This window comes from Pseudorasbora parva, chromosome 15 (assembly GCF_024679245.1).
Source record: "Pseudorasbora parva isolate DD20220531a chromosome 15, ASM2467924v1, whole genome shotgun sequence".
Classification (NCBI taxonomy): domain Eukaryota; kingdom Metazoa; phylum Chordata; class Actinopteri; order Cypriniformes; family Gobionidae; genus Pseudorasbora; species Pseudorasbora parva.
In genome coordinates this window covers 1,090,488-1,162,576 of record NC_090186.1, presented here as the reverse complement: position 1 = coordinate 1,162,576, position 72,089 = coordinate 1,090,488, and the positions used below count along the sequence as shown (strand labels likewise).

Here is a 72,089-nt window from a genome sequence, read left to right as displayed (position 1 = left end):
GGTCGAAACACACCGAGTACCACCCAAAGTTCCTGCGGTCGAAACACACCGAGTACCACCCAAAGTTCCTGCGGTCGAAACACACCGAGTACCACCCAAAGTTCCTGTGGTCCAAACACACCGAGTACCAACCAAAGTTCCTGCGGTCGAAACACACCGAGTACCACCCAAAGTTCCTGTGGTCTAAACACACCGAGCACCACGCAAAGTTCCTGCGGTCTAAACACACCGAGTACCACCCAAAGTTCCTGCGGTCGAAACACACCGAGCACCACCCAAAGTTCCTGTGGTCGAAACACACCGAGCACCACCCAAAGTTCCTGCGGTCTAAACACACCGAGTACCACCCAAAGTTCCTGCGGTCGAAACACACCGAGTACCACCCAAAGTTCCTGCGGTCTAAACACACCGAGTACCACCCACAGTTCCTGCGGTCTAAACACACCGAGTACCACCCAAAGTTCCTGCGGTCTAAACACACCGAGTACCACCCACAGTTCCTGCGGTCTAAACACACCGAGTACCACCCACAGTTCCTGCGGTCGAAACACACCGAGCACCACCCAAAGTTCCTGCGGTCGAAACACACCGAGTACCACCCAAAGTTCCTGCGGTCGAAACACACCGAGTACCACCCACAGTTCCTGCGGTCGAAACACACCGAGTACCACCCACAGTTCCTGCGGTCTAAACACACCGAGTACCACCCACAGTTCCTGCGGTCGAAACACACCGAGTACCACCCACAGTTCCTGCGGTCTAAACACACCGAGTACCACCCACAGTTCCTGCGGTCGAAACACACCGAGCACCACCCAAAGTTCCTGCGGTCGAAACACACCGAGTACCACCCAAAGTTCCTGCGGTCGAAACACACCGAGCACCACCCAAAGTTCCTGCGGTCGAAACACACCGAGTACCACCCAAAGTTCCTGCGGTCGAAACACACCGAGTACCACCCAAAGTTCCTGCGGTCGAAACACACCGAGTACCACCCAAAGTTCCTGCGGTCGAAACACACCGAGTACCACCCAAAGTTCCTGCGGTCGAAACACACCGAGTACCACCCAAAGTTCCTGCGGTCTAAACACACCGAGTACCACCCAAAGTTCCTGCGGTCTAAACACACCGAGTACCACCCAAAGTTCCTGCGGTCTAAACACACCGAGCACCACCCAAAGTTCCTGCGGTCTAAACACACCGAGCACCACCCAAAGTTCCTGTGGTGGAAACACACAGAGTACCACCCAAAGTTCCTGCGGTCTAAACACACCGAGTACCACCCACAGTTCCTGCGGTCTAAACACACCGAGTACCACCCACAGTTCCTGCGGTCTAAACACACCGAGTACCACCCAAAGTTCCTGCGGTCGAAACACACCGAGTACCACCCAAAGTTCCTGCGGTCGAAACACACCGAGTACCACCCAAAGTTCCTGCGGTCGAAACACACCGAGTACCACCCAAAGTTCCTGCGGTCGAAACACACCGAGTACCACCCAAAGTTCCTGCGGTCGAAACACACCGAGTACCACCCAAAGTTCCTGCGGTCGAAACACACCGAGTACCACCCAAAGTTCCTGCGGTCGAAACACACCGAGTACCACCCAAAGTTCCTGCGGTCTAAACACACCGAGTACCACCCAAAGTTCCTGCGGTCTAAACACACCGAGTACCACCCAAAGTTCCTGCGGTCTAAACACACCGAGCACCACCCAAAGTTCCTGCGGTCTAAACACACCGAGCACCACCCAAAGTTCCTGTGGTGGAAACACACCGAGTACCACCCAAAGTTCCTGCGGTCTAAACACACCGAGTACCACCCACAGTTCCTGCGGTCTAAACACACCGAGTACCACCCACAGTTCCTGCGGTCTAAACACACCGAGTACCACCCAAAGTTCCTGCGGTCGAAACACACCGAGCACCACCCAAAGTTCCTGCGGTCTAAACACACCGAGCACCACCCAAAGTTCCTGCGGTCTAAACACACCGAGCACCACCCAAAGTTCCTGTGGTGGAAACACACCGAGTACCACCCAAAGTTCCTGCGGTCGAAACACACCGAGCACCACCCAAAGTTCCTGCGGTCTAAACACACCGAGTACCACCCACAGTTCCTGCGGTCGAAACACACCGAGCACCACCCAAAGTTCCTGCGGTCGAAACACACCGAGCACCACCCAAAGTTCCTGCGGTCTAAACGGGGCTTTATATAGTGATGGCCGATTTCAAAACAAATCTTCGAACCGTTATGAATCAGTGAATCGATTCATGATTCGGATCGCGTGTCAAACTGCTGAAATCACAAGACTTTGGCGATCCGAATCATGAATCTTTACGCCAGATTTTGTGCATTGACCTCAATTACCAGAAGTGATGGAGCACTGAACAGGTGTCAGACATAGATTGTGTGTGTGTGTGTGTGTGTGTGTGTGTGTGTGTGTGTGTGTGTGTGTGTGTGTGTGTGTGTGTGTGTGTAAGACTGTGCTGTTCAATCGTTAGATGCTCAAAAATGTAAATCAGACCCATAATTTAAACCTGAATTAGAAATATAATACTATGATTATGAATGTATATTTGCTGCTTCTCATTGCCATGGCTCAGTGATGTGAGAGATACACTGAGTGACAGATGCTGAACCTGAAGCTGATCCAGGCGTTTAACTGGAGGTGTTTTACTTCCTCTGGCTCCATAAGAGCTGCTCTCATTGGCTGGATCACTCAGACCCGTAACTCCTCGTCTGTGATTGGCCATTCAGACGTCAGTCAGAAGAACGAGCCTTAGTGGGCGGATCCTGTCAGGAGTGTAGATCAACACTGTAGATGTGCAGAGAGCAAATCTGGGTTTATAATAGAAAACAGCAAACATTCAGGGCTCCAGCCTCTTCAGCCACCCTAGTGCCACTGCTGAGTAAAGTGTTGTGTGTGATTTGTTCTCTGTGTGCAGGTCTGAGGTCAGTTATGGAGAACAGACAGAGCAGAGAGAGATCTTCATCTGCAGAACCCAGAGATGAAGCTGTGACCTCTGACCCCAGCTGTGTCTGAGGAGTGACGCATCCATGGATAAGCCTCCTGTATTCAGTGGAGCCGTGACCTCTGACCCCAGCTGTGTGTCTGTGAGAAGTGACCGATCCATGGATAAGCCTCCTGTATTCAGTGATGGAGCCGTGACCTCTGACCCCAGCTGTGTGTCTGTGAGAAGTAACCGATCCATGGATAAGCCTCCTGTATTCAGTGATGGAGCCATGACCTCTGACCCCAGCTGTGTGTCTGTGAGAAGTAACCGATCCATGGATAAGCCTCCTGTATTCAGTGGAGCCGTGACCTCTGACCCCAGCTGTGTGTCTGTGAGAAGTGACCGATCCATGGATAAGCCTCCTGTATTCAGTGATGGAGCCGTGACCTCTGACCCCAGCTGTGTGTCTGTGAGAAGTAACCGATCCATGGATAAGCCTCCTCTATTCAGTGATGGAGCCATGACCTCTGACCCCAGCTGTGTGTCTGTGAGAAGTAACCGATCCATGGATAAGCCTCCTGTATTCAGTGATGGAGCCGTGACCTCTGACCCCAGCTGTGTGTCTGTGAGAAGTAACCGATCCATGGATAAGCCTCCTGTATTCAGTGATGGAGCCATGACCTCTGACCCCAGCTATGTGTCTGTGAGAAGTAACCGATCCATGGATAAGCCTCCTGTATTCAGTGATGGAGCCATGACCTCTGACCCCAGCTGTGTGTCTGTGAGAAGTAACCGATCCATGGATAAGCCTCCTGTATTCAGTGATGGAGCCATGACCTCTGACCCCAGCTGTGTGTCTGTGAGAAGTAACCGATCCATGGATAAGCCTCCTGTATTCAGTGGAGCCGTGACCTCTGACCCCAGCTGTGTGTCTGTGAGAAGTAACCGATCCATGGATAAGCCTCCTGTATTCAGTGATGGAGCCGTGACCTCTGACCCCAGGTGAGACACATGGCAGTAATGAATAGCCTTTAGTCATGTGACTGACAGAGATCTGGTAGGGATTGGTCATGATTTTCGAATATTGGATTAGTTGGTTTAATTATAGAATATCGCCTCAACATGTCGAAAGCCTTTTTTCTGTGGTGGTGAAAGTAAACATATAAAGTAACATTGTGATATAATTGAAGTGTTTTATATCTATTGACTTTAGGCAAGACAAGTGAGGTGTTGATTTGAGCTAAATTGATCAAACCTGAGGTTAACTCGCTGTCGGCCGCGGGCCGCTTGCTCAGCACTTTAAAAAACTTTATAATAAAACTTTAATTTAACACAAAAAATGCTCCAAACATGTTTCTCAATTAATTTAATAAAGAAACTAAACGAGTTATAACTACTTTGACATTAAAAACAACACTGATCTATTTTAGTGGCTGTAACAGTAGTGTGTAATCGGATGGGAGGATTAAAAAGAAAAAGAAGAAGAAAGTGTGAATACACTGCCGTCTCTCTCTCGGTCGTATCTACAGTAAATCCTCAACACTATCATCATCCCGTACATTACTGAACTAATGACATTATAATCGGCTAAAACGCACGTGCTGTTGTCATCAGTAAGACGCTTTAACCAAACCATCAAACCATTGTGTTACTTTAGTTATCTCTCACACTTGTGCATTTGTGGGGAAAAACAGTAAGGCTGCCTCTTCTGCATTCTCATGAACACGTGTACCGCTGCTGACACCGCGCATGTAAGCACAAATACCTCTTTCACATCGAATGCTTTTGTTGCAATAATCAGAAGATCATTAATGAGGAAAACTTATCATATCATTTGATTATCGTTTGGTAACGACACCTGCGTACACCACATCTTCCTCCTGTTTAACACTCTGAAAGAAAACACACAAGATACCAAATGAGAAGTTGCCATAGAGATTGATCGTAAGCATTGGCAGGTTTAGTAAAAATACATAATTGATCAAGCTAGAGGTGAATGCAGAAAAGAAGAAAAGGATGGTTTTAAATAGTAACTTGTTTATGGATATGGATAAGTTAAGTTAATTAGTAGAGGAATGATTTGGTAGCTATGGGGCAAAGTGAGCCAGTGTTTTAACTTAACTCACCATTAGGGACTGTAGTTAAAGGGATAGTTCCCCCAAATTTGAAAACGTTAACGTTACTTTTCTTCCTGAAGAAGTGCACCCGAGTGTTGCTCTCTCTCTCGCACGCACGCACGCACGCACACACACACACACACACACTGTAGACTTGAGTGGCATTATTATGGGAACTTGGGGCTTTGTCAAATAACAGTCACGTTTCAGCATGTTACTATAATTATTAGGGGTGCACCGATCCAATATTAGGATCGGATATCGGCCGCGATACTGACGACAAAGCTGGATCGGGGATCGGAAAAATGAACAGATCCACAGGCCGCTCCAGGTATTTTTGTTTGTTTGTTTTTTAATCGCAGCAGAACCCTACGTCATTCGTCAGCTTCACGTGTGTCGCATGCTCGAAGCAACATGGAGCGAGCCAGAGAGTCGGATGTGTAGACATTTTATGCTTACCATGCCAACTAATTCGTCTGTCGGCAATACTACCAATATAATCCAGAAACACCATAAGGAGCACACTGCATTCCTGCAGCTCAGCAAAACTAAAGGAGTGGACAATACAGCCCAGCAACTAACTTTACACTAAGCAAAGAATCAATTTAGTGTAAGTGGTGACTGATAGTGGATATGGATAAAGGCTAGTGTAATGAACTGACGGTAGGCCTAACGACACGCTGTTGACGCTCGCGCATCTTGAGGAGAAATCAAAAATGCGCCGCTCACACATAGTAATTTCGGCAAACATTCAAAATGTTACGTTTTATCTTTATAACATATGATACAGTTAAACAACATCACACAACCAAATGTGCTGTTTTCCTGAATACCATCACGATTGAAAATGTCACTGATTTCCTATGACAGCTCCATAAACAATCATTAACATCAGTTACTTATATTTTAGATGCAATATTGAGTCTTTTTGTTCTATTTCAGCTGCGAAAATAGTTCCAAACAGCAGAACCATAACACATCTCACGTGTTTTGAATGATTCAGTGGTTGAATCAAAGACTCAATAACCTGTTCGTAAACGACTACCTCATTCTTAAAGGAATCAGTCGTTTGAATGAATCGTTTGAATTAATGACTCAATGACTCACTCATTAAGACTCACCTACTGGTGGTTTAGTTTCCTATATTTTTCAACATTTATTTTGTTGATTCAAAAATACAAATCTCATAACATTATTTAATGCAGTAGTAATTTTTCTGGGTAAATAATTTAATTTGATTGGTAACATCCCTATAGTGTCTTATTTAAATTTAATGTATATCAAATTTAAGAATATAATATGAAACCTGAAGCATGGCTTATATTTAATAAGATTAGGGGAAAATGCCCTTTATAAAGGTAAAATATCACAAATATGCAGATTTAAAATATGTCAAAGCTGATTGAACACTGGTGAGAATATTGCTTCAGAATAAGTTATATTTACAACACACACACACACACACACACACACACACACACACACACACACACACACACACACACACACACACACATCTAACTTTTTTCCAGACAAGCACATTTTTTACTCGGACAAGTGAATGACCATTTTACTTATCCGAAGGAGAGACATGAGCATGCTTAATGTCGAGTCCTAAATTATATTTTAGATTTGAATGCACAATTGTTTTTTAAATAAATAAGAATTCAACACTTTGCATACATCTGTTATTAGGGCCCAAGCCCTGAAAGGGCGCAGAGCCCTATTGTTCTTCTAAGGATTATTTTTAGGGCCCAAGCCCTGAAAGGGCGCAGAGCCCTATTGTTCTTCTAAGGATTATTTGTTATTAGGGCCCAAGCCCTGAAAGGGCGCAGAGCCCTATTGTTCTTCTAAGGATTATTATTATTATTATTATTATTATTATTTTAACCCGACTATTTGGGCATTTTCGAGGCGCTTCCCATGCTCGAAAACTCTTGAAACTTTGCACACGCATCAGAATGCGCGGCCATCAGGGCCGGGCTGAGGCCGGGACCCGGGCGTGGCAGGGGGGCTCGACAGCGCCCCCTAAAGTGGGGTCTGAAAACGTGGTCTATAAATCAAACACACTTTCACGTACATATATGAAACTCGGTACACATATAGAGCTCATCGGGCCGAACAACTTTCGTGCTCTAAGTTATGTGTCAGCCCAACAGGAAGTGAGCTATTATGGGTTGTTCGGAAAACGCACGCTCTGGAATTTGCGATACTCCTCCTAGACGATTCACCCGATCAGCACCAAACTCGGTCAGCATGAAGTCAAGACACTGAGAATGCTAAATTGCAAGCGACTTTCTGATATCTCAAACGGTTTGGCCGTGGCGAAGAGACAAATTTATGGCGAGAAAAGGGAAACAGGAAGTGTGTTATAACTTTTGCATACATTAATTCATTTTGATGAAACTTCAGCTGTGTGTTCGTTATAAGAGGCCGATCACATGGATATGACTTTTGTGAGTCAAAGTTATAGCGCCACCAACTGGCAGTGGGAAGTGTCACTTTTGTCCAAAGCGGGGGGTTAGTTTTATCTACATTCACCAAACTCGGTATATATATTGTACTTTTCGAGCCGGACAACTTTCTAATTTACAGTCATTAGCTCTGACCAACAGGAAGTCAGATAATTTGGTTGGAAGATAACACAAAGTGGAAAGCGAGCTCTGAGTTTTTGCCTTCTCCTCAAAAGCGATTCATTCAATCTCCTCCAAACTCGGACAACATGAAGTAAATATACAGAAGATGCGAAAATGCGAACGGTTATTGGATATCTCAAACGGTTTTCCCTTAGCATAAGCCTAAAAAACACAAAATAAGCACACAAGTGCCTGGTTCATAAATAAGGCTATACTCCCACCTGCTGGTTATTCTATATATCACACTGTTTTTTTTGTTTTTTGTTTTTTCAACACTTATGTTCTCCCTTAAATGACCAGTAGAGGGCAATATTGTATAAGTTTTCAAGCAAAAAACCTTGCCTCTGTGTGTGTGTGTGTGAATGGTTTTCTAGCCTGGTGGGGACTAAAACCTGAATGCACACAGACTCATGGGGACGTCCCAATGGGTACAAAAGCTTATAAATCAGACAGAATGAGTTACTTTGAAAATGTGAAAATGCAGAAAGTTTCCTGTGAGGGGCAGTGTAGGAGGACAGAATATATGGTTTGTACAGCATAAAAACCATTACGTCTATGCTTGAGTCCCCAAAAAGAGTGAACCAGACATGAGTCTGTGTGTGTGTGTGTTGGGAGGAGGGGGGGGGGATCGGGGGGATGGGCTGAGCTTATAAGGGTTGCCTGCAGCATACTTCAGCATTACTACTGTGTGTGTGTGTGTGTGTGTGTGTGTGTGTGTGTGTGTGTGTGTGTGTGTGTGTGTGTGTGTGTGTGTGTGTGTGTGTGTGTGTGTGTGTGTGTGTGTGTTATTTTTTCTAGCCTGGTGGGGACTTCAACCTGAATGCACACAGACTCATGGGGACATGTGTCACTGATTTCTACAGTGTGTGTGTGTGTGTGTCTGTGTGTGTGTGCCACTCTTCTGTCTAAAAAGATTACCTCTCAATGCTGTGCTTTGGCCTGCATTAAAGGATAAAACATATTATTCTGGGTTTGAATAAAAAAATAAACGTATAAAACCAGTTTATTTGTAGGGCATTGACAATATTGTTTTATATAATTAGCTAAATATTTGTGTAAATACAAATAATTATTAATAAAAAATATATAAATATAAAAAAACATTACTAACAAAGGAAAAAACACATTTAATTGTCTTTAAAAAAAAAAAAGTAGTGTAACTTAAAAATTAGAAGATTAATGCCTTTTGTTTAAGGACAAAAATGAGAACCAATAAGCTATTGGTTTGATTTTGTGTCTCTGTCACCCCCCCCCCCCCCCCCAGGATCACTCTATGTGTGTGTGTGTGTGGAGGGGATCTCTCTCACTCTGTGTGTGTGTGTGTGTGGGGGGGGGGGTCTCTCTCACTCTCTCTCTCTGTGTGTGTGTGTGTGTGTGTGTAGGGGGTCTCTCTCACTCTGTGTGTGTGTCACCTTGTCTCTTGTTTTTTCATAATTTAACCCTTTCATATCATAGGCTATCACAAATATCTATCACTTTATTGTGAAAAATAAGTAAAACAAAAACATATATTATATCTTTAATTAAATACTGGTCTTGTGAACTTACAAAATTTTGAGCTGCAAAAAATACATTTGCTCATAATTGAAAGTGATATCCTAAATACTTTTCTATGACATGGGCTTTAAAGAAGGTCATGTGCTGTGTTTGCAAAGATCACGTATGACACCTCTTTAAACTAATTATTTATTGATAGAATTCAAATGGATAAAAATTTTTTTTTCACATGATCTTATAAAAGTGGCTGTTTATAATAAACTTCCATAAATTATATGCACGGATATTACTCTTCCCTGACACTGATATTAAAATCATTGTTGCGGTCTCTGTGATTTGGCTTAATTTATTTTTAAGAGAAGGCTAAGGATAATACAACTTCAGCATTTGGACAGTATTCTGCACTCATTTTGAAATTGACATTTGACGTCATCTGACATAAAATTAATGAATAAAATGTAATTTTATCTCATAGATGTGAGTGTTGTGGTTCCTGGTCATAGCGGCACCAGTTGCTGCAGTTAATGAGGTGAATTCAAATGACTTTGACATAGTCCCTTTATTTATTTTTTCCCATATTAAATGCCTATTGGCCTGCTGTGCACAGTTAAACTGATGCCACCAGGGTGGCGGTGCCACCGGCTTGGGCCCGTAATCGCTGCTCGCAGCTTTAATTTATTATTATTTTTTTACGCGACTATTTGGGCATTTTTGGGGCCCTTCCCATGCTCGAAAACTCTTGAAACTTTGCACACGCATCAGAATGCGCGGCCATCAGGGCCGGGCTGAGGCTGGGACCCGGGCGTGGCAGGGGGGCTCGACAGCGCCCCCTAAAGTGGGGTCTGAAAACGGGGTCTATAAATCAAACACACTTGCACGTACATATATGAAACTCGGTACACATATAGAGCTCATCGGGCCGAACAACTTTCGTGCTCTAAGTCATGCGTCAGCACAACAGGAAGTGAGCTATTATGGGTTGTTCGGAAAATGCATGCTGTGGAATTTGCGATACTCCTCCTAGACGATTCACCCGATCAGCACCAAACTCGGTCAGCATGAAGTCAAGACACTGAGGATGCTAAATTGCGAGCAACTTTTTGATATCTCAAACGGTTTGGCCGTGGCGAAGAGATGAATTTATGGCGAGAAAAGGGAAACAGGAAGTGTGTAATAACTTCTGCATACATTAATTCATTTTGATGAAACTTCAGCTGTGTGTTCGTTGTAAGAGGCCGATCACATGGATATGACTTTTGTGAGTCAAAGTTATAGCGCCACCAACTGGCAGCAGGAAGTGTCACTTTTGTCCAAAGTGGGGGGTTAGTTTTATCTACATTCACCAAACTCGGTATATATATTGTACTTTTCGAGCCGGACAACTTTCTAATTTACTGTCATTAGCTCTGACCAACAGGAAGTCAGATAATTTGGTTGGAAGATAACACAAAGTGGAAAGCGAGCTCTGAGTTTTTACCTTCTCCTCAAAAGCGATTCATTCAATCTCCTCCAAACTCGGACAACATGAAGTAAATATACAGAAGATGCTAAAATGCGAATGGTTATTGGATATCTCAAACGGTGTTCCCGTAGCAAAAGCCTAAAAAACACAAAATAGGGACACATGTGCCTGGTTCATACATAAGGCTATACTCCCACCTGCTGGTTATTCTATATAATCACAGTTTTTTTTTTCTTTTTTTTTCTCAACACTTATGCTCTCATTTAAATGTCCAGTAGAGGGCAATATTGTATAAGTTTTCAAGCAAAAAACCTTGCCTCTGTGTGTGTGTGTGTGTGTGTGTGAATGTTTTTTTAGCCTGGTGGGGACTTAAACCTGAATGCACAAAGACTCATGGGGACTTACCAATGGGTACAAAAGCTTATAAATCATACAGAATGAGTTATTTTGAAAATGTGAAAATGCAGAAAGTTTTGTGTGATGGGTAGGTTTAGGGTAGGAGCAGTGTAGGAGGACAGAATATATGGTTTGTACAGTATAAAAACCATTAAGTCTATGGTGAGTCCCCAGAAAGATAGCACACCAGAGACCAGACATGTGACTCTGACTGTGTGTGTGTGTGTGTGTGTGTGTGTGTGTCTGATGGGGGATGGGTGCCAGTTGCATTTTGATGAGGAAAAGATTAGCTCTTTTATTGCTGTGTGCTTTGGCCAGCATTAAAGGATATATATATATATATATATATATATATATATATATATATATATATATATATATATATATATATATATATATATATATATATATTTCTGGGTTTGAATAAAAAAATGGAAAAAGTATGGAACCAGTTAATTTGTAGAGCATTGACAATATTTTTTATATAATTAGTTTAATAATTGTGTTAATACAAAGAAGGTGGGAGTATAGCCTTATTTATGAACACGGCTGGATAAGTCTTTGAGAAAAATGTATAAAAATAAAACACATGGCTAGTTTTATCTATAGTCACCAAACTCAGAAAGAATAAAAATGTAAAATGAATGTACTTTTTGTATTTTTTTTTATCAATATATTGGTTTTCTTTAACATTTTGTATTTGAAGATTAATTCTTAAAACTAAAATACTAAAATAAAAAAAACACATTTGAGTTTCTTTTTCAAATAATTTTCTCCGACCATTTAGATTTTATTATTATTTTTTGTTTAAAATCTTGTTCAATATTCATGTTTTTTAGCCTGGTGGGGACTTCGACCTGAATGCACACAGACTCATGGGGACTCGTGTCACTGTAGGGACCTAAATTGAGGTCCCAATGGGTACAGAAGCTTATAAATCACACAGAATGAGTTCTTTTGAGAATGTAAATTTAATTTTTTGTTTCAAACCTTGTTCAATCGGAATCAGACTATGCCTCTCTCTTTCTGTCTGTCCTTACCCCCCCCCCCCCACTCTCTCAGGCTCACTCTGTGTGTGTGTGTGTGCGTGTGTGTGTGTGTGCGTGAGTGTGTGTGTGTGTGGTGGGGGGGGGTCTCTCTCACTCTGTGTGTGTGTGTGTGTGTGTGTGTGTGTGTGTGTGTGTGTGTGTGTGTGTGTGTGTGTGTGTGTGTGTGTGTGTGTGTGTGTGCGTGTGTGTCACCTTGTCTCTTGATTGTCATAATTTAACGCTTTTATATCATAGGCTATCACAAATAGCTATCACTTTGATGTGAAAAATAAGTTAAAAAAACCACACAAAATATAACATATCTTTAAAAAATATACAGGCCCTCTGGACTTACAAAATTGTGCATGTATATTACTCTTACCTGACACTGATATTAAAATAATTTTTGTGGATTCTGTGATTTAGATTTATTTATTTATTTATATTTTTAAAAATATTGAATGCCACACATATTAAAATAAAAACATGCATGCTTTTTACTGCATAAGACTGGTGAACAAACAGAAGCTACGGTAGGTCCAAAACACAAAGAGAAGTGTAAGGATAATACAACTTCAGCATTTGGACAGTGTTCTGCACTCATTTTGAAATTGACATTTGACATCATCTGACATAAAATTAGTGAATAAAATGTAATTGATCTCATAGATGTGACTGTTGTGGTTCCTGGTCATAGCAGCACCAGTTTCTGCAGTTAATGAGGTGAATTCAAATGACTTTGACATAGTCCTTTTATTTTTTCCCATATTAAATGCCTATTGGCCTTCTGCGCACAGTTAAGCTGATGCCACCGGGGTGGCGGTGCCACCGGCTTGGGCCCGTCATCGCTGCTCGCAGCTTTAATTTTTTTTTGTTATTATTTATTATTTTTTTACGCGACTATTTGGGCATTTTTGAGGCCCTTCCCATGCTCGAAAACTCTTGAAACTTTGCACACGCATCAGAATGTGCGGCCATCAGGGCCGGGCTTAGGCTGGGACCCGGGCGTGGCAGGGGGGCTCAACAGCGCCCCCTAAAGTGGGGTCTGAAAACGTGGTCTATAAATCAAACACACTTGCATGTAGATATATGAAACTCGGTACACATATAGAGCTCATCGGGCCGAACAACTTTCGTGCTCTAAGTTATGTGTCAGCCCAACAGGAAGTGAGCTATTATGGGTTGTTCGGAAAACGCATGCTCTGGAATTTGCGATACTCCTCCTAGACGATTAACCCGATCAGCACCAAACTCGGTCACCATGAAGTCAAGACACTGAGGATGCTAAATTGCGAGCAACTTTTTGATATCTCAAACGGTTTGGCCGTGGCGAAGAGACAAATTTATGGCGAGAAAAAGGAAACAGGAAGTGTGTTATAACTTTTGCATACATTAATTCATTTTGATGAAACTTCAGCTGTGTGTTCGTTGTAAGAGGCCGATCACATGGATATGACTTTTGTGAGTCAAAGTTATAGCGCCACCAACTGGCAGCAGGAAGTGTCACTTTTGTCCAAAGTGGGGGGTTAGTTTTATCTACATTCACCAAACTCGGTATATATATTGTACTTTTCGAGCCGGACAACTTTCTTATTTACAGTCATTAGCTCTGACCAACAGGAAGTCAGATAATTTGATTGGAAGATAACACAAAGTGGAAAGCGAGCTCTGAGTTTTTACCTTCTCCTCAAAAGCGATTCATTCAATCTCCTCCAAACTCGGACAACATGAAGTAAATATACAGAAGATGCTAAAATGCGAACGGTTATTGGATATCTCAAATGGTGTTCCCGTAGCAAAAGGCTAAAAAAAGACAAAATAGGGACACAATGCGTGGTTCATAAATAAGGCTATACTCCCACCTGCTGGTTATTCTATATATCACACTGTTTTTTTTTTTTTTTTTTTTTTTTCAACACTTATGCTCTCCCTTAAATGTCCAGCAGAGGGCAATATTGTATAAGCTTTCAAGCAAAAAACCTTGCCTCTGTGTGTGTGTGTGAATGGTTTTCTTGCCTGGTGGGGACTTAAACCTGAATGCACACAGACTCATGGGGACTTCCCAATGGGTACAGAAGCTTATAAATCAGACAGAATGAGTACTTTTGAAAATGTAAAAATGCAGAAAGTTGTGTGATGGGTAGGTTTAGGGGTAGGAGCAGTGTAGGAAGACAGAATATATGGTTTGTACAGCATAAAAACCATTACGTCTATGAGTCCCCAAAAAGATTGTGAACTAGACGTGTGTGTGTGTGTGTGTGTGTGTGTGTGTGTGTGTGTGTGTGTGTGTGTGTGTGGAGAGAGAGGGAGGGGGGCTGATTTCTACCTTCAGCTTACTACAGTGTGTCTGTGTGTGTGTGTGTGTGTGTGTGTGTGTGTGTGTGTGTGTGTGTGTGGAGAGGGGGGAGGGGGGAGGGGGGGGTGATTTCGAACTTCAGCTTACTACTGTGTGTGTGTGTGTGTGTGTGTGTGTGTGTGTGTGTGTGTGTGGAGAGGGGGGAGGGGGGGGGTGATTTCGAACTTCAGCTTACTACTGTGTGTGTGTGTGTGTGTGTGTGTGTGTGTGTGTGTGTGTGTGTGGAGAGGGGGGAGGGGGGGGGGGCTGATTTCGAACTTCAGCTTACTACTGTGTGTGTGTGTGTGTGTGTGTGTGTGTGTGTGTTGTTCTAGCCTGGTGAGGACTTCAACCTGAATGCACACAGACTCATGGGGACTTCCCAATGGGTACAGAAGCTTATAAATCAAACAGAAGGAGTTCTTTTGAAAATGTAAAAATGCAGAAATATGTGTGATGGGTAGGTTTAGGGGCAGGTCTCTCTCTCTCTCTCTCTCTCTCTCTCTCTCTCTCTCTCTCTCTCTCTCTCTCTCTCTCTCTCTCTCTCTCTCTCTCTGTGTGTGTGTGTGTGTGTGTGGAGGGAGTCTCTCTCACTCTGTGTGTGTCACCTTGTCTCTTGTGTTTTCATAATTTAACCCTTTCATATCATAGGCTATCACAAAAATCTATCACTTGTGAAAAATAAGTAAAAAACTAAAACATATATTATATCTTTAATTAAATACTGGTCTTCTGAACTTACAAAATTTCGAGCTGCAAAAAATACATTTGCACATAATTGAACGTGATATCCTAATACTTTTAATTGTTTTCTATAACATGGGCTTTAAAGAAGGTCATGTGCTGTGTTTGCAAAGATCACGTATGACACCTCTTTAAACTAATTATTTATTGATAGAATTCAAATGGATAAATTTTTTTAATTTCACATGATTTTATAAAAGTGGCTGTTTATTATAAACTTCCATAAATTATATGCACGCATATTACTCTTCCCTGACACTGATATTAAAATCATTGTTGCGGTCTCTGTGATTTGGCTTATTTTTAAGAGAAGTGTCAGGATAATACAACTTCAGCATTTGGACAGTATTCTGCACTCATTTTGAAATTGACATTTGACATCATCTGACAAAATTAATGAATAAAATGTAATTGATCTCATAGATGTGAGTGTTGTGGTTCCTGGTCATAGCAGCACCAGTTGCTGCAGTTAATGAGGTGAATTCAAATGACTTTGACATAGTCCCTTTTTTTATTTTTTCCCATATTAAATGCCTATTGGCCTGCTGTGCACAGTTAAGCTGATGCCACCGGGGTTGCGGTGCCACCGGCTTGGGCCCGCCATCGCTGCTCGCAGCTTTAATTTTGTCTTATTATCTTTATTTAGTAAAGTCTGGTGCCTTCGGTCTCTCCAAGGAAGGTATACAGTTTATTATTAATTTAACAATAGTATCGGATCGGTATCGGGTATCGACAGATACACAAAGCCCAGACATCGGTATCGGTATCGGGACTGAAAAAGTCGGATCGGTGCACCCCTAATAATTATATAGCTTGAGTTAATATGTCCTATTCCCTAATGAACAGTTTATCATACAGACTGAGAGTGAGAATGCTCTCTCTCAATTTCAATTCAATTCAATTCAATTCAAGAAGCTTTATTGGCATGACAAAAACATACATTTTGCATTGCCAAAGCATTAAGACAATATAAAGTGATTTGTAACAACTGATCATAAAAACTTAACAAAATATTAATAATAAAATAAGTTAATAATAAAATAAATTAATAATAAAAACAACACAAAATTCAGAGTAAAATAAATTAATAATAAAAATAACAAAAATATGAATAGTAAAATAAATAAAGATTTATGATAAGGAAATCAAGCTAATTTTAATATAGAAAACATGTAAAGGCTGAACATATATACACTATATACATGGGTGCAGGTCTAAAGGGAGTGTATTGGCTGTGAGAGTGTGTGTTTATGGGCTGTGTGTTTGCTCGTCCCTCAGGAGATGGCAAGAGGATACAAATCTTGCAGCTATATTTGAGCATTTGGCTTCTTCACCAAGAATGTAGCTCAGTTTTTGGGTTGGGCTACAGGTGCTGAAATGGGGGAATATTTTATTAATTTGGGGGTAATAATGATCTCTAATATTTTTGTATTTTGTGCATTCTGTGAGGAAGTGCAGCTCGGTCTCTGTCACTCCCAGAATGCAGTGCGAGCAGAGTCTGTCCTCACGGGAGAGCCAGGTCTGTCTGCGCCGGCCCGTCTCTATGGCCAGACTGTGCTCGCTGAGTCTGTACATCGTCAGGGTTTTCCTGAGGCTCACGTCCCTCACTGAGCTCAGGTACTGCGCTGTGCTGTATTCTCGATTTAGGGCCGAATAACATTCCAGTTTGTGCTGGTTTTGAATGGTGTGTGTCCAATGGGTGATGTACTTTTCTTGTTCTGTGATCATAATTTTTGAGGGCCGAATGTGTGCGAGTGTGTGTGTGTCCTGAGGCCGGCTGATCTCTGTGTGTGTGAGCTCAGTCAGTCTCAGCACCAGCTGACACAGGGGACTCCTCGTCACGCTCAGCTCTTGGTGTTTCAGGGTTTTGTAATGGTATGTGTTGGGGTCGCTTGTTTTCAGGTGTTTCCAGAATTTGATGGCTCTTTTTTGGATGTTTAGAAGGAGAGGGTATTGGCCTAATTCTGCCCTGCATCCGTTGTTTGGCGTCTTTCTTTGGACTTTGAGGATTCTTTTACAGAAATCTAAATGTAGAATTTCAGTCGGATGTTTTTCCCAATTTAAGAAATCAAATTTTATAGAAGGACCCCACACTTCACTGCCATATAAAACAATTGGTTCAATTATAGATTTGAAGAGTTTGAGCCAAATTTGGATTGGGATGTTGAATTTAATGGTTCTTTTTATGGCATAGAAAGCCCGTTGAGCTTTCTCCTTGAGTTCATTCACAGCCAGAGTAAAGTTACCCGTTGGAGTTATTTTGAGGCCGAGGTAAGTGTATGCTTTGGTGGTCTCAATGGTTCTGTGTGACAGTGTGAACGTGTGTGTTGGTCCCTGAGATCTGGAGCGCTTTTGGAACATCATGACTCTAGTTTTCTGGAGGTTAACGGTCAGGGCCCAGGACTGACAGTAATCCTCCAGCAGATCCAGGCTGTCCTGAAGCCCCTCTTTAGTGGGCGACAGGAGAACCAGGTCATCTGCATAGAGAAGACACTTAATGTCTGTGTCGTGTAGCGTGAGACCTTGCATGGGAGCATCTTCTAATATGTTGGCCAATTGGTTGATGTAGATGTTGAAGAGGGTGGGGCTTAAGCTGCAGCCCTGTCTCACGCCACGCCCCTGGGGGAAGAATTCTGTCCTTTTGTTTCCGATTTTAACAGCGCATTGGCTGGCCGTGTACATTGATCTGATCAAATCATAGAATTTTCCCCCTATTCCACTGTCAATAAGTTTTAGGTATAATCCTGTGTGCCAGATTGAATCGAATGCTTTCTTGAAATCAACGAAACAAGCAAAAATGTGTCCTTTGTTTTGGTGTACGTATTTATCAATTAGTGTTTGTAGTGTAAAAATATGGTCAGATGTGCGACATTTTGGAAGAAAGCCGATTTGACATTTACTCAAGGCATTGTGCTTCATAAGGAAGTCTAGAAGTCTGGTGTTTAAGACACTGCAGAGGACCTTCCCCAGGTTACTGTTCACACAGATGCCTCGGTAGTTGTTAGGGTCTAATTTGTCTCCGCTCTTGTGGATGGGGCTGATGAGGCCCTGGTTCCAGATCTCAGGGAAGAAGCCGACACACAGAACATCATTGAACAGCTTTAGCATGGCCAGTTTGAAGCTTTGGTCTGTGTGTTTCAGCATCTCGTTCAGGATGCTGTCAACACCACAGGCTTTCTTGGGCTCAAGGGCCCGTAATTTGTCTTCCAATTCTTCCATTGTTATGGGGAAATCTAAGGGGTTTTGGTTTGCTTTAATTGATCTTTCCAAATTGTCTAGTTTATTATTTATATTATTTTGGTTAGAATTTTGGATTTTAATTGGGCTATATAATTCTTGGAAGTGGGTTTTCCATGTCTCCCCATCTTGTATTGCCAGAAATTCTTGATTTGGTTTGTACAATAATTTTAATTTTTCCCAAAATTTGTGTGAATTTATAGATTTTTCTATTTCTTCAAACTGGTTTTGCAAAAACTGTGCTTTTTTCCGCCGCAGTGTGGCTTTATATTGTTTTAGCGCCTCACAGTAATGAAGGCGGAGCTCCGGATTGTATTGTTCGGTTTGCATGTAGGGACCCTCATTATGCTAACGTGTTAGTGTGAGGCTATTTTGAGCTGTTAGTGGTATTAACTAGCGGTTTAATTTCACTACCCTGTGTCTACCCTCTGCCCCATAGACTAGCGCTATAAGCTAATCTGTTTTTAAAGATAAATCTCTTTACATTCGATTTTCATGAAACCGCATCCCAGAGAACGATCTACTCGCTAACCATCTGTTAATTACCCCTAGGGGCATTTCTCACCGCAGTTGTCCTTTAATGGACTAAACCTGAGATCAGAAGATCAGACTCATGTTTACACCATACTGATGATGCAGACGATATCTAGGCGAGCAGATGAGCTCAGAATATGAACACAAGGCTGAATGGATGAGAGATTATATTATGGTTTTCTTTGGGAAATTGCTTTAGAGAAACTGTGTGTTATGTTCATGTCAACATGAAATAATACATTAATTTTAATATAAATTAATAAGATTCTTCTTTCTTTTTTCTGTCAATCAATTAAAATAAACTAGATTAATATTTGTTCTGTGATTAATCACCTGTTCCCTCCTATCTGTATAACAGGTAGAACATATACAGAAATGGAAAAGTAATCAGTTTGCACTGCATAAATTATATATAATCCTTATTAAAGCTACACAAGTTTAGTCAAGAGCAGTGCATATTTAGTGAGTAATTTATTTTGTTCATTTCATTTTCATCATAAGTGTTTACTGTCACTTTAAGATCTTCCGCTGTCACACATGACACTGATCTCACACACGTCTCATTTTCTCACACCTCTTTAAGATGTTATTTAACTCTTAAGGCTGCTCTTATGAGGATATACTCAACAAAACTGGTATTTTGGCATAGTTGTGTTTAGGGATGGGCATTTTTGTCAATTTTTCATTTCGATCATCGATAGGTCTCAAAAACGAGTAATCGATTAACCGTGGACGGGGCTTGTGCGGGGGGCGGGGCGTCTCTGTCATGGAGATATGAAACTATTTTAAGACTTTTATGAAAATGTATGCGACAAAAACATGAGATGTCTATGCAAATATGAACATATGACTATAAAAAAACTGCTACATTATGATGCATAAATGTCTTTGAAAAAAAACCTAAATAACCATCTCAAATAACCCAGTCAATGATATCGGGCATTGTGTTTGAGCTGAAACTGTGAATACACCACCCCACAGAGCTTTGCTAGAGAATTAATAAACTCCGTTAAACGCATCCTATATGAGATTAACCAGATATATGCCTGTTACAATTTACATCAAAAGGACGTGAACTTGCCCACGCTAGTGTTTAACAGGCTTGTAAACAAAACTCATTTTGAATGCGCTCTTCCCTTAACAACAACGCTAATACACGGGCAACGAAACCACAGATCATTTACAACACTATAATCGTGTTCTTATTATAATTCTATGTAGCCTACATGACAGATTGGCACTGCAAGTTATTTTATTTTTCATTATCAAAGTGAGAACAGCATGACTGAGTTTATGAATCCATGAGAAACAATAAACAGATGAGCACTGCTGCATTATTAATATCATCAATGATTTTGAAAAATGAAATAGCCTATCTAAAAATAATATGACCGTCTCAAATAACCAGAGTCGATAATGTCGGGCTGTTCGCATTTGAGCTGAAGCTGAAGAGAATGAACACCAGCTGATATAACGGCAGCGCTTTGCTAGCTGGTTATTAAACTCAACCAAACGCCGTCCTATATGAGATTAACCTGATATAGACAACATATAATCAAGTATACAACAAGTAATCTTACAACTTGCATCTGCGGAAAAGGACGCGGATGCGCAGATGAACTCGACCGCGCTCTGACTCTCGTTGTGGATTTCTTTTATTAACAGCGCGAGCTGATCCACGGGGAGCTAAAGCACGGAGAATACGACAATCGTGTTCTCATTGTAATGCTGTGTAAGTGACAGATTGGCTGCCGCACATCTTGTGCTGTATTTCATGATCATTCTCAGTGCTTCAGGAATCACTGCACACTTTAGTTTGACTTTATTTCGCGGTCTGGAAGGCGTGCTGTCTAATGCTAACCAATCAGACCTCAGTTACCGTCCAAAATGCCGCAATAACCAATCCAAGAATATACAAATATATTTTTTAAAGTCAGGGCGATCATCATTTTCATGATCGATCGTCGCTGTCACGTTCAAGTACTCGAGTATTCGACCACTTTTGCCCATCCCTAGTGTTTGTGTGTGTTATTGTTCATCAAGCATGAAAGAGAACTCGAATCTGGCGCTTTCTGTCACGATACTGGCCTGACAGGCTGGACATGATAACTTACCTTGAAGAAAATAAATTGAAATGGAAAAACTACCGAAAACGCTCTTGAATGGTTTCCCTAACCCTAACCTTAAAAGCATTTGCATGAATAAAAGCGTGATTATATCATGTAACTAGCAAAAGGATTACAGAAAACCAGACGCTGTGTTAAATATTTACCAACTGAGTCTTCTCCCGTTTGTACCAGTGATGCTTTATTCGGCTTCCCGTGTCCGGCGCAGAGATCAACAGATGCAGCTGGGGTGTAGGATGCCAGATCGAGGTCACAAATGGGTTGAAATTTGTATGATGTGTCCGTTTTTACAGTCTATAGATGTGTCTGTTCACGATGTGTTTCATACAAGATACGGGAGATTCCCATGAGAAATAACAAAATGGAAGGGCGTGTGAAATATGGGAGACTCATGGCAAAAACAGGAGTGTTGAAAATACAAGACTGAAATCTGTATTGATTTAGAGTTTAATTTATTTTTCATATTTAGTAATCTGTTCTTCTTGTTGTTATTTCAGCAGAGTATATGGAGAGCGAAGCATCTCTAGAGGAGCCGCCTCAGTCTCTCGTCTGATCAACACTTTCACCAGCGTTACGCCGTCCCTGAACAGACACGATCAACCAATGAATGATGAGCTCCAGAGAGTCAAAGACAGACACAAAACCAGCATGAAGAACAAGTATGAGAGATTATTTGAGGGACTGAAACTCCAGGTGAATCAAGCCCTCCTGAACAGGATCTACACACAGCTCTACATCATAGAGGGAGAGAGAGGAGGAGTGAATGAAGAACATGAGGTTTTACAGATGGAGAAAACAGCCAGAACACAACACTCACAAGACACTCCAATCTACTGCAATGACATCTTTACAGCCTCAGCTGAACCAGGACGTGAGGAGAAACAGCAGATCAAGACTGTTCTTACTAAAGGCATCGCTGGAATCGGAAAAACCGTCTCTGTGCAGAAGTTCATTCTGGACTGGGCCGAGGGAAGAGCCAATCAGGATGTAGATTTCATGTTTGTGCTTCCATTTCGAGAGCTGAACTTGATCCGAGATCATCAGTACAGTCTTCACAGACTTCTGCTGGACTTTTATCCTGAACTTCACGATCTGGACTCAAGGATTTATGAGGAGTGTAAAGTTGTGTTCATCTTTGATGGTCTGGATGAAAGCAGAATCACACTGAGGTTTTCAGACGCTCAGGAAGTTTCTGATGTGACTCAGACTTCATCAGTGGATGCAGCTCTGAAAAAAAAGGTGTGTTGGATTTAAATGATTTAATGTAAATTGGTTCCACATGAATCAATTAAATTAAACAAATATAATTTGTTCACATAATTTCAACATCAGGGAATTAAGTCATTTTTAAGGACCCAAATGAGTAATCTCAAAATTATATTAATAATATGGCTCCCTAACAGTGGTGTGAGATCCTGCCCCTCTTTTAATCAAATCACAAAACACTTTTTCAAAACAAAATTTTTGTTATAAATTGACTGATTTATAAGAAGAGAAACACAATGTTGTTGCTTAGATTGCAAATCAAATGATTAAGTAAATTTGACAATGTGGTTTCCTGATTTTTCTTTTCAGTTCATGTCAAAGATCCGGAAAAGAAAACTGCTCAGAACGTTTTCAGGTGTGACTGAGACTTCATCAGTGGATGAGTTGATGCCAAAGGAAGTTTCTGGTGTGACTGAGACTTCATCAGTGGATGAGTTGATGCCAAAGGAAGTTTCTGGTGTGACTGAGACTTCATCAGTGGATGAGTTGATGCCAAAGGAAGTTTCTGGTGTGACTGAGACTTCATCAGTGGATGTGTTGATGTCAAAGCTCATGAAAGGAGAGATGCTTCCCTCGGCTCTCATCTGGATCACCTCCAGACCAGCAGCAGCCAATCAGATCCCCTCCAAATACATCAACCGTCTGACAGAGATTCAGGGATTCAATGAGCCTCAGAAGGAGGAATATTTCAGGAAGAGAATCAGGGACGAGCATAAAGCCAGCAGAATCATCTCCCACATCAGAAGAGCAAGAAGCCTCCACATCATGTGCCACATACCCGTCTTCTGCTGGATCTCATCCACTGTGCTTCAAAAGCTCCTGGAAGAAGATCTGAGCGCAGAAATCCCTCAAACTCTGACTGAAATGTACATCCACTTCCTGCTGATTCAGATCAACATGAGGAATCAGAAGTATGAAGAGAGATATCCAAGGAAACTCCTGCCGTCCAACAGAGAAGTGATTGTGAAACTTGCTGAAGTGGCTTTCAATCAGCTGATGAAGGGCAATGTGATGTTCTATGAGGAGGACCTGAGAGAGAGCGGCATAGACGTCACTGACGCCGCAGTGTATTCTGGGATCTGCACTGAGATCTTTAAGGAGGAATCTGTGATTCATCAGAGGAAAGTCTACAGCTTCATTCATCTGAGCCTCCAGGAGTTTCTCGCTGCTTTCTATGAGTTTTACTCTCATCTGATCAAGAACAAGAAACCACTGCATGAATTCAGATCTTACTGGCCTGATGAAGACTTTGATGATCTACTAACATCAGCAGTAGATGAAGACTCTCTGTATGATCTGCTAACATCAGCAGTAGATAAAGACTCTCTGTATGATCCACAAACATCAGCAGTAGATAAAGACTCTCTGTATGATCTGCTATCATCAGCAGTAGATAAAGCCCTCAGGAGTGAGAATGGACGGCTGGATCTGTTCCTGCGGTTCCTGCTGGGCGTCTCTCTGGAGTCCAATCAGAGACTCTTACAGGATCTACTGACACACACAGAGGAAAGCTCAGAGGACATCAGGAGAATCACACAGGACATTCAACAGAGGATCAAAGATGAAGATAAACTCGAAGATGAGGAGGATGAGGATGAGGATTTCATTGATGGACTGTATGTAGATGAAATTGATATGCAACGCAAAAACGATAATAAACGCTCACCTAAACGTTTTGCTAAACTCTCAGCTCAACTCTCAGCTGATCAGCCCATCAATCTGTTCCTCTGTCTGCTGGAAGTGAAAGATCAGACTCTGTCCAGAGAGATCCAGGAGTTTGTGAAATCAGACAAACACTCAGAGAAGAAACTCTCTCCGTCTCACTGCTCAACAATCGCCTACATGCTTCAGATCTCAGAGGAGCCGCTGGATGAGCTGAACCTCAGGAAATACAACACATCAGATGAGGGCAGAAGAAGACTGATACCAGCTGTGATCAACTGCAGAAAAGCTCTGTGAGTGTTCATTATTCACTAATGAAGAATCATGTTTAATAATGAATCAGCACCATTTGCTAAATGAGAGGTTTTCTCCTAAATAACAAGCTCAGAGTCTTAAAGGGCTCATGACGTGCCTTTAGATTATTTTAATGTGGAAATGAAGCAGTCAGTCAAGTTAAAGGGGTGATGAATCTAGAAATCAACTTCCCCTTGAGCTTTTGATATATAAAAGATCATGGTAATATAAGAATATCCTGTAAGTTTCAGAGTTTAAAACGTCCTTCGTGCTTCGTACGGGTGCTTGAAATTCTTGAAAGTGCTTGCATTTTGATGTTGTGTTTTTAAGGTTTGAAAAGTGCTTGAATTTTGGATAACGTGCAAATGCTTGAAATTGTAACTGTATTTCTTTTACAACAAATACCTATCTGACTAAATAGTTTGTTTATTAAATGTAGAAATAAAAATGTTGGAGAGCCTAAAATGAAACCTGCTGTGCTCGCGATCTGCCCGTCTATTTCCATGTGCGACTCCGCCCCCAATGTTGTCTTTTCAATGAACGTTGCCTAATAGATGCTAAATATGAATTTGGGATCAAACGGACACAAACCCCACGAAGTGCCTCTTGTAAAGTCTGCAAAAATACGTGCAGCTTTTCACTATGGCCGAGTCTGCTCTTTCGAGTCACATGAAAGGTAGGCTAAGTCTTGAGCTGTGTCCCAATTTAGGGGCTGCGTCCTTTTAATTGAAGTGGGCCTTGGAGAAATCTAGAAATGCACTACAGCTAAAGCCACAAGTCTGACCATGTTATATTTCAGATCTGAAGATGATAAGTCTAAAACTCTGAATTTTATTAAACGTTTTACAAGATCGTTTCATGTGATTTTATTTTGAGATATCTCTAAAATATCAACTGATGTTTATTGCCATGTCTTCTCAGCTTTCATTCACTATATTGCCTCTATTGTTTAGAGGTGCAAACTGCCCCATTCAGTTTGTCTCCCCGGCACACATTCACACTTCTGCGGACTGGTTATGGCTCTAATTATTATTCTTTTGTCTGCATTTTAATTACTAACGACTCTCTATTCAAACTGTTCTATTCAAACCTCATTTCTAAATCAAACCTCTCACTTTACCCTCACTGAGACTCTATTGAATGCATTTCGTCCAGATAAGCATTTCAGTAGTTTTACATTTAGAAAATGTTCATAAAAATAAGTATTTACTCAGTGGCAGGTGCATCTAGGGCAAGCTAGCATGTTAGCTTAGCACACCAGCAAAAAAAACATTTTTTTACGATTAAAATCATGTTTTATTCCAACACTTGCTTCATATGACTTTATACTTTATAATTCGAGTGTTTTATATAACAATATGTGATCTCATGTAGCTTCGGGTCAAAAAATCTGACAGAAAATACACAATGCTAAAAGCTGTGTGGAATAGCATTGCATTATAAATATCTATTGTGAAACCACCCAACATGGCATAAAGAACACAGACCAACCATATATTGCCGCGATTGTGTGTTTATTGTCTTAAAACGTGTCTATCTGCATAAAATAGCGATCTGATGATCTCTGGAAGCTGTTTTGGTTATGTCAGATACTTCCTGAATGTCACATGGTGTGTCTGTTCTTCATGTGTTCCACATGGGAGTGAATGTTCAGTAGTACAGCTTTCCAGCGCCCTCCGGCTGCCAGAATGAATTGAAAACAGCACATCACAGTATACTGCGCTCATAATCATACATCCGCGGATTTTGGATAAAGATTGAATAAATAATACTTCTCTGTATAGAAATTTGACTCAAACATGTGAGAATCTATCAATATTTCTCCACATCTGCACACATTTGAAGTAAAAGCCCTGAGGGAAGTTGTTTTGTCGAGTGTCTTCATGACGACCACAGAGGAGTTTTTTATGAATGGGAGCAAATGCATATTACAATCAAAAGGTAGCGACGCCCATGATCATATTCATAACTCCTGGCACATATTAACACATTACGGTCACTATAAGACTTTGAGAATAAAACAGAGGTAAAAAAATTATTTTTAATGATGTATAGTTTGTCAAGGTAATTACCCTGCAAGCAAGCCTGCACTGGTCCTTTAAGGGCCCACTTAGGGCTAGTCTAAGGGCCCCCAGGAGGCTGCCCATGCAGGGCCCCAGAGAATTTGCTCATTGGCAAAACGTTGGCCCCTTAGAGCTGGCCCTGCACAGGCAGCCCTCACTTAGCCCCCAGGAAGCCCTCACTAGGCCCGCACTATTAAGTGCTGGTCCTGCGCAGGAAGCCCTCACTTGGCCCACACAGAGCCTGCACTATATTAGCTACAACAATAAAACTGTTTCACTATATATACACTTATATTATACATCTGAAATGGATGCATAAACCATATTGCTAATGTCTGTATTGTCAAAAATGTACAGTAGTCAAAGGGATTTCAAATCAATGGATTTATTAAATGCAAAAATAGGTCATAAAATCATTAGAAAAAGTTAAATTCATGTCAATACAGCAAATGTAACACTCTGACAGGGAACGTTATATATACAAATATAAAAATAATACAAATAAACAACAACAAAATATAAAATTATAACAAATAACAAAATTATGACTTTGATCTCAGCTGAAAATGTGCTTTTCAAACTTGCCATGGACCCCCAAATATGAACACACTCATGTGAGGGACCCCCATCCTGAGAGTTAAGACATCTTTCTTTTACAACATAACACCCCATTAATACACTAAAAATGTACTATTACTATTACTAACATTAGTTTATATCAAGTTACTTTATTATTATTTTTATGATTCTACTCATTATAAGAATATACTGTTAATTGCATAATTTATTTGTATATTTAAAGCAGCACTAGGTAACTTTTCAACCTTCATAATATATTTTTTAAGACTCTTGTGATGATAAATCGACTTACAATAGGTTGAATGACACGTCTGCCATAGCCTGATGGGGTCTGTATCGTTTTTAATCGTACTTTTAAACTTCGGGTTTCGGGAAGTAACCCGAGAACAAAAAGAACTACAACATTCGACTGCTTTACGGCATATACGTCACTTCCACCAACACACACACTTCCTTACATTCAGACGTGCGAGACCAACTATCGTTTGTTTGTCGATGTTATAATCATATCCGAAGTAGCACAGAAAAATAAGAAAGAAAAGGTTTAGTTGGAGGAAAGCAATAAGAGGAAACGAGAGAGTGCTGTGATTAAAGGCAGGACGAGGATCATCATGTGACCAGCGTTTGCTCGTCTCAGTAGGGCTGGACAATAATTCAATATCAATATATATCGCGATATAATTTTTTTCAATAACGGTGATATGATTTTTAAACACATTTCCGATATTTCGATATGACTGACGTTCAGGGCGCATGCCATCAGAAAGAGCAGAACACGATTGGCTTCTTGGTCGATGACGTACACCACGGACACGCAGCCAGTGCTCAGCAGCAGTAGGCTGATCGATCCAACGCGGCACGTTTTAGCTACAAAGAGAGTTTCCCTGACCGCAACACAAATGTGACTGAAGGAGCTTCCACAAGTAAGGAGAAATAAATAGTTGATAAGAGAAGAAATACCAACTTTCTTTAGTGGCGTGGAAGTGGTTCGTCTATCTAAAGCACTATTCGCACGGGATTAGTATTATCTAGAGACCTCTGTGATTTAGAAATGACTCCTCCACATTTGAGTTTTGCGTGGCGCATTCGCAAGGGATAAGCAAAGCCTGTGATTTTACTCGAATTTACTGACTTCTCCCGGATATGATGTCAAGACTTTGTTATAGATAGCTGTATGAAATCGTAAACAGGCATCGTTTTGATTATTTTACAGTAGCCTAATAAATAAATATAATTTCGTTCAGTATCTAAGTGAACAGACGCCATGAACTGATCTCAGACCAGCGGGCAGGAATCAGATTTCATTTATCACGAGTTAGAAGCTGACAATATACGGCGGAAGATTCAGTTTCAAAACTAAATGTAAAAGCGCCTATTTAAACAAGCTTGTCATTGTACTGTACTATACTGTTCTGATATTTTTTTTATTAAGAACAGTATTGATGTTAATATTAAACACACCATTCAATCAGATTACTCTCAAATTGATACTCCTTCTAAAGTGAAAGTATAATCCGTGTGGGCGCGGCTGCACAGGAATGACTGAACGGTGCGCATTATGAATGCAGACTTTATTCTTCGTGAAAGATAAAGATAGAAATACCCACAGAAAGAAAAAAAGCTTGCAAAAAGTATATACAATCCGCCTAATCCTGGCCAAAGCACAGAGATGTCGATTCGCACGGGACTACTATTATCACAGGACCTCGGTGTTCGGTGAAATATGGTAGGTAAGTTAGGCTAATTTGCGGGGGAGTTTTTACTTTACAAATGACAGACATGGCCGATTCGCGCGGGATTAAGATCACAGACATTCTCTTCAATTATTACAAATCACCAGATAATACGAATCCCGTGCGAATGGGGCTGATATTAAACTTCAGGTTTCAGTGTGCTGCAAAATGTGCCGCAGAGGTGCCGACTAGGGGTGTAACAATACATCGACATAGATGCATCAATCTAATGTCTAACAATATGATGCCAAGCGTTAAAAATAATCCATGAAGACTATTTTTATGTAAGAGGCAAGTGGCACATTTGTTTTAATACTTTCCACATTTGCACACAATGTCACGTATTAACACCAATGCGTTCATTCTCGTTTAAATTACCTTTTTAAAGCTTGTGAAAGACGGTCAGACATGGCTTCAAGGCAAGGCAAGGCAAGGCAAGTTTATTTATATAGCACATTTCATACACAATGGCAATTCAAAGTGCTTTACATAGAAAGGAATTAAAATAGGGCTAAAAAATGCATAAGAAAAAGAATACAATGTAAAGAGAATTAAAAGTAATAAAATGATGATAACCAAAGAAAAGAACAGGTACTAAAACAGTTATAAAAAATTATTAAAAAAATGATGCATAGATAAGGTGCAATCAGTCGGACGTACAGTGGCACAGTGCTCATTCAGTAAACGCACAGCTAAACAGATGTGTTTTGAGTCTGGATTTGAATGTGGCTACTGTTGTAGCACATCTGATCTGTTCAGGAAGCTGGTTCCAACTACAGCTGGCATAATAGCTAAAAGCAGACTCTCCTTGCTTTGAGTGAACTCTTGGTATTTCTAACTGACTTGATCCTGCTGATCTGAGTGATCTGTTGGGTTTGTATTTAATCAGCATATCTGCGATGTATTGAGGTCCTAGGTCATTGAGTGATTTATAAATCAGTAATAGTACTTTAAAATCGATCCTAGATGTAACTGGAAGCCAGTGCAAAGACCTGAGGACTGGTGTGATATGGTCATATTTTCTGGTTCTGCTAAGAATCCTGGCAGCAGCATTCTGTATGAGCTGCAGCTGTCTAATGGTCTTTTTGGGAAGGCCAGTGAGAAGGCCGTTACAATAGTCCACCCTACTGGTGATGAAAGCGTGAACCAGTTTCTCTAAGTCTTGCCTGGAGACAAAACATCTAATCCTTGCAATATTTTTCAGATGATAGTATGCTGATTTAGTTATTGCTTTGACATGACTACTGAAACTCAGGTCTGACTCCAAAATTACACCAAGATTCCTGACTTGATTTTTTGTTATCAGACCTTTAGCCTCAAGATACGCGTTCACCTTGAGAATTTCATCTTTGTTTCCAAATGTAATGATTTCAGTTTTGTCTTTGTTTAACTGAAGATAGTTTTGGCACATCCAGTTGTTAACTTTATCAATGCATTTGCACAGCGAGTCAATGGGGCTGTAGTCATTAGGTGACAGTGCTAAGTAGAGCTGGGTGTCGTCAGCATAGCTGTGGTAAGCAATATTGTTCTTTTTCATTATTTGGCTCAGTGGCAGCATATACAGGTTAAACAGGAGAGGTGCTAGAATTGACCCTTGTGGGACTCCGCATGTCATGGACGTCCACTCAGACTTATGATCTCCTATACTCACATAATAACCTCTCCCTTCTAAGTATGATCTGAACCATCTGAGGACCATTCCAGAAAGCCAGACCCAGTTTTCCAGCCTGTCTAGAAGTATGGTGTGGTCAACAGTGTCGAATGCAGCACTGAGATCAAGTAGAACCAGAATTGATGTTTTGCCTGTATCAGTATTTAAGCGAATATCATTTATAATCTTTATGAGCGCTGTCTCTGTGCTGTGATGCGGTCGGAAACCAGATTGAAAATTGTCAAAGAATCCGTTTGAGTTTAAGAATTTGTTTAGTTGATTGAAAACAACTTTTTCGATGATTTTGCCTATGAAGGGGAGATTTGAGATTGGTCTGTAGTTGCTCAGTATGGAGTTATCTAGATTTCTCTTTTTCAGAAGAGGCTTAACTATTGCAGTTTTAAGGGCGTTTGGAAAAGTCCCGTAGAGAAGTGAGGAGTTCACCACTTCTAGGAGATCTGCTTCCAAACAGTTAAACACTTTTGAAAAAAGAAGTGGGGAGTGCGTCAAGGGTGCAGGTTGATGTTTTAAGATGCTGTACTGTGTCTTCTAAAATTTTACCGTCAATTGTTTCGAAATCAGACATAGTAATTTTCCGAGGGTTTGGTCTGATCTGACTGACCCCAGAGCAACTAGAGGATGTGCTGATCGCCTTTCTGATATTTTTGATTTTCTCTGAGAAGAAGGAAGCAAACTCACTGCATTTGCTGTCTGAGAGCATTTCTCTGGGAATGTGACTCGGGGGGGTTGTTAGTCTGTCTACAGTAGCAAAAAGAGTGCGCGTGTTGTTTATGTGTTTGTTTATAATATTTGAGAAGAAGGTCTGTCTAGCTTTGCCTAGTTCAACATTGAAAGCATGAAGGCTGTCTTTATAGATGTTATAATGGACTACAAGTTTTGTCTTCCGCCACTTTCGTTCAGATTTTCTGCATTGTCTTTTCATTATTTGAACTGCTGTTGAGTTTCTCCATGGTGCCTTTTGTTTGCCACTCTTTTTCCTGACTTTCAAAGGGGCAATATCATCAACTACACTCTTAACTTTTGAGTTAAAGGAGTCAAGGAGAAAATCAACAGAGTCTGCAGATATGCTTGGTTTTAGAGATAAAGCCTTCATAAACAGCACATTAGTGTTCTCATTTAAGCATCTCTTTTTGACAGAGACAGATCTAGCTTCAATGGCAGGAGTGATTGATATGTCAAAGAAAATACAGAAATGATCAGACAGTGCCACATCCTTAATAACAATTGATGAAATGTTTAGACCCTTACTGATAAGTAAATCTAGAGTGTGTCCACGATTGTGTGTGGGTCCATTTACATGCTGGGTCAAATCAAAAGTGTTAAGAACAGTCATGAGCTCTTTTGTTGTACTGGATTCAATATTATCTATGTGAATGTTAAAATCCCCAGCAATAGCAAAACAGTCAAACTCTGAGGAAATTATTGATAACAGTTCTGTAAATTTCTCAATAAAGGCTGGAGAGTACTTTGGAGGCCTGTAAACAATGATAAGCAGGATGCGTGGAGAACCTTTTAACACAATACCCAGATATTCTAGAGACAAATAGTCACCAAATGATACTTGCTTACATTGATAGAAATCTTTAAAAAGAGCAGCAACACCTCCACCTCTCCTAACTGCTCTGCAAACACTCATAAAAGTAAAGTTAGGAGGGGCTGCTTCATTGAGGACTGTTGCACTACAGTTTTCTTCTAACCACGTTTCATTTAGAAGCAAAAAATCAAGGTTGTTTGTGGTTATTAAGTCGCTGACTAGGAATGATTTGTTCTTAAGTGAACAGATGTTTAAAAGTGCTAACTTAACAGTATTAATTTTTTCACCCACATTAGTCTCAGTTTGACAAGTGACAGGCAGCAGATTATATTGGTTTGTTAAACGGCCTGACAAGGCCTTAGACTTTCTTTCACGTAACAGAACAGAGATAGAGAAAGAGGCAGGCACACTGGGTTCCCACTTGTTTTGCAAACATTTGATAAAGGTACTGTTATCATAGCGGGGACCCAAAACACATCACTGAGAGCTGGAATCAGTTGTTTTTGGTTCACCTACAACAGATGGAGGAGGGTGTGGGCCCTGGCGTTGTGACCGAAGAAATCTCACAGGAGGAGGGGGAGCTGGGCCCACAGGCTTTGGTGGTTGTGGGGCTCGACGCTTTTTGGTTGATATCTGGGGGCTCGCAGCAATTGAGTGTGATAGTCTAGTTCCAACAAAAATCAGTTCCTCCATTTTCTCTGAGAAGCCCAGATGCGGGAATGCTGGAGAGAGGAATGACATGTCTGGTGAGAGGGGCTGTTGCTCTGGTGTTATCGGAAGTTGAAGTATGTTGTCCTGGCTTTGCTGTCCATTTTCAAGAAAGTCATCTTTGGGTGCTGAATCTTGGAGCAGTTCTAATCCTTCACAGTCTGTCTGTAGTGAGCTCTGTGGGCAGGGCTCAGCTGGGAGTGTGTCCATGAGCAATTGTTGTGGCTGTGTGGAGTTCTCATTGTCCTTGTGGGATGTGTCAGCCGAGTGTCCATTCAGGAGCTGAAATGAAGTCCTGTGGTCATCCATACTCTGTATCAGGTTGAGTGGGTTAAAACACACAGCTGAAGGATGATGAAGGGAAAAATAAATATTGTCCTTTAGCACTCTTGCACCAAGTTTGTTTGGGTGGTGGCCATTTGATGTAAACAGTTGTCTCTGACTCCAGAAGAGATTGAAGTTATCAATGAAGTTCACTCCATTCATGTTACAGGTTTTTTGCAGCCATGTATTAAGCCTAAGCCACCGTGAGAATCTATTTGTTCCTCTTGCTGGCAGTGGTCCACTGATGAACGGCTGAACTTTCAGTTTTCTAAGTGTTTCAAAAAGTTAATTGAAGTCCGACTTCATGAGTTCTGACTGCTCTCTCTGAATATCGTTCTTCCCCACATGAATGATTAGTTGATTTGCAGTCTTATGTTTCATCAGAATGTTCTCAATTTCCCTGTTTACATCAGAAATGGTTGCTTGTGGAAGGCAGCATGTAGTTGTATCTCTGCTGCGAATGTTTCTGACTGTAGAGTCACCCACTATCAGAGTCCTTGGCTCGGCTGCGCTCTGAGCTGAGGGCCGCTGTCTGCTCGACCTTGAGCGCCTGTTAGCATTAGTGTTAGCTGCGGGCTGATGCAATCTGTGTTCGATCATATTCATCACGTTTGGGGATTCCTCACCCACATTCATTAATACTTCAAATCTGTTTTCGAGATGTATCGATGGTGGTCGGAAACTAGAGTTTGCAATCCTTGTGTCTGGGGTAGAGCATGCAACGGCAGCAATATATGAAGCTCGTGACAATCTGATGTCTCGAGTGCGTTTGGGTCTTGCCCCCTGTTTGTGCCATCGATTAGTGTGTCGATCAGTTTCTTGTTTCTCTATCTGTTGAGTAGCACTAAATTTATGGGACTCACCGGCTGTGTGCAGAGGGCGTTCATGATGAAGCTCTGCTGTGTGATTCATCCGGTTTGGTGGTTCCGCAAATAACTTTGTTTCAAGAACTGCAATCCTTTGTAAAAGTCTGTGGCAGTTTGTGCAGCAAGAAGATTCCTTAGCTAGAGGAGGCATTTTCTTATCCTTTCGATAGTAGGCAGCTGTGTTTTCCCTTCCGGAATGTAAGCTGATGGCAGCGAGAGGCTGGTCAGATGAAATGTTCCACCTTTTTGTAGTAATCCAGTCAACAGAGTTTCTAGTTTTATCGTTGAAGTCAAGCTTTGTTGTTAGAGCACTGTGTTGATTTGCTGAAGTTAAAATTATGAGATAAAATATAGAAGCGATAGAGCAAAGCGCGGAGCAGTAAGCAAGAGCGTCCGAACAGTAGCGAAGCAGGAAGTCTTCACAAAAATGTATCATTTGCTCGTGTTTAAAGCATTGCAAAAAGCAGCGTGCACTCCTCTCAAACAGAGCACAAATAGGCCACTGACTTGAGTCTTCTTTTATTTATTTTTTGTGAATCAGTAGATAAAGGTCTATAGTTTTGCATAAAAGGAGAATATAGCGCTATGAATCGTTCTTCACTGAAATTTAAAACTTAAATGCTCAATAAACTGCGTCTGCGAAGTGAGAGTCTTATGTTTATTTGATGGTGATTTCACATTTCTTGTTCGTATAAAGGCTAAATACAAATAAAAGGTGAACATTAATTTATTTGTACCGTTTTTATTTCTAAAATATTATATAGTTTTATAGGAGGAGGTTTCATAGACTTGGCAAATTAATTTTTCAGAAGTTTGTAGGTACAGAAATCCCTTGTGGCAGTTCTTGGTAGTTTTTCTAAAGCTTTTATATAGTTCATATCGATATCGAAATTATATCGTATCGACCGAAATTAAGAAATATATCGTGATATAAATTTTGGCCATATCGTCCAGCCCTACCTCTCAGCCATCTCTCTTTCTATAGTCTTTCTTTAATTCTTCCTCTTCGTTGCTCTCTCTCCTCCATTAGTTGACAGACCCCCTACTGTTGATTGGCTCACTGTCTCTCCTCCCCCATCATGAGTGGACACGCCCCCTGCTGCTGATTGGTTACAAGTGTGTTATGGTGCTTGGTCCGATCCACTTTCAAAAGTGTTTCTCAAACAGAACTGTGCAACTTTAATGAACTTGAATGATGAAATGATTACATTTTCTTTTAAATTATAAAAGTATTACATTTTTTTTTCATTTTTCATTCAGGCTAGAATGTTAAAAAAATATTTTGTTCCAGGTTCCTGAGGACAGACAACTGGCATCTTCCTTTACATTCGTTTATTGTTATTTCATTATTGTTTTAATGTTATATTATTTAATCTTTTCTAGTCTCGCTGGCTGTAATCTCACTGATGAGTGTTGTGAGAGTTTGTCATCAGCTCTTCAATCCTCAATCTGTGCCCTGAGAGAGCTGGACCTGAGTAACAATAACCTGCAGGATTCAGCAGTAAAACTGCTCTCTGATGGACTGAAGAGTTCAAACTGTCAGCTGCAGATACTGAGGTATTAAAGACCATATGAGAAGATCATTTACAGTCTGATGGTCATAATGTCTGTGTGTGTTTGTAGATGGTCTGACTGTTGATGTGTGTATTCTCTCTTTCAGTCTTACTCACTGTAATCTCACTGTTCAGTGTTGTGAGAGTTTGTCATCAGCTCTTCAATCCTCAAACTGTGCCCTGAGAGAGCTGGACCTGAGTAACAATGATCTGCAGGATACAGCAGTAAAACTGCTCTCTGATGGACTGAAGAGTTCAGACTGTCATCTGCAGATACTGAGGTATTAAAGAACATATGAGAGATCATTTACAGTCCGATGGTCATAATGTCTGTGTGTGTTTGTAGATGGTCTGACTGTTGATATGTGTGTTCTTCTCTCTTTCAGTCTTACTCACTGTAATCTCACAGTTCAGTGTTGTGAGAGTTTGTCATCAGCTCTTCAATCCTCAAACTGTGCCCTGAGAGAGCTGGACCTGAGTAACAATGATCTGCAGGATACAGCAGTAAAACTGCTCTCTGATGGACTGAAGAGTTCAAACTGTCAGCTGCAGATTCTGAGGTATTTAAGAACGTATGAGGGATTATTTATAGTCCAATGGTCATAATTTTTTTGTGTGTTTGTAGATGATCTGACTGTTGATGTGTGTGTTCTTCTCACTTTCAGTCAATCTTTTTTTACATGATAATCATAATTGAATGGAATCATGAGACATGTGCCGATTTACACCCCTATTAAGCACAAAATTACCTCAATATTTTATGGGATTTCATTGATTAACTATAATTGTATGATATTTAACTGAGTGTGTTTTTTGGTCTGTTGTCTTGTCTGGTTTCAAACTGTCATGGAGAGCCGACTCCTGAAGATTTTCATGTTCTTCATATTCTGTCAATCAATTGTTTTGTTTTTTTAATTAAAAATATCTAATTAAGCAAGCACACATTTTTGCATGGTTAATCACAATTAAACACATTAAGGCCTGGTTTCACAGACAGAGCTTAGATCAGTGTTACTCATTGCGCGGCTCGCAAGCCTCATGCGACTCGCCAAGCTTTAATTTGCGGCTTGCATTATATCACATGTGAATGCGTATCAATAGTACGAGTGTGCAATCTCGTGGAACGTATATGAGTTTTGGCGTGCATATGCTACACAGTTTTTCACGTGCATATGATACGCACTTTATGGCGTGTATATGACATGCTGGGGTTAAGGGGTTCGTGCGTATAATACACGTATCATATGCACGCGAAAAACTGCGTACCATGCACGCCAAATACATTCCACGACGCTAAGTTAGGACGATTCTAACAGAGAAACCGCCTCACCAGTGAACATCTTGCATGCCTCACAAGGATTGCAACGACAAGCTACAAATACAACATGAAGAAAGTCAAGGAAACGCACGCTTGCTTCCGCTCATCCCAGCATTAATGTAATCCTGCTTTTATGGATGGCGGGAGGCTTCGGCTTCGTCCCGTCTTTTTTAGTCTACATGTTCTTCAATCGGCAGCGGCGCGGAGCAGAGCGCACGTCAGAAGCAGAGGTGTGTGTGTGTGTGTGTGTGTGTGTATACATCTGAGCCTCTGTAGCAGATATATGCACCTTTTGTAAAAATGAAAGTTAAGACATCTGTAATTTATTTTTCTCTTGTATTGTATCTTCAATTTTCTTTCTGCGGCCAAGTTTTATTTTCACAAAAATATTCAGGCAAATTAATAAACTTTTGTCTACTCTAATTTCACAATTATTAACTGAAAATATGCCTATGTGATTCATAATGTAGGCCTAATTAACGAACAAGAAATATTAACAAAGCCATTTTCATCAGATTAGGCATTTTTAGTGCTATTGTTATCTAATTTTTTGGCCTTCAGAACATCTTAAAATGCACATATGTAGATCATAGAAATCAAAATTTTCTCGGGGGAGCATGCCCCCCGAACCCCCCTAACATTTTGGATCTCTGTAATTATAAACATTATTGGATACAAATATTACATGTAAAGTATGAACATGCAGTAAGGGGGTAATATTTGCTTTATAAATAATAAACAGACAATATCGTATGGGTATGCATGTTTGTAAGCTACTAGTTAATGCCGCAATTTGGACACTACACTATGTTACCATTTTTTCCATAGGCTACCCTCACTGGGGGCTAAGCTCCCCTAAAACGAAAATCCTAGAAACGCAGCTGCTTTGCAATAAAAGTGGCTCTCCTATTGATTTTGTGCTATCAGTGCGGCTCTCATGAAAAAAATAGTGAAGACCACTGGCTTAGATTAAGCCCTTCCCTTTCCCCTACCCCTTCGTTTTGCACATTGACATGAAGGGGTAGCGGTGTCTCGATTCTCTTTTGCCTGAAGTGGTAGGGGTAAGGGGAAGGGCCAGAAAGCACTTCAAACAAATATTTTTTGGGACCACACTATTAAGCGAAGGGGTATGATGAATTTCCCTGCATACACGACTATCTGCTACTAGAATGCATGTAGTGATCTTGCAACTCGGGATCGATCCCTTATGTGTTGCTTGGATGCCAGTTTCTCCGTTGACAACTGTTTGAGTGATGTGAACTAATAATTAATAAATTAATAATACACTTAAATCCTTCATCCTTCATAATGCAGGTGATATTTATATCATGTTTCGTCGCCAGCAACCATTTCACTCAGGTGACCAAGAGCATTTACAGATGTCTGGTTGCTTATTTTCTTTTTTCCTAAACACTAAACAGCATTCTTTAAATAGAAACAATTCCCGCCACAAAAACTGGACCAAACCATTAACAATTCTATCTTGGTGGTACATAAATTCACATGACCTGAAAAATACAAATAAAATAGAAATGTACTAAATCTTAAATTTTAAACCACATAGTGACACATACAAATGTACCAGTTTCAAAAGAGCTTAATTGCAGTAAAGAAAAAAACAAAAACAACAAATATTAGATTTATAACCCAACTCCTCATAGGTAGAACTTATATAAAGGGACTCACTAGGGGGTGTGCTCCTGTAGTGAGACCCATACAGTCAACCATAAAGAAGAGATAACGGTAAGACAATGCTAACGTGTTCACAGCTTCATGTGAAATAAAAGGAACTTTACAACACAAAAATGGTATGTGGAGTGGTTATTTTGACAGATGTAATAATCCATTTCTTACACAGTTAAATGGTAGATGTAACTCATAGATGGTGTAGCATTTATTCACTCTGCAGTGCTATCTATTTTACCTCTTAACGTTCATGAGGACGTGGATGTGCTGAAGGTCTCTTTGCTTAAATCAGCTCAATTGCTATCAGATGTAAGTAATTACCTTGACAAACTATACATCATTAAAAAGATCTAAGGCTAAAGTTTAATTTTTTTTACCTCTGTTTTATTCTCAAAGTCTTATAGTGACCGTAATGTGTTAATATGTGCCAGGAGTTATGAATATGATCATCGGCGTCGCTACCTTTTGGTTGTAATATGCGCGTCATTTGCTCCCATTCATAAAAAACTCTTCTGTGGTCGTCATGAAGACACTCGACAAAACAACTTCCCTCAGGGCTTTTACTTCAAATGTGTGCAGATGTGGAGACATATTAATAGATTCTCACATGTTTGAGTCAAATTTCTATACAGAGAAGTATTATTTATTCAATCTTTATCCAAAATCCGCGGATGTATCATTATGAGCGCAGTAGACTGTGATGTGCTGTTTTCAATTCATTCTGGCAGCCGGAGGGCGCTGGAAAGCTGTACTACTGAACATTCAGTCCTAATATGGAACACATGAAGAACAGACACACCATGTGACATTCAGGAAGTATATAAAGAATATCAAGAATATCATAAACAAACAGCTTCCAGAGATCGTCAGATCGCTATTTCATGCAGATAAACACGTTTGAAGACAATAAACACACAATCGCGGCAACATATGGTTGGTCTGTGTTCTTTATGCCATGTTGGGTGGTTTCATAATAGATGATATTTATAATGCATTGCTATTCCACACAGCTTTTAGCATTGTGTATTTTCTGTCAGATTTTTTGACCCGAAGCTACATGGGACCACAGATTGTTATATAAAACACTCGACTTATAAAGTATAAAGTCATATGAAGTAAGTTTTGAATAAAATAAATTGTTGTTTTGCTGGTGTGCTAATCTAACATGCTAGCTTGCCCTAGATGCACCTGCCACTGAGTAAATACTTTATTTTTATAAACATTTTCTAAATGTAAAACTACTGAAATGCTTATTTGGACGAAATGCATTCAATAGAGTCTCAGTGAGGGTAAAGTGAGAGGTTTGATTTGGAAATGATGTTTGAATAGAACAGTTTGAATAGAGAGTCGTTAGTAATTAAAATGCAGACAAAAGAATAATAATTAGAGCCATAACCAGTCTGCAGAAGTGTGAATGTGTGCCGGGGAGACAAACTGAATGGGGCAGTTTGCACCTCTAAACAATAGAGGCAGTACACTGAATGAAAGCTAAGACATGGCAATAAACATCAGTTTATATTTTAGAGATATCTCAAAATAATATCACATGAAACGATCTTGTAAAACATTTAATAATATTCAGAGTTTTAGACTTATCATCTTCAGATCTGAAATATAACATGGTCAGTCTTGTGGCTTTAGCTGTAGTGCATTTCTAGATTCCGCCAAGGCCAACTTCAATTTTATTTTCATAAAGATATTTAATACAAATACATTTCTTATAACTTTTTTTTTTGATTTGATTTATTTAACAATTAAATTTTTAAAACAAGTACAGTCAGGCCCAAAAAGACCATTTCATACATATTAAAAAACAAAACTGTCGAGGATAAGATACACAAAAAAGCCATAGGCTTATTTCCATTGTGGTCCTCGGAGTTCAAAATAGACGAGCAGTTCATAATGGGAATGAGATCAACACAACACACAACCACATACACATATAATACCTCAAACATCATTAAAAAGACATTTTTTAACTTCACTTCTAAAAGTACCTTCTTCTTGAATTTGTTTTACACAATCGGGCAAATTATTCCAAGCAACTGCACTGGAATATAAAAACGAATTCTTCCCATTTATACCCTTATACCGACACACATATATATTATTAATCCTTGACCTTGTAGAAAAACAATGAACATCTCTTATGAAAACATAGTAGTCACACAAATACTTAGGAACATTTCTCTGTAATATTTTATACACCATCATTAGTTTTAGAAAAATTACCCTCTTGTCCACTTTTAAAAACCCTATTTCCTTAAAATGATTAATATTTAAATGCATTAGTGGATGAAGGCCTAAAATAATTCTACACAATTTGTTCTGAGCAGTCTGTAATTTGATTTTCATTTGTTTAGTAGCGCCACTATACCAAAAAGTTGCTGCATAATCAAAATGTGTTTGTACTAATGCACCAGCTAACATTTTTAAGGTTTTTGTGTCTAGGTAAGCAGCCTGTCTCGCTAAGAATTTAATTCGTTTACAAACGTTAGAATGCACTTGAACAGCCATACTATCCCCAGTCAGTTTATTATCTAAAGTACATCCTAAATATTTCACTTCTTGCTTAGCATTAATCATCAAATCTCCAACCCTCACTTCTAATTTTGAACATTTTCTCAATTTAGCCGCAGAACCAAATAAAATAGCTTCTGTTTTACCTAAATGTAAAAACAACTTATTTTGAAAAAAACAATTGGATACTTCCTCGATCACTCTACTTAATTCACTTTCAATTATATCCTTCTTCTCATCAGTGGCAATTATTGCTGCATCATCAGCATATAATAGAAGGTGGCTAGAACAGGCCATTTTTAGATCATTTATATATAGTAAAAAAAGTAAGGGTCCCAATACACTTCCTTGTGGTACTCCACAAGAGATGGGCAAATTATCTGAAAACACTCCATTTAAATCTACCATTTGACACCTATTTGAAAGATATGAGTTAATCCATTTACATGCTTTAGTCTCAAAACCCATAGCATGTAATTTTAATAACAAAATATTATGGTCAACTGTGTCAAAGGCTTTCTGTAAATCTAACAATACCATCCCACTTAATTTACCTTTATCCAATTGTTTTTTAATAAAATCTGTCAAATACAAAATCGTTGTCTCAGTAGAGTGCATCTTCCTAAAGCCAGACTGAAGTTCATACAAAATATTAAATTTGGAAATATATTCTACAATTTGGTCAAATAAAATCTTTTCAAACACCTTAGACAGGGAAGATAAAATAGACACCGGCCTATAGTTGTTACACTCAAACCTACTCCCTTTTTTATAAAGGGGGAAAACTCTTGCTTGTTTTAATTCATCAGGTACATTAGATTTGCCTATAGAGAGATTTAAAATGTGAGTAACCATAGGGGTTATAAACTTAGCTGAATCTTTAATAAACCTTGCTGGAATATTATCTAAACCTGTCGCTTTATTGCATTTCAAATCTGTTAATTTCTTATAAACTGTAGTCTCATTTGTATTAAATGAAAAACCTCCTAAAGTAACACCACAATTGGCATAATAGTCCTTAACTAATTTGTCATTATATAAACCGGTCTGAACTGGTAACTCCTTTAACAAATTTTCAGCAACAGTAGTAAAGAATCTATTAAAACAATTGGCTACTTCTTTCTGGTCTGTCAATAATTGATCATTGACTTTAAGACTGATTCTGGAACCTTTACTTTTAGCTCTTTTTCGACATCCTAAATCATTCAAAACTCGCCATAACTTTTGAGAATCCTGCTTTACCTCACTAATCTTATACTTAAAAAAAGTCTTTTTTGCATCTTTAATCTTACATCTTATCTCATTTCTTTTGTATTTAAAATTTTCATAATCATCATTATTTCCATTCCTTCTAAATGCTCTTAAACTATCATTGCGTTCCTTAATATCCTTCAAAATACTATCCGTCATCCACGGTTCTGTTCTTTGTTTAATTCTTACCTCCTTGAAAGGCGCAACTTTGTTCAAAACTTGCAAGAAGTTATTCTTAAACTTGTCCCAAGCTATATCCACCTCATCACACTGCATCACCTCGATCCAATTTATCTTCATAAGTTCTTCAACAAATATTTGTGGACTATACCTTTTAAGCGATCTAATTTTTAAAGTATTATGTTGCCTTATGGCCTCTTTCTTTAATTTCCTAATTACATAAACCATATTATGATCACTTAAACCAGCCTCCAAAACACCACTTCTAAAAATCTTGCAATTGTCTGAAACTAATATACAATCAATAATTGTTCTACTTTTGGGAGTAATTCTAGTAGGATCAACAATCACTTGTTTCAATGCATAAGACTTACAAAATGAACTAAAATATTTAAACATAGACGAATCCTTCCTCAGCATGTCAGTATTTAAGTCACCCAAAATGATTAACTCTTGACCTAAAACATAATTTGACACATTTAAAATCTCTTCAAGATTCTCATAAAAGTCACTTTGATCAGGAGGACGATAGCAAATACCAACCAAAATCGGTTTACTCTTTGGCAGCAGAACATCCAGCCAAACCGCCTCGACTGCAGTATTTACAAAGTCTTTTCTCTCTTTAAACATTAAATCTGACCTTATGTATGCACATACACCACCTCCTTTTCGATTTCGATCCTTTCTCAGTAAGCAATAATTGTCTATGTGAATCTCTGCGTCCAGTATCGAGTCATCAAGCCATGTTTCGCTACAGCTGAACAACGCCACATTTGATTCCTGACATAAGTAACGAAGTTCACTTATCTTTGGAAGCAAACTCCTGACATTGAGATGAACCATGTGCAGACCTTTCATTGACCCAATAGACTGAAGATCGCTGATTTTGAACTTTGATAAGTTTGGAAGAAACTGTTCATCCTTCACAGTAGATTTACTTGACCGAGTCCTCAGCATCCTGCCTCCATTCTCCGTCATAGAAAACATATCCGACACACCAAAGTCCTTTTGACATAAGTCTCTTGTTTCCTTACAAGGACGTAAATCGCTCCACTGATCCGCCATCAGGCTCCATTCGACACCAATTTCCAATCGCCGACATTGCTCCGCACCCAAATGCCGACGGCCATCAGCGGCAAAAGTTGGGCAAACTCCACCATTGCATGAACCAGGCCCAGGACATTGATGAATGTCTCCCGACACAAGTAGACACATTAATATGATTAATAAGTCACTTAAATGTCTTTTATGGCCGCGTCTTTGGCCGCGTCTTTGTTTCATTGAACATTCTTTCCAAAACCGAGATGTTTACATCCACATCTAAGTTGCTTAATTTCAATATTAAAATCAACATTAATATTATCCACCTCATTAAAATGCCATAAAAACGTATAAAATAGTGAGAAGAGTAGCGTGATTAACACTCCACACCTGCCTGCCGCCATCTTGAAACTCGCATCTTATTACTTTGTAATAAAAACTTTGAAGCTTATTATAGCTATTTTTGATTATAAAAATATTATAATTTTGACTTTACAGTAAAATGCCAAGTGTCTGCTTTCAAATGAGACCATAATTATGCTTTTAGTGCAAAGGATTCACAAACTGTATTTGTTTTAGTCTGAGTATGCATTTCTTAGGATTTTTCCAAAAGTTGGGATTCAGTTTAACAGGTTAACCGATGCACACACTCAAATAAATGCATATCTGCACCAGTGCCATTAAAGGCATCTTGTGTATACATCAGTTCTGAACAATAGCCATTTATAAAATATATGAACGATGACCCATAGTAAACATAAGGCATTTTTACCTAAAGTCATAATATTAGAAACTCATAGTCCTATTGCAGAAATGCTCCCCCTCATATTGAGAATCATTTATGAATGACACTAATTTAATGCCTTTCCTTTCACCTGAAACTTCCCCCAACTCCTGCTCCCCCTCATATTGAGATCACCTGAAATGCACCAGAAATCTCTTCATTACAATGTTGTAACAACAACGACTCATGAGTTTAATGTCTCGGGGAATAATTAACTCAAAAGGGATTTAATATTCAATATTCATGAATTTATGAATATGATTTGCCAGTTGTTCATTACGTATTAAAATTTTCCGATAGGGAAAATTGTTTAATTAAATACAAGTAACCCTTTACGGAATTGCTTGAAATTATCCTACTAAGTTTGTCCTGCAAATTAGTTATAGACTTTTCAAATCAATTCTCAATAAGGGATTACTGCTTTACGAGCGCATAAGAAACATTAACTTTACTGATCAGGATAAGTTCAATATTTCAAATGGTCATACAGTTTACTTTACTAACATAGTAGCATAAGCAGTTAGGTAACGTTAGATCACAAGTTTCATTGACTTCGTGTATGTGGCAGAATAACAGATTCAACTCATTAAATGTCTTTTGGAGGTTTAATAAACACAGACTAAAAATAACACTACAATTCACACAGAAAGTACATACTAAATATGCATCAAGAGAGTAGAAGTATAGATATTAACGAAAGAATACATAAAAGAGAATAATGAATAGACTGAAGTTAGAGAGAGATAAAAGAGAGAGAGAGAGACAAAGAGAGTGGGGGAGGGTAAGAAACAGCTTTCCTTCAGTTCCTCAAATACGACCTTCACGGAGTTAGCTTGTCCCAACGGGAAAATACACACCCTCTTTACAGCAGTTTGACTTTTATAAGAAGAAGAATACTTGCATTCTTTTTGGTTTCGTTTTGGCTTCTCGCTTGTGTGTGTGTATTTCTGCGTGTTCGGTGGTTCTTTCCGAGGTCGGGAGGGAAGCAGCTTTTCTCTAGTGGTGCTTCGTATTGTTGAAGATCGGATTGTAGAAGAGAAGATTTTTGGAAGAGATGAGGCCTGTTGGCCCCATAGTGTGGTGGGCCTCGGTTTCTGGTCCCACACAGCACATGGCTCGGTGTCTGGAGCCCCTCCCTGCTTGGGGGGGGGGGGGGGGGGGGGGGGGGGGGCTGGTGGTTCAGCCAGGGAGAGAAGACGAGAGCATTTCGGAAGAGACTTTCAGAAGAAGAGAGCGAAGTAAGAAGCAGAGGGAGGGCATCCGAGGTCCTCCTTTTATGGTCTGGCCGTAGTCCCACCCTCCAGGGTTAGACTTAACCAATGAGATTGTTGGGATTTCCAGGCGGGAAATTCCTCAGCAGATTTATGGTTCTTTGTTTCAAAGTTCGACTCAGTGGGTCTCTGAGTCTTCATACTATAATTAATGCAACAAACACACACTGCATTTTCTGAATAAGTGATATACATGGAAGTGTAAGTCGTGAAGTGAGCATTAATTTGATAGGAGACATGACATATATGAGGTTATCTGAACTAGTACTTTGTTAAGACAAAGACAAAAAGATGCAAAATACCATACAGAATAAACATTTTACAAGACAGTTATGTGTTTACATGTAATGTCCTGGGGTGCATGTTCATTTATAGATGGTTTGTCTATAATTTGAGGCAAAAGCTCTGTGTCTTAAACTCTTTGTGTATAAGACACTCTTCCTGCACTTTCTGTGGCCAAATACTTTTGAGCCATAAAACATCTTATCAGATGGTTTCCAGGGTAACGAAGAGTCCTTCTCTGTTGTGTTGGGGGAAGGTCTGATACTCAGCACAGAGCATTCAAAACATATTTGTTAAATGTAACTGGCGATTGTGTGTTTGATTCGCCTGAGTCGCTACAATGTCAATCCTCACTATACAGTATTTTGTGTTTGATATCATTTGAAATGTCTCAGTGCAACTGGTGCAAATATCTTATCTCCACAGAATTAAACTAGAACATCATAAATGTTTTAAGAGTTTAAAGATATCTTGCCTTCGTGTATGGTGGGTGTGGCTTTCAGCAGTTTGGCCTCTCATCCATACAAGTCTACAGGACTTGGTTAATGCACATTCCCATTGTGAACTGTTTACATTTGAAAGAGTTTATAAATCTGGTCTGGATATTTAAAGAAATGTTGCAAGGAGCTCAGGGCTCGATTCTGTAGTCAAGTCAGCCCGTAATGCTGGATGTTTCAAGATAGCCAGCATTGTCATTTTCAGAAGTCAGGTATATATTTCATTCTTTTCTTCAGATGTTATTGATGTTATATGGATTAGGCTACCTTTGAATTGATTATGTAATTGGCATTATACATAGACTGTTAATAAATTGTTACACTTTGATTTATTCTGACTTGCTCTGGAATTATTCAAGTTACGAACGGCATAATTTCAACAAAGGGTTAAACGAAATGTGTAGTTAGTGGCAGATTTGACCCATCCCATTTGCTCACAACTCTTTGCGTTCATTGAAGACTTTAACTCATGTAAGGGTGCATTCACACTTGTCATGTTTGGTTTGATTAAAACTAAGTGTGGTGCGATTGCTCGGTTAGTGCAGTTAATCTGAACATATGTGAACGCTGCAATCCAGAACCTGGTGTGCACCAAACAAGCGGACCAATGCCGCTAAAAAGATGGGTGTTGGTCCGCTTCCAAACGAAGTCTGGTGTGGTTTGATTGATATATGTGTATGTTTTTGTGAGACATATAAAGAGAGCTAGATAGATGACGAGGCTGTTCTGATCCATCTGTAGGTTGTCTGGCTGTATGGTGACAGAGGAAGGCTGTGGTTTTCTGTCTTCAGCTCTGAGTTCAAACCCCTCACACCTGAGAGAGCTGGATCTGAGCTACAATCACCCAGGAGATTCAGGAGTGAAGCTGCTCTCTGACAAACTGGAGGATCCGGACTGCTCACTGCAGAGACTCAAGTGTGTCAAACACTGATACTGACATAGTGAATGGGTGTGCATGATGCATATCTACATTAATGTGTGTTTGTGTGTTTATAGTGTTGATCATGGAGGGGAGATCAGGATCACACCAGGACCACGAAAGTGTATGTCCACACACACACACACACACACACACACACACACACACACACACACACACACACACACACACACACACACACACACACACACACACACACACACACACACACACAATATATACCTTAGACGTAATACCTAATGCATTACTTTGTTCTACAGGCCAATTTTCACATCCTTACATGCTGTTTTCAAAAGTGTTAAACTTATGGACAAAACAATAACGTAATACAAAACTGAAGGAGACAGCCATTTACAGCATTTATACAGTAATATTGTAATGCAATTTATCCTGCTAAAAAAATCAAACACTATCAAAGCAACGTTGATGAAACTGAACACCAACACCAGTGTTAGTCCATTACCATCCATTCAAAAGAGGAAACTTAGGAATAATGATGTACTGTAATGTAAGCATGCAGTGAATTATAAGCAGTAGAGTGTCATTCTAGTTTTGTAAAGACATTTTAATTGTCTAATGTTCCTGATGTTAGTGTTGATGTAAACCTGTGCTGCTAGTGCTCTGTAAGAATGAGTTGATTTGTAAATGTAAAATTAACTGCTGTGAAGCTGAAAGTTGGTTAGCAAATTTATAAACTCCTCACTCAGTTCTCCTAAATGTGTCCTAGTGATTGTAATTTAATTTAATTTGGCAGTGTATTTGGTCTACACTGTAAACCCTAATGTTGTCTTTACTTAAACAAATCAAGTAATCTTGACTTAATATTACTAGTTTAGTCCAAAAACTCAAAAATTTAAGTTAGTATAACTTATTAACCTACAAAATACATAAACTTAAGATTTCAAGTTGAATGAACTCAAAATCATAATTAATTAAAGTAGCTCGCTCTGGTCTTGCTTTGATGTGATTGGCCATTCAAGTAGCTCTGTCTGGCAACAAGAACTAATTCACTGATTGGAGGACATTTACAAAAGGCGGTCCTTTTCTGTTGCTGATTCAAATTAAGATGGAGACTTTTTCATTGTGTGCAATCTTAAAATCGGTAAGTAAAAATGTGCAAGTTACTAAACATAATAATATGTGAACTAACTTATAACTAACCAGACTGACTTTATTTCTGTTTTAATGGAAATAATAGTTTCGTTGGAACTCACCATGATGGAGATCAGTGTTTGCTTTAGTTGGGCTCTTGACTCTTGACTGTATAATATTATAATATAATGTTTCTCTGGCTGTTTTGTGTTTGTGAGACACATTTGTGAAGGAACACAAAGTCAAGAGAAAATATCATCAAGTGATGTTGTTCAATCATTGACGATGATAACATCACCATGTATTGGCACAATCCCTGATCTCATGCAGAGTCTAATGAAATATTAATACAAATATCCATGAGATTCTTTACTCTTGTGGTAATTGAACAATTTATTATTTTATTTTTTTTGTGCACAAAATGTTTAAATCTGCGGCATTAGTTAGCACAGACATCAAGAATCCTTGTATGAATCTCTACAAGATTTTTATTTTTTTTATTCGATAAACAGATCAACTCTGAACATAAAACAAGCTACAAAAACATCAGAACAAAAGAGCAAAAGTAAAAGCAAATAGTAAGAATCAAAGAAAATGTGTCACAATTCAGATTCATAATTTATTCATGCTGCAATGCATGCTGAAGTTTTGATTGGTTGTACCCAACATGATGTACTGAACTTCTGGAGTACCCAGTTTGGTGAACTTAACAATTTAAGTACAGTGAACGTGAGCTCCAAGTTAAGTGAACTTAAATATGCATGTTTTGGGAGACTCCATTACTCAATTAAATTGAGGGAACGAGTTTACTCAAATCAATTGAGTTCAATCAACTTATTAGGGTTTTCAGTGTAGGACGTAGGTGAGAGCTTTGGTAGTGAGCTTCTGTGTCTCACCTGCGAGAGTCTTCATGCATTGAAATGTAAATTACTGGTGGGGGGTTGAGCAGCAAACTCAACACACTAGTAATGAGATAACTCTGTGTTAGGGGTGGGAATCTTAAGGCACTTAAAGATCCGATCCGATTCTGATTCTGGGAGTAACGATACGATTCCCAAAACCATTCTCAACATGTTTTTTAGTAATTATACATTAACATTTGGTAATGCATTAACTTTACAGTTTAACCTAAATTGGAGTTACTGTGCTTTTTGTTCATAGTTAGAATATCTGTTTGGCAGTATTGCCATAATAAAAATGATTATGAAGATTTCTTTCAATATTTTTATTTTATTAACAAAGTAATATCAGGATTAACAAGCTCTGAATGAAACACGGTAAGCCATACAATTGCAGAACAATCATTAAGAAGAAACAGTTCTAAATGTACAACTAAGTGTGACTATTTTTCAGTTTTTAACCAAAAAAAGTTATTTCAAGTCAAGTCAAATTTGATTTATATAGCACATTTAAAAGCAACAGAGTTTTGCGAATGGTCAGCATACGAACGTTCGTCTATCAACGTGTTTTTCTGTTTGGCCAGTGACCGCGCTTACAGTGGGGAAGGGGCCGTTTGAATCAAACACAGAATCGATTCTGAATCGACAGATAAAGAATCGCGATGCGTCAAGCTTTTCTCCACCCCTACTATATGTGTGTTTGGCTACATCTGGTTTTGATATTATTTTATTATTTAGATTTGTAATATATTTCAATATGATATTACTACATCTTTTAACTACATGACTCTCTCTTTCACTGAGACAAAACCACTGCCCAAACTCTATATACAGGGACTAAAACTAACCTTTTGCCACACATGCCATTGGCCAGTGACTTAAGGAAATATTCACTATTCTCTATTCCAATATCAAGAGCACATCTAAACCACTAGCCCAAACACATTACAAGAGAAAACACAAATAAACACAAAAGATATGATCCAAATGAAATAAACAGTGCTTTTCAGGACGGTCGGTCAGTAGTTGTAATATAACACTGTATTGTCCTCACTGTATATATATATATGCTATATTTATTTTAAATAGTTTATAATTTTTAAAGTGACTTTTTCTCAAAGTGTATGTTCACTTAACTGAACCTACTATGACATAAGCAACTATGTTTACTGGGATACTTCCTATTTTTTTTTAATAATTGTGTATTAATTTGTCCACTTAAGAGCAAGAAGTCCTGAAAGATAGCTCAGTTTAGCATTCGTAGACTGTCAGAGGTTCAGCTTTCGGGGCGTGTGCTTCAGATGTTTATAGCACATGAGTAATGAAGAGCCTTCTGAAGCAAAGTGGCACGTTTGTGTAAGAACAATGTCCATATTTTAAACTTTATAGACTAAACTAACTATGTTTATTGAAAGAAATTGTGTTTTAGTGTGATAATGAAAAGAGTAACCCCTGACGCTAAGTTTTGTTTAGCTCTATCTTCTCTCTTCAGTGTTTGTCAGTGCACATACGTCAAGGATTCATGGGTGAAGAAGGGTTACTCTTTAAAGGACAACTCCGGTAAGAAATGACCCTATAGGGGTAATTAACAGATGGTTACCGAGTAGATCTTTCTCTGGGATGCGTTTTCATGGAAATCAAGTGTAAAGATTTTTATCTCTAAACACAGATTTGAGCGATGAGCGCTGTGCTAAGTGATGAACTGTGACTGAATCTCATATGGGCCGTTGTTTCCGGAAGAAAACACTGAACGGGACAGAGAAAATAAATAAATAAAAATATAAAAGTCCATGTAATTAGATTTCACAAACTTAATTCCTATCGACCAGCTCACTCAGCACAGCGTTCGTGGCTCGAGTCGTCGAGACTGTTTTCCAAGATGGCTGCTGTCTGTAAACGCGTAATGCACTGTCTTTATAAAGTATCTTCTTATTAAACCGTTTGTACTCTTACTAAGTTCTCAATGCTGCGGTTTGCATGTAGGGACCCTCATCATGCTGCCGTGTGTGAGGATATGTTGAGTCTTGTTAGTGGTATTAACTAGCGATTTAATTTCACTTATTCCATGCCCCATAGACAAACATTATAAGCTAATCTGTGTTTAGAGATAAAACTCTTTACATTTGATTTTCATGAAACCGCATCCCAGAGAACGATCTACTCGGTAACCATCTGTTAATTACCCCTAGGGTCATTTCTCACCGGAGTTATCCTTTAAGCCCAAGTTGATTCGTGTAGCACTGTAAACCGAAAGCTAGTATTTTAGTCTATAAATGTTTAAATATGGATATTTTTATTACACAAATTCACCGCTTCAGAAGGCCTTTATTAACCCCTGAGCTGTGTGGATCAGTTATATGATGGTTAGATGCACTTTTATGGACCGACAAGGCACTGGCATTATAAAGCTGGGAAGAGCCAGGACTTTTTTAATATAACTGTTAATAACTCAGATTTTATTCATTTGAAAAAATAATGTCATATACACTTGGGATGAGTTGAGGGTGAGTAAATCATGGGCTAATTTTCATTTATGGGTGAGCTAACTGCTGTAAACACACACACTCGTCTAGTGACTGTTGTTCTAGATGTCTGTGATCTCACACTGGATCCAGACACACACACACACACACACACACACACACACACACACACACACACACACACACACACACACACACACACATTAAGTCACACACTCTCTCTGACACTCACACACAGCCCCTAAACCTACCCATCACAGGAAACATTCTGTGTGATTTAGGCCCCACGGAGACATGTTTAGCTGGATATGTATACATTTTGTCCCGTATCAGCGTTTCGTCTGCACGGATCCGGCGTTTGGAAGCATGAATCCAATATTTTCTGGAACCGGGTCCCAAAGCGGATAAATCTGAAAACGATCATCTTCCGTTTTTGTGTGTGCAGCGAATCCGTATATTTTCTGAAACGGTGATGTCATCACACTACGTCCAGCACGGTGAAGAGTTAAGGGATAAAGCTCCAGCACTGGGCAGCTCTTCAATATCGCCTCATTTAATGACCGTCGGGGTCGGGGTCGGTGTAGGCGTTAATAAAACACATCTGTTAAGGAGCAAATGTATTTATTGTAATTTTATTGTGAGATTTCGCCTCACCTCCGACCACTGCTGTACCCCTGCTAGCCACAACTCTTCTTCTCCGTTTTTGGTGTATTTCTGTGGCAGAATTACAGCGCCACACACTGGCCTGGCATGCAAACTACATCGTTTTTAGTCCGTTTTCTTAATCTCGTGTTAGAGTTAGGGTTTGAAACGAGGAAAAAAGATCGGATTAGGAAAGCTCTGGCTTCGTGTGGACGGGGCCTTATAAGCCTTTTGAAAAGTGGGGCCATGGGTAATGTCCTCATATTTCACCCTCTCCTGTAATACCTGTGTCATACCCATGGCATTATACACATTTGTGTCCTCATATGTCACAAAAACATGCCCACACACACACACACACACACACACACACACACACACACACACACACACACAATCACTTGTCCACTCAGACACACACACATTCACTCACTCACTCAGATACACACACACACACACACACACAGTCAGTCAGGCACTCTCTCTCACACACACACACACACACACACACACACACACACACACACACACAGTCAGTCAGGCATTCTCTCTCTCACACACACACACACACACACTCACACACGTCTAGTGACTAGATGTTTCTCTCTTCTTGTGTTTAGGGGCCTGTGATCTCACACTGGATACACACACACACACACACACACACACACACACACACACTCGTCTAGTGTCTGTTGTTCTAGATGTTTCTCTCTTCTTGTGTTCAGGGGCCTGTGATCTCACAGTGGATCCACACACACACAGACACACACACACACACACACTCACACACTCGTCTAGTGACTGTTGTTCTAGATGTTTCTCTCTTCTTGTGTTCAGGGGCCTGTGATCTCACACTGGATCCACACACACACACACACACACACACACACACACACACACACACACACACGTCTAGTGACTGTTGTTCTAGATGTTTCTCTCTTCTTGTGTTCAGGGGCCTGTGATCTCACACTGGATCCACACACACACACACACACACACACACTCACACACTCGTCTAGTGACTGTTGTTCTAGATGTTTCTCTCTTCTTGTGTTCAGATGCCTGTGATCTCACACTGGATCCAAACACAGCACACACTTGTCTCGTTCTGTCTGAGGGGAACAGGAAGGTGGAGTGTGTGAGAAATCCTCAGCCGTATCCTCGTCATCCAGAGAGATTTGATGGAGGTGTTCTTCAGGTTCTGTGTGGAGAGAGTCTGACTGGCCGCTGTTACTGGGAGGCCGAATGGAGCGGAGATGCTGAAATATCAGTGGCATATAAAGGAATCAGGAGGAAAGGACGGAGTGAACACTGTAGGTTTGGACTCAATGACAAATCCTGGAGTCTGTTCTGCTCTGGTAAAGGATTCTCTGTCTGGCACAATTATATCAGGACTGATATTCCTGCAATCCGTTCATCCTGTAAGAGAGCAGGAGTGTGTGTGGACGTGTCAGCCGGCACTCTGTCCTTCTACAGCGTCTCTGACACACACACACTCACACACTTACACACATTCAACACCACATTCACTAAACCCCTCTGTGCTGGATTTTGGGTTTATTATGATTCTTCAGTGTCTCTGTGTCAGATTAAACACACACACACACACACACACACACACACACAGCTGTAAAACCTCTTTATAACGCCCACATACACACACAGTCATCAAACCTCACATAATTAGTTTAAATTAATTTAATTTTTTTTTGATTAATTAGTGTCTAGAAGTTATGAATCTAGATCACACACACACACACACACACACACACACTGCTCTGAATCTTTAAAGGGGCGGTGAAATGCTGTTTCCTGCACACTGAGCTTTCCTCTGTTAAAGACTTGGATTCCCATCCAAACATAGTCAAAGTTTCAGAAACTAATGTTGGACGTTTGATGGAGTATTTCTGTGTTTTTTTCGAGTATGGGTCGGCTTGACGTTAATAGAGCGGAAGGTCCTTGTATGGGCCGTACGGGCTCTTCTCCCGGTAGGGTGCGCGCGCGTGACTAGAGCGAGAGAGGAAACGCACGCCCATACACACTCTCAGCTGCAGATCCAGTCGTCCGTGAACACTTCTGTCGTTATAGTCCGCGCCGCGCTCCACTTTATTCCTCTGGGTGAGGTCGAGCGACTTCAGCGCTTCAGCACAGCATTCTGGGAAGGCAGCGCTGCATTTGAACCGATCTGAACGCAGAAATGACGGGAAGCTTCACAACATCGCTTCAGTCGCGTCTCAAAGTGGATCTCCACGGTCACTGCTGTCAGGACTTCACCAAATCATACCAAAGAAGTGTGTTTCTGACGGAGCGGTCCCAGCGATAAAGGTTCGGTCCTGCTTTGGAAGCAGCCGGTGAGTTAAACTGCTTCAGATGTCTGTGCTGTCGGCTATCGTCGCGTGAGTAAACATCAGTAAACGACACGATCGCCGCTTCGTCAGTCAAATGCGCTAACGGACTCCATTGCTGTTCTCTGTATAACGTTACACTAGTCTGACGTGCAGAACCGTTCTGCTTGCTCCTGCTAAGGTCTAACGTTAGACGCATACAGTAGTCCATAAACCGAATCATGTCCTCATAAACTGCGAGTAAACACACACAAATGTTGACAGGCCACTAAATACAGTCCATACCACAGAGACGGACGTCCTGCTGCTGCTGTTTCTCCGGTTCAATTTATTTCTCCCTCATATCTGTATTAGCTGAGATCGATAGCAAGGGTTTTTCCACGCTTGAGGACATCACCGCTTTGTGCGCATTCATCATTCTTTAGCTCCGCCCACTCGATACGCCTCGTCATTCTTTAGCTCCGCCCACACGATACGCCTCATCATTTTTAGCTCCGCCCACTCAATATGCCTCGTCATTCTTTAGCTCCGCCCACACGATACGCCTCATCATTCTTTAGCTCCGCCCACACGATACGCCTCATCATTTTTTAGCTCCGCCCACTCGATATGCCTCGTCATTCTTTAGCTCCGCCCACACGATACGCCTCATCATTCTTTAGCTCCGCCCACACGATACGCCTCCAGGCGCTCGGTTTTTTCCGGAAAGACTCGGTACAGCCCATATTTCTTTTATAAATATAATAAAACTAAAAACGTTTCGGAGATATGAAGGATGCAATGCTACTCTATAGGTACTCAAGATTGACATGAGATTGACTGACACTGAGTGTTTCACCCCCCCCCTTTAATAAGACACACACACACACACACACACACACACACTGCTCTGAATCTCTAATAAGACACACACACACACACACACACTGCTCTGAATCTCTAATAAGACACACACACACACACACACACACACACACACAAACTGCTCTGAATCTTTAATAAGACACACACACACACACACACACACTGCTCTGAATCTTTAATAAGACACACACACACACACACACACACACTGCTCTGAATCTTTAATAAGACACACACACACACACACACACACACTGCTCTGAATCTCTAAAGACACACACACACACACACACACACACACACACACACACACACACACACACTGCTCTGAATCTGTAATAAGGCAGTAATAATATTGCTATATTGTCAGACTGCTCTAATATGTATATTGTAAACTGATGATGAGATGTAATAAAGGACTGATTGATTTAATCAGGAAGTGGTTTATGAATGATTGATGTGAACTGATGACAGTATGAATAATCATGAATGTGATGAGATCAGCAGAATGAATTCTCTCTCAATCACTGAGTCTCTCTTTATTTCTGTATTTCTGTATTTCCTGTCGGCGGTGAGGTCTGTCCTGCTCTTTCATGTGAAGCTGGAAATCTCAGAACAGTTTCTGTGATGATCCGGAGAGCACGGGTTCATATTCTCAGAGTCTTTAACGCCAACCAGGAAACTCATGAATATTCATGTTAGCTCCGCCCAGCTCCACCCAGAGCCATAGAGGGGGCGGAGCCACCGAGTAAACGTGACGCGCTGTTGTGTCGGACTCTGATTGGCTGTTGAGCCTCATGAAGGCTAATGATTGGCTGAGCGGTACATTTGAAAACATGTCGTTGTTGCAGTTATACAGTTAGCAGAGCGGGGCTAGTTAACGGAAATATTAGCGATTAATATTGTTATTAACGTGTTTTAAATGAGTCTCGTTTAACCGTAAACATTCCCCCACGGACTTTCTGTGTTCAACAAGAAGAAACGATGGACATTAATTCTTATTTTCAGTAAGTAGCGTGTTAGCATCTGACCGAGAGTGTGTATTGGTCCTGATGATGTTTATGATTCAGTTGGGTTATTAATATGGCTCAATATCATGATGTTTTGTTCTATATAACACAACTGTGTGCCTCCCTTCTCTGGGCTTGTGTGTTTTAATACATGTTCATACATCTATGACAGTCTTTGAGTCTCTTCTGCTCATTAATCTGATCATAACTCCAGTAAAGCAGTGAAATATTCCTCCAGTGTAAATCATCTGTTCTCTATGGGAATATATAGTAAAGTGTGATTTATTCCTGTGATCAAAGCTGAATTTATCATCATTACTCCAGTCTTCAGTGTCACATGATCCTTCACTAATCATTCTCAGATGAGGATCTGATCATCAACACACATTTAGGATTATTATCAGTGATCAACAGTTTCTGCAGTTTCAGGATTCTCTGATCAATAGTTAATGTGATCGTCTGGCTCTGAGCATCCCACTTTACTCTACAGCGATCATGCATATCATTATGACCACTGGCAGGTGAATAACACTGATGATCTCTTCCTCACTGCAGGGCGTTTGAGCTGAGCGTGCGCAGCTATGCTGGAGATGACCCGTTAGACCCCTGGGATAAGTAAGAACATCTTTAATGTCTTTATTATAGCTCTGATGAAATGATCCCCTCTCTGTCTGTCACTCATGGCTGGTTTGTGGCAGGTTTGTTCAGTTTCTGGAGAGCAAGCTGTCAGTGGAGGAGAGGAAGGGTTTGTCTGTGGTTCTGGAGCGCATCGTTCAGACTTTCCTTCAAGATGAGCGATACCACAACGACCCGCGATACGTCGCTCACTGCGTCAGATGTGTAGGTTCACTCCTGCTCTCTCACACACACACTCTCACACACACACACACACACACACACACACACACACACACACACACACACACACACACACACACACACACACACACACACACACACACACACACACGTCAAGTCAACTTTATTTATATCGCTCTTCTCCAGCGCCGATTGTGTCAGAGCAGCTTCAGTGTTAAACAGGACAATACTGCAGCAGAATTAGATTTGGCTGTACAGTCGTTCTGGAGTAAACAGTGATGTTATCAGCTTATTTTAATTTATCATAGAGAGACAATGCTGGCAGATCAGTATTATAGTTTATAGAATTAAAGACCTAATAAATTAATTTTATTTGTATACCAAAGGAACGATGGAGAGAAATAAACCTCTGGAGAAACCAGACTCAGTTCTCCTCTGGCCTATTAACACACAGTGTGTGATTATTATTCTGGACACACAACAGCTCAGAAATCATATCAGATAAATATTCAAAATTTCGGTTCCGGCCGACTGCAGTAAACCTCGGGATGAACAGAGAGACTAACATTAGTGTAGATGCCGCTCTTCTGATGATGTAACGAGTCCATCAGGTGTTATGGGAAGTGTTCCCGGTTCCGGCTGACCTCGTTAATGCAGCCGAACAATCAGTCAATTGATCAGATGTGATTCAATCCTAACGGGGACAAAGCTGTAATTTGAGATCAACAGCAGGATTGTGCTCCAGGAAACGGGACAGCATCTCATATGGTCCACCGGACTGCACCATCTGTGATCAGCTTGAGCTGTGGAAGGTCCACCATCGTCTGGTTCCTCTTCAGTTCTCCCGCTGCTGTGGTGCTCCTATGGAAGAGCACAGAAATCCTCTGAATCTTCTCCTGCAGTCGAGCTACAGCGGGGAGCTTTAAGGCTCGCTGTGACGTGAGCTTCAGTGTGTGTGCCAAACACCGGATGTGTTGGAATCCTGTCAGCTCCACAGCTAAAGTCATGTTGGTTCATTGCCAAAAGCCGAAGGTCCTTCCAAATAAACGTGTCCTGATGATGATGAAGGAAGCTTTGCCTTACAGATGTCCTCCAGCGTAGCTGAAGCACTGTAGCCGTGGTGTTGCTCTTCGCTCTCACTGTTCTGACACATTTACATCCGCGCTGCTCCTCACAGAGTTTCTGGCAAAGACCCAACAAATGAAGGATCCAATCGTGCGGATTTTTGCGCTGTGGTGTGCTGTGTCTCTTCTAAGGGATCGGGGGTGCGAAAGGAGCCGAAAAGTGCCATTGACTTAACATTGCGGAAACTTTGACCACTCATAGCTCCGAGTGAGGATTTCATAAACACTCGTTACTTATACGACATTTGAAGAGGCTGACAGGAACTCTCAGGACAGACATCTCAATGGGGTGTAAGTTTTACTGCTTTAACTGCTGCGTTCATTTCTGACAGTCCAGCTTTCTGTCATGAGTCCACTGCAGGCAAGATGGCAGAACCAGTGCAGCTTTATGAGCACACATGAGCACACATAAAGCAAATAAAGACACGGTTTGGCTTACGTCAACTTACAGAACAGAGATTATACGGTCAAAGCTAAACAAAGACCAATGAAAACACGAGGGCTATAAAGACACAAAACGAATGACTAATACAGAAGATGATCAAGACAACAGGTGTCGGTGTGACATGGAGCACTTTACAGTTTCTGTCATACAATAGTGCACAAGGAAAAGCTTCTTCTGTTCATAGAAACATAGACAACAGGTTTCTGTTTTCTTTTTCTTTCAGAATACCCTGGATATACTGTAATATTACCCATGATATTCTAAACACATTCGAAATAAGCAGCTTTACATGATAATAATATAGATGTGTTAGTCCATATTACAGGTACTGTTATAAAACACAGATTTGTGAGCATTAGTGGAACGTCCAGAGTTCAGTGTTTTTACAGATGAAAGCTGCCGAAGAAAACATGAACAGCTTTAGTCTGTCAATATTGCATCCATCTGTGAAACATTAAGCACAAATGTAGTGCTACAGTATTTCTGAGAAACAGTCGTATGCTGTTTGATGGCTTTGGCTAAATTGTCCATCCGTGTGAATTATTGCAGAGGACGGGATAAAAGCGTCAGATTTGTATCATGCTGATGAATACAGCACACACACATCTCTAACACACTTCAGCTAAAGCATTAAGAGGAATGAGGTTAACAACAGCAGTTCTTCTGCTTCTGTTCAAATGTCTTATATTTGAACTGGTCGTCTCTGAATTGAGCACTAAAGATGAACACAGACTGTGTGCTTGTCCTCTGGGAATATGAACAGAACTATTGAAGGATCTTGGAGGCTTGGAGACGCGACTCAAAGCTCTGGAGGTCAGACTTGCTGGCAGTAAATCAGATTGAGGAACTCAAAGAGGAAAGCCGAGGTGAGACTGAAGTGTGTGAAGACCTGTGTGCTATGGTATCTATTGGGGAAACTTCTGATGGAGGATTTACAGTTTTCAATCAGACATTGCTAGGATTTATTTTTAAATAACAACAAAGAAATGTCAGTTTTGAAGTAGACTGACTGAAATCCTTTTTAGTTTTTCCCCCTATGAAACGTACTCCAATAATCTTTGTTTTGTATGGAAATGAGTTTCTGAAAGTGTTATAGGCCTGTATCATTCGTTTGCATTGCTCCTGAGCCAGTTTTCAGATTTAAGAAGGCATATGTTCTCTTCAGACATGCCAAAGGTGGAGTTTTCAGCTTCATTAGGATCGAAGGGTTTCTTTGGACCAGTTGACAGAGACACAACACTGGTTTAGAAGAATGTCTACACTAATGTTGGTGATGCCTACAGCCAGGCCACAGGTATTGTTAATCCACGCAGCTGAACACACCATCAACACACGTGTATAATGCATGTACAGCTGTGACACGGAGATCTGTGTCACGCTTTAACAGGGATATTCACAGCAGCGGTGCCAGGAGTTTACTATTTCAGTTTCTTCTGCCATTGTGGAGTTGATCATGGGACAGCGCTGGACTTGATTAGGAATGGAAAGCAAGAAGCAGCAACAGTTCATCTCAAGAGTAAAGGTTCTGCAGAGAACGGAGGAAACGGCTTATCTCTGCTGTTGGAGAAAGCGGATCAAGTCTGTATGAGACTCCGAAAGGACAGATGGATCTGGATTCAGAGAATGGCAGTGTTTACTGGCTTTCTGATCAATCCATGGAAATAAAATACACCCTGGAGCAAACACAACAGTTATGAGACATGCTATGGGTTTACAGGTTAAGATGAGAACTGGTACATTATCAAAGTTCATAAAACAGAGACTCTGGTTCATGAGTTCACACAGAACATTTGAAAGCGAATCGCTTCTAAGGCCTGAGATAACATGTAGACTGTAAAAAAAAAAAAATCAGGTCTCCAATTGAAAACTTTCTAGTGATTGATCACATCTAAAATTTTCAGTTGGCCGAATTTAATTAATGCAGTTTAATTCAGAGAAATTCAATTTGAACTAAAAAAGGTAGATGTGATCAGTCACTAGAACATGTTCAGTTGGAGACCTGATTGTTTTACAGTGTAATGAATTGCATTTTCATGAAGATGTGCAGTTGTTTTATAAAGAGGCTCCATTACACATGGGTTTAACAGATCGGATCAGTTTTATCATGTCGGTTCAGTTTTTATGAATTTAAGTCTATATGCATGTATAATAAAACATGTGAAAGGGAATTGTCTCCAAGCCCTGCCAATAAAACACACACAACAATTAGATTATTTTAAATCGTGAAGTTGTGTTATAAAGAGTCTCATCACATGTTTGGTCTGAGTTCTCATTGCAGTGTCTCAGTTTTGACCAGCAGGGGTCGCCAGCGAGTCTCGAGCGCTTCAGAAGAGTGAATCATTTAGTGAGTGAATCGGTTCAGTTGATTCGGTGTCTGGAAAAGCTCCGTTTCTCCATCACTAGTTCTCGGCTCGTGTTCAGTTCAGTTTGTTGTTCTCCTGCGATAAAGAAATGATATTGTGTTCATGTTATTGATTTCTCTCAGCAATGAACAAACACAAGAATCCTAACATGGAGGAAAAGAACAGAAAGCTTTAATACATTCATTCATTTAGCAGATGAGACTTAAAATCACTAAACATTCAGATGTTAATACCAAAGAGCAGAAAATGAACGACAGAATAGAGATTCCTCTTGGAGAAATTAAATTCAATATACATAAACATTCATAAATAGAAAACAAATGACATTATAGAAGGTAATACACAATTGTTTTCTTAAATAAAACAGATACAGATAATTGTGAGGGAAATGTCAAGAAATCTGGAGTGTTTGTTAATTACAAAAACATTAATTAATTTATAAAGAATTAAAGCAAAGAATATGAATAATGAATGCCATCTCCAGTCCAGGAGGAGGCGCTAAACACATTTAACGAGCGACTGAACACTAAGAGCAGAAGAAGAGATATGGGCGGGGTTTATGTGTTGTTGACACCTGAGGCCTCCTGCGCATGCGCGTTCTGAGGACACACCTGAGGCCAAACCGAAAGGAAAGACTCTACTCTGCCGAGATGTAAAGTCTCATTTCCAGGAGTTAAAAACGGTCATAAATATCACATTACGGTAAGTTCATTCATCAGCTTCTGATATCATGTCATATTATTGTCCAGTGTTTTCTGTGTGTGATCATATTAAACTCAGTCTTTACAGTTTAATGGTCATTTTAGGGAGTTGTGCCGTAAAGTGAGTTTCATAATCAGAGCCGCTGATTAAGACTGTGTTTTAATAACTAGATCAACTATCACTTCTTACTTCTCGGACTCATATCAGGACAGTCCAGCTTTACGAAACAAACTTTAATGTTATGAGCAGTCTTGAAGAAAACACAAAATGGCGTCTGGAGCATTAACGTAAGGTGCTATAAAATAACTATGAAAATAAGATATTCAAATATTTGTGGTAAGATTAAAAAAGAGATTTATTAACACTTTTATTTATCAAGGATACTGATCATCTTAAATGTGTGTTGATGATCAGATCCTCATCTGAGAATGATTAGTGAAGGATCATGTGACACTGAAGACTGGAGTAATGATGATAAATTCAGCTTTGATCACAGGAATAAATCACACTTTACTATATATTCCCATAGAGAACAGATGATTTACACTGGAGGAATATTTCACTGCTTTACTGGAGTTATGATCAGATTAATGAGCAGAAGAGACTCTCTCAGAGACATTAAACATTATTAATGTTTCAAGCGTTTGACAGAGACTGTAAGTTACAGAAGCGTAACAGTCACGGATTATAGTTCACTACATTTGGCACATCTGTGTGTGTGTGTGTGTGTGTGTGTGTGTGTGTGTGTGTGTGTGAGTGTGTGAGTGTGAGTGTGTGAGTGTGAGTGTGAGTGTGTGTGTGTGTGTGTGTGTGTGTGTGTGTGTAGTTTGGTGTGTGTGGCCAATCATGTGATGTTTGTGTGTAGAGTTACTAAGCAAAAGCACCAGTTTTAGAAAAGTTAAAATAGTTTTTTGAATGAAGTGTTTGCTTCTACATGTGAGGTGTGTGTGTGTGTGTTTGGTGTTTTTATGTGTGTAGTTTTGAGAACAGGAGCCATGTTTTCCTGACACATCACACTAAAACAATGTTTTGTCTAAAACATTCAGACTGAGGATAAAGTGTAGAGGGAATTATTTATTATCATCTCATCGCAATTATTCAAACTAATATAATGATATAATCAATTCTCTCCATTATCAATAATTTAATATATATTGTCCTGTGATTTGTTCTGTGTGCAGGTCTGAGGTCAGTTTGTCATTATGCAGAACCCAGTGATGAAGCCGTGACCTCTGACCCCAGCTGTGTGTCTGTGAGGAGTGACCGATCCATGGATCAACCTCTTAAATTCAGTGAAGCAGTGACCTCTGACCCCAGCTGTGTGTCTGTGAGGAGTGACCGATCCATGGATCAACCTCTTAAATTCAGTGAAGCAGTGACCTCTGACCCCAGCTGTGTGTCTGTGAGGAGTGACCGATCCATGGGTCATCTTCCTCCTGAACTCGGGGAAGCCGTGACCTCTGACCCCAGCTGTGTGTCTGTGAGGAGTGACCGATCCATGGGTCATCTTCCTCCTGAACTCGGGGAAGCCGTGACCTCTGACCCCAGCTGTGTGTCTGTGAGGAGTGACCGATCCATGGATCAACCTCTTAAATTCAGTGAAGCCGTGACCTCTGACCCCAGCTGTGTGTCTGTGAGGAGTGACCGATCCATGGATCAACCTCTTAAATTCAGTGAAGCCGTGACCTCTGACCCCAGCTGTGTGTCTGTGAGGAGTGACCGATCCATGGATCAACCTCTTAAATTCAGTGAAGCCGTGACCTCTGACCCCAGCTGTGTGTCTGTGAGGAGTGACCGATCCATGGATCCTCCTCTTAAATTCAGTGAAGCAGTGACCTCTGACCCCAGCTGTGTGTCTGTGAAGAGGTGAGATATGATATATTATTAGAGATAATATAATAAATGAAACGATGCAGAAGTATCCCAGAATGCTGATCTCTGAGGTGAATATCTCTGTCGAGTGCTTTAGAGTTTGTGTCTTAATCCTGATTTCTCCAAATGGTGAGATGCCGCTTGTGTGCTTCTCCTGGCTCACAGCAGACCAACAGAACTGATTATACAGCTCGAGTCTGATGCGATCATTCGGTGAATCTTTCTCTTCTAAAGCTTGAAGCGGCTCAGTATTTACTGCCATTACAGACGAACACGAGCAGGACATTTCTCAACATTTCTCCTTCTGTGGCCTGAAAAAGAAAGAAGATCATAAGCCATTAGAACAGCATCAGGTTCAGTAAATAATGACTGAATGTTCATTTCTGGGTGAATTTAACGGGTCCCTTTATCCCTTTAACTGGTCTAGAGTAACTTAGAGAAGACATTTAACATGAGACTCAAAAACACACTGAATACACCGAGAGATGAGTTCGGTTTTTATTTCTGATTTCACCTCAAATCTGTGGACAAACATTCAGAGATGAACTTTGATCCCAATGTCCAGAGATAAGACACTTATTGTCTGACAGAATCTCTGGTGTCAGATTGAGGATGAGGTTTGGGTTTCTTCATCATCTCTTAAAGCTCTTAGTGAGTTTGTTCCTGGTCTCTGTCACCTTGAGCTGCTCGCTGGAGGATTGAAAGACACGGTTTTCCTTTTCTCTGTGTTTTTCTACTTCTCTGTTTTCTGTGAAGCTGCTTTGGATCAATGTGCATTGAGGAAAGTGTTCAACTGAAACTGACATGAATGCATTAATTACACAGAAAATACAAGATTGACGTCTGTAGTGATTTAGAGTTTAATTTATTTTTCACATTTAGTAATCTGTTCTCCTTATTTCAGGAGAGTATATGGAGAGCGAAGCATCTCTGGAGGAGCCGCCTCAGTCTCTCGTCTGATCAACACTTTCCCCAGCGTTACACCGTACCTGAACAGACACGATCAACCGATGAATGATGAGCTCCAGAGAGTCAAAGACAGACACAAAACCAGCATGAAGAACAAGTATGAGAGATTATTTGAGGGAATGAAACCCCAGGAGAATGAAGCCCTCCTGAACAGGATCTACACACAGCTCTACATCATAGAGGGAGAGAGAGGAGGAGTGAATGAAGAACATGAGGTTTTACAGATGGAGAAAACAGCCAGAACACAACACTCACAAGACACTCCAATCTACTGCAATGACATCTTTACAGCCTCAGCTGAACCAGGACGTGAGGAGAAACAGCAGATCAAGACTGTTCTTACTAAAGGCATCGCTGGAATCGGAAAAACCGTCTCTGTGCAGAAGTTCATTCTGGACTGGGCTGAGGGAAGAGCCAATCAGGATGTAGATTTCATGTTTGTGCTTCCATTTCGAGAGCTGAACTTGATCCGAGATCATCAGTACAGTCTTCACAGACTTCTGCTGGACTTTCATCCTGAACTTCACGATCTGGACTCGAGGATTTATGAGGAGTGTAAAGTTGTGTTCATCTTTGATGGTCTGGATGAAAGCAGAATCACACTGAGGTTTTCAGGCAAAAGGAAAGTGTTGATGTCAAAGGAAGTTTCTGGTGTGACTGAGACTTCATCAGTGGCTGCAGCACTGAAACGGGTATGTTGGATTTGCATGATTTAATGTACATCGGTTCCACGTGAATCAATTAAATTAAACAAATATAATTTGTTCACATAGTTTCAAAATCAGGGAATTAAGTAATTTTTAAAGGGGGGGGGGGGGTGAAATGCTGTTTCCTGCATACTGAGCTGTCCACTGTTAAAGACTTGGATTCCCATCCTAAACATATACAAAGTTTCAAAAACTAATGTTGGACGTTTGATGGAGTATTTCTGTGTTAAAAATACTCCTTCCGGTTTCTCACAAGTTTCGGCAAGTTTTTTTCGAGTATGGGTCTACTTGACGTTAATAGAGCGGAAGGTCCTTGTATGGGCCGTACGGGCTCTTCTCCCGGTAGGGTGTGCACGCGCGTGAATTGAGCGAAAGAGAGAGGAAATGCACGCCGCGTAAACAGTCTCTCAGGTGCAGATCCAGTCGTGAACACTTCTGTCGTTATAGTCCGCGCCGCGCTCCACTTTATTCCTATGGGTGACGTCGAGCGACTTCAACGCTTCAGCACAGCATTCTGGGAAGGCAGCGCTGCATTTGAACAGATTTGAACGCAGAAATGACGGGAAGCTTCACAACATCGCTTCAGTCGCGTCTCAAAGTGGATTTACACGCCACTGCTGTCAGGACTTTACCAAATCATACCAAAGAAGTGTGTTTTTGACTGAGCAGTCCCAGCGATAAAGGTTCGGTCCTGCTTTGGAAGCAGCCGGTGAGTTAAACTGCTTCAGATGTCTGTGCTGTCGGCTACGGACGCATGAGTAAACATCAGTAAACGACACGATCGCGTGCTTCGTCAGTCAAATGCGCTAACGGTTACTCCATTGTTGTTCTGTTTAACGTTACAGTATTCTGACGTGCAAAACCGTTTTGCTTGCTACTTCTAAGGTCTAGTCGCATACAATAGTCCATAAACCGAATCATGTCCTCATACACTGCGAGTAAAGACACAGAAATGTGGAGAGGCCACTAAATACAGTAACTTTCATACCACAGAGACGGACGTCCTGATGTTGCCGTTTCTCCTGTTCAATTTATTTCTCCCTCAGATTTGATTCTGGATCTGGACATCACCGCTTTGCGTCACCGCTTTGCGCGCTTGTCATTCTTTAGCTCCGCCCACACGATACGCCTCCAGGTGCTCGTTTTTTTCCGGAAAGACTCGGTACAGCCTATATTTCTTTTATAAATGTGATAAAACTAAAGACTTTTCGGAGATATGAAGGATGCAATACTACTCTATAGGTACTCAAGATTGACATGAGATTGACTGAAACTGAGTGATCTCAAAATTATATTAATAATATGGCTCCCAAACAGTGGTGTGAGACCCTGCCCCTTTTTTAATCAAATCACATTTTTATTTTTGTTGTAAATTGACAGATTTATAAGAGAAACACATTTTTTTGCATAGATTTTCAATTATATGATTAAGTAAATTAGACAATGTGTTTTCCTTTCTTTTCAGTTCATGTCAAAGATCTGGAAAAGAAAACTGCTCAGACAGACTAAGACTTCATCAGTGGATGTGTTGATGCCAAAGGAAGTTTCTGGTGTGACTGAGACTTCATCAGTGGATGTGTTGATGTCAAAGCTCATGAAAGGAGAGATGCTTCCCTCGGCTCTCATCTGGATCACCTCCAGACCAGCAGCAGCCAATCAGATCCCCTCCAAATACATCAACCGTCTGACAGAGATTCAGGGATTCAATGAGCCTCAGAAGGAGGAATATTTCAGGAAGAGAATCAGGGACGAGCATCAAGCCAGCAGAATCATCTCCCACATCAGAAGAGCAAGAAGCCTCCACATCATGTGCCACATACCCGTCTTCTGCTGGATCTCATCCACTGTGCTTCAGAAGCTCCTGGAAGAAGATCTGAGGGCAGAAATCCCTCAAACTCTGACTGAAATGTACATCCACTTCCTGCTGATTCAGATCAACATGAGGAATCAGAAGTATGAAGAGAGAGATCCAGAGAAACTCCTGCCGTCCAACAGAGAAGTGATTGTGAAACTTGCTGAAGTGGCTTTCAATCAGCTGATGAAGGGCAATGTGATGTTCTATGAGGAGGACCTGAGAGAGAGCGGCATAGATGTCACTGACGCCGCAGTGTATTCTGGGATCTGCACTGAGATCTTTAAGGAGGAATCTGTGATTCATCAGAGGAAAGTCTACAGCTTCATTCATCTGAGCCTCCAGGAGTTTCTCGCTGCTTTCTATGAGTTTTACTCTCATCTGATCAAGAACAAGAAACCACTGCATAGATTCAGATCTTACTGGTCTGATAAAGACTCTCTGTATAAACTACTAACATCAGCAGTAGATAAAGCCCTCAGGAGTGAGAATGGACGGCTGGATCTGTTCCTGCGGTTCCTGCTGGGCGTCTCTCTGGAGTCCAGTCAGAGACTCTTACAGGATCTACTGACACACACAGAGGAAAGCTCAGAGGACATCAGGAGAATCACACAGTACATTCAACAGAAAATCAAAGATGAGAAGGATGATGGACGTGGACTCTCAGCTGATCAGTCCATCAATCTGTTCCTCTGTCTGCTGGAAGTGAAAGATCAGACTCTGTCCAGAGAGATTCAGGAGTTTGTGAAATCAGACAAACACTCAGAGAAGAAACTCTCTCCGTCTCACTGCTCACCAATCGCCTACATGCTTCAGATCTCAGAGGAGCCGCTGGATGAGCTGAACCTCAGGAAATACAACACATCAGCTGAGGGCAGAAGAAGACTGATACCAGCTGTGAGCAACTGCAGAAAAGCTCTGTGAGTGTTCATTATTCACTACATTTACATTTTACATTTAATCATTTAGCAGACGCTTTTATCCAAAGCGACTTACAAAAAAGGGGAGAGTAATAGAAGCAACGAAACAAACAAGGCCAACAACCTGTAAGAGCTGTAAGAAGTCTCAAGTAATTAGCACAGTACAATTTTTTGCATTTTTTTATAGCCACCTACAACAAAAACTCACGTACGCAAAATACAGAACACTGGATTTTGATAGCCATGATAACACTAATGAAGAATCATGTTTAATAATGAATCAGCACCATTTGCTAAATGAGAGGTTTTCTCCTAAATAACAAGCTCAGAGTCTTAAAGGGCTCATGATGTGCCTTTAGATTATTTTAATGTGGAAATGAAGCAGTCAGTCAAGGTAAAGGGGTGATGAATTGAGAAATCAACTTTCCCTTGAGCTTTTGATATATAAAAGGTCATGGTAATATAAGAATATCCTGTAAGTTTCAGAGCTGAAAACGTCCTTGTTAGTCAAAGAAAAGCTTTTATAGACACCAGACCCAGGAAACGGTCTTGTGCTTCGTACTGACGTCACGCCTCTGCAGCGCGTCTAATCCAGTAGCCCCGCCCACGACTCATCTATTCCAGTAGCCCCGCCCATGACTCATCTATTCCAGTAGCCCCGCCCACCGACTCATCTAATCCAGTAGCCCCGCCCACCGACTCATCTATCCAGTAGCCCCGCCCACCGATTCATCTAATACAGTAGCCCCGCCCACCGACTCATCTAATCCAGTAGCCCCGCCCACCGACTCATCTAATCCAGTAGCCCCGCCCACCGACTCGTCTAATCCAGTAGCCCCGCCCACCGACTCGTCTAATCCAGTAGCCCCGTCCACCGACTCGTGTAATCCAGTTGCCCCGCCCACCGACTCGTCTAATCCAGTAGCCCCGCCCACCGACTACTCAAATCCAGTAGCCCTGCCCACCGACTCATCTAATCCAGTAGCCCCGCCCACCGACTCATCTAATCCAGTAGCCCCGCCCACCGACTCATCTAATCCAGTAGCCCCGTCCACCGACTCATCTAATCCAGTAGCCCCGCCCACCGACTCATCTAATCCAGTAGCCCCGCCCACCGACTCGTCTAATCCAGTAGCCCCGCCCACCGACTCGTCTAATCCAGTAGCCCCGCCCACCGACTCATCTAATCCAGTAGCCCTGCCCACCGACTCATCTAATCCAGTAGCCCCGCCCACCGACTCATCTAATCCAGTAGCCCCGTCCACCGACTCGTCTAATCCAGTAGCCCCGCCCACCGACTCGTCTAATCCAGTAGCCCCGCCCACCGACTCATCTATAAATTCCACGCTCTATAAATTGAATCTACGGATCAATACAGATGTCTGCTCATTCAAAATCATATAATAGAATAATTGTATATTGTAACTACAGTACTGATAACTGTAAGCTGGTAAACACTACAAGATGTTTTTGAATGCATTAGAGAGAACGATTACGTGTGTGAATAAGTGCTACCTGTTTAAAATGTGCTTTCACCCGATCATATTCAGTATGAGGTAAAAAAAAAAAATCCCTTAAACTTTAACATCCCGCTCATGCCCATCGCCGTGATCATCTGTATAGCGCTTAAAAATAATATTATAATATTTAAACATAAATATGAAAGAAAAAAAAAACATTGTGTAATGGCTACAACAAGTATAGTAAGCTACAGATTTATGTCATGTCTGAGCCGGATTTGAGCGATCATCATTTTACCGGCGGGTTCATGAGTGTGCGCCTACGGATTATTGAGCTGATCACACCGGCTCCGCTCCGCTCATTAGTCATTACGGGCTCATTCACAGTTAATGTGTCGGTCAGGGCTGGTCTCTCGGGTGCACGGGCTCGGGCAGAGTCGGGCTGGATTTTTTTGGAGCCGATCTAAGCTCTAGTTCTGGCTAATAATGTAGTTATTATGTGCCGGCCCGAATTGTAATCATGATGGAGCAGTAGTGGAGCGCTCTCAGAGCGACTAAAAACCACAACGCTCCGACTTTTAAAAAATCCGCTCCTCACTCCATTCAAAATCTCGGCGCTCCGCTCCCACTCCGCTCCCCCCCCCCCATGAACGATCGCAATGTTTTACTGTACACATCGTCAGCTGCCGATTTAGGTGACATCGCCTACTTCATTTCACTGCGGGATCGTTTTCACAACAAACATCAGTTTTACGAGTGTCCTAAAGCCAGCGCACACACACTACCAGGGACATGAAAACTATATTGTGAGACGGGGAGGCGGCGTTTCCATGGTGACGCGTCATTGCTTGTCACGTGACACACCGCAGCAGCAACAGTGCTGAATGAATGATGATCTGCTTTTATGTCATTATTCCTTTTTTATACAGAATATTCACAAATGTGTTAGCTGTGGCATGACATATCTGATATTCCGATTGTCAAATACATGCGAGTGGAAGTATATTGTTGTTTAAAGCCCTTTATAACGATAGCGTTAGTTGAGCTGTATGCGCGATGGCCGCCGCCGGGTTAGTTTGTGCCGCAGACGCAGTTCAGAGAATCAGATCTGTTGGATTTGCAACCTCTATGTTTACAACACGTGAATTCATCCACTTCTCCCAAAATACTGAAAAGTAAGTGGCTGATGATCTGGGAATAGAATAGAGCAAACATTGAAGTTACTTACACAATGTGTGTATCTGATATGAATAAAACGTGTCGAATTATAATGGAAAGGATTATTATCTCTTCCATAGACATCAGTGTGTATTTTATAAACTCTAAATGTATTGTTTTTTTTAGTACTTATGTGAATTTATATGTTTGAAACCTAAAATAAACAGTATGTGGTTAAAAACACTGAAAAGTTGTGGTATACGACAGCTCTGAGCGTGCCGATCGTGATGCACTTGATCATTCGCTCCAGGGACCGGTCTCTGATTACACCGGTGGGATCGTACGCGAAAGGCTTAAAAACAATACATTTTCTGACACACATTTTTGAAATGTAGGCTTAAATCTTTTTATTTTTCTGAGAAATGCGTGGTTTTCACCAAACACGTAGTCATATCGTATTGTATTGATATCGAGATATGTAATTTTGTCCGTATTGTTCAGCCCTAATGTGTGTGTGTCTAACAGAACATACCTTTAGCACGCTGGACTCAGACACGTATGGGCCAGGGCTCGCAACGCCCGGCAGGCCGATCAATCTCATTATATTCATTCTTATTCTTTGTTGTCTCTCGAGCGACTTCATATTTGAAGGGCGGCGCGCACGTGTGTGTGTGCGCACGGTTCGCGCTTATATCGACCGATCTAGCGGGCTATGTGTAACATAAAAATAATATTCCAATCAATCGCTGTTGGATGAGAAATAAATCATTGTGTTTGTTTGATAAAGACGTTTACGAGCCCTGTGATCGAGAGAATCACTCCGGTTGCCGCTTCTCCCTCATCTCTCCTCTCTCATGTGAACTGAACTGACAGGGGAGCTGAAGCTCATTAAATATGCAAATCTTCTCCAATCCTAGCCTTGGGTGTTTACTTCCAAGTCTCCAGTGAGACGCCCATCAAAACCCAGCTTTCAGGTGAGAGCCTCAAAACCAGTGTAGAAAATAGCCTATTACTGATGAGTTATGATGTTTTAAATGTAAAAACCACACGGACATCATTAGTTGACCTCAGACAACAGTATAAAAAAATAAAAAAGCCAGTTCATGATACCTTTAACATTAATTAGAAAATGGATTTACAGTGATTAAAAACATCACGGGTCTGGGTAAATGAATTAATGAGGATTGTTATAAATTTATGATTGATATTAAATAATATCTTAACTTCAGGGTGAAAACTGTACATTAATATTAGCTAATATAT

General features: G+C 40.6%; 2 protein-coding genes and 1 long non-coding RNA gene across 3 annotated transcripts in view; all 3 read left to right on the top strand.

Moving 5' to 3' along the window:
* Positions 1-21,769: 21,769 nt before the first annotated feature.
* Positions 21,770-53,900, top strand: LOC137040863 (NACHT, LRR and PYD domains-containing protein 3-like). The gene is made up of 10 exons (XM_067416612.1): positions 21,770-22,267; positions 22,835-23,513; positions 23,634-23,903; positions 24,033-24,291; positions 35,155-35,328; positions 35,432-35,605; positions 35,711-35,884; positions 46,896-47,069; positions 47,151-47,197; positions 53,275-53,900. Exons 1-10 carry the CDS (start codon positions 21,857-21,859, stop codon positions 53,847-53,849), a joined length of 2,937 nt encoding a protein of 978 aa, XP_067272713.1. The 5' UTR covers positions 21,770-21,856; the 3' UTR covers positions 53,850-53,900.
* Positions 53,901-56,271: 2,371 nt separating this feature from the next.
* On the top strand, positions 56,272-57,232 carry LOC137040882 (uncharacterized). Its single transcript, XR_010898006.1, has 3 exons — positions 56,272-56,432; positions 56,991-57,050; positions 57,134-57,232. It is a non-coding gene; the product is annotated as an uncharacterized lncRNA (long non-coding RNA).
* A 7,460-nt stretch (positions 57,233-64,692) lies between these two features.
* Positions 64,693-72,089, top strand: part of LOC137040877 (NACHT, LRR and PYD domains-containing protein 12-like) — a 68,108-nt gene continuing 60,711 nt past the window's right edge. Inside the window, exons 1-2 of the mRNA XM_067416634.1 lie at positions 64,693-65,421; positions 66,902-68,208. Coding sequence (XP_067272735.1) covers positions 64,771-65,421; positions 66,902-68,208 — 1,958 coding nt within the window. The 5' untranslated portion in view covers positions 64,693-64,770. The remainder of the gene's footprint in view (positions 65,422-66,901; positions 68,209-72,089) is intronic.

What these genes read in the sequence shown, in the direction of transcription:
- LOC137040863 (XM_067416612.1), top strand. Translation starts at nt 21,857, where the DNA reads ATGGAGAAAACAGCCAGAACACAACACTCACAAGACACTCCAATCTAC. An exon ending in ACGCTCAGGAAGTTTCTGAT is followed by an intron (nt 22,268 to 22,834) that starts GTGACTCAGACT and finishes TTGATGCCAAAG; the next exon opens with GAAGTTTCTGGTGTGACTGA. An exon ending in TGTCAGCTGCAGATTCTGAG is followed by an intron (nt 35,885 to 46,895) that starts GTATTTAAGAAC and finishes ATCCATCTGTAG; the next exon opens with GTTGTCTGGCTGTATGGTGA.